General features: G+C 17.9%; 15 protein-coding genes across 15 annotated transcripts, besides 1 other annotated feature; 8 read left to right on the forward strand and 7 right to left on the reverse strand.

The window, feature by feature from the left end:
• Window positions 1-129: 129 nt before the first annotated feature.
• PGAL8A_00081000 (GTPase-activating protein, putative) lies at window positions 130-1,392 on the reverse strand (the record flags this gene model as incomplete). The annotated part of the gene is made up of 1 exon (XM_028670555.1): window positions 130-1,392. One exon carries the CDS (start codon window positions 1,390-1,392, stop codon window positions 130-132), a length of 1,263 nt encoding a protein of 420 aa, XP_028525928.1.
• A 1,492-nt stretch (window positions 1,393-2,884) lies between these two features.
• PGAL8A_00081100 (alpha/beta hydrolase, putative) lies at window positions 2,885-4,387 on the reverse strand (the record flags this gene model as incomplete). The annotated part of the gene is made up of 7 exons (XM_028670566.1): window positions 2,885-3,025; window positions 3,255-3,329; window positions 3,403-3,542; window positions 3,678-3,739; window positions 3,821-3,887; window positions 4,062-4,183; window positions 4,260-4,387. The coding sequence occupies 7 exons, from the start codon at window positions 4,385-4,387 to the stop codon at window positions 2,885-2,887; spliced, it is 735 nt and encodes a 244-aa protein (XP_028525929.1).
• A 2,438-nt stretch (window positions 4,388-6,825) lies between these two features.
• On the forward strand, window positions 6,826-8,343 carry PGAL8A_00081200 (conserved Plasmodium protein, unknown function; the record flags this gene model as incomplete). Its single annotated transcript, XM_028670577.1, has 1 exon — window positions 6,826-8,343. One exon carries the CDS (start codon window positions 6,826-6,828, stop codon window positions 8,341-8,343), a length of 1,518 nt encoding a protein of 505 aa, XP_028525930.1.
• A 2,980-nt stretch (window positions 8,344-11,323) lies between these two features.
• Window positions 11,324-11,605, forward strand: GAMER (gamete release protein, putative; the record flags this gene model as incomplete). Its single annotated transcript, XM_028670588.1, has 1 exon — window positions 11,324-11,605. The coding sequence occupies one exon, from the start codon at window positions 11,324-11,326 to the stop codon at window positions 11,603-11,605; it is 282 nt and encodes a 93-aa protein (XP_028525931.1).
• A 1,594-nt stretch (window positions 11,606-13,199) lies between these two features.
• PGAL8A_00081400 (conserved Plasmodium protein, unknown function) lies at window positions 13,200-17,126 on the reverse strand (the record flags this gene model as incomplete). Its single annotated transcript, XM_028670599.1, has 1 exon — window positions 13,200-17,126. The coding sequence occupies one exon, from the start codon at window positions 17,124-17,126 to the stop codon at window positions 13,200-13,202; it is 3,927 nt and encodes a 1,308-aa protein (XP_028525932.1).
• Window positions 17,127-23,961: 6,835 nt separating this feature from the next.
• Window positions 23,962-25,125: a sequence feature.
• A 1,557-nt stretch (window positions 25,126-26,682) lies between these two features.
• CRMP2 (cysteine repeat modular protein 2, putative) lies at window positions 26,683-35,358 on the reverse strand (the record flags this gene model as incomplete). The annotated part of the gene is made up of 7 exons (XM_028670610.1): window positions 26,683-31,842; window positions 32,069-33,360; window positions 33,530-34,222; window positions 34,357-34,542; window positions 34,624-34,827; window positions 35,132-35,192; window positions 35,293-35,358. The coding sequence occupies 7 exons, from the start codon at window positions 35,356-35,358 to the stop codon at window positions 26,683-26,685; spliced, it is 7,662 nt and encodes a 2,553-aa protein (XP_028525933.1).
• A 1,532-nt stretch (window positions 35,359-36,890) lies between these two features.
• Window positions 36,891-37,486, forward strand: PGAL8A_00081600 (mitochondrial ribosomal protein S8 precursor, putative; the record flags this gene model as incomplete). Its single annotated transcript, XM_028670621.1, has 2 exons — window positions 36,891-37,073; window positions 37,280-37,486. The coding sequence occupies 2 exons, from the start codon at window positions 36,891-36,893 to the stop codon at window positions 37,484-37,486; spliced, it is 390 nt and encodes a 129-aa protein (XP_028525934.1).
• A 2,018-nt stretch (window positions 37,487-39,504) lies between these two features.
• PGAL8A_00081700 (prefoldin subunit 3, putative) lies at window positions 39,505-40,909 on the forward strand (the record flags this gene model as incomplete). The annotated part of the gene is made up of 6 exons (XM_028670632.1): window positions 39,505-39,570; window positions 39,694-39,764; window positions 40,004-40,115; window positions 40,242-40,346; window positions 40,457-40,546; window positions 40,784-40,909. The coding sequence occupies 6 exons, from the start codon at window positions 39,505-39,507 to the stop codon at window positions 40,907-40,909; spliced, it is 570 nt and encodes a 189-aa protein (XP_028525935.1).
• Window positions 40,910-42,107: 1,198 nt separating this feature from the next.
• On the forward strand, window positions 42,108-47,639 carry PGAL8A_00081800 (conserved Plasmodium protein, unknown function; the record flags this gene model as incomplete). The annotated part of the gene is made up of 10 exons (XM_028670644.1): window positions 42,108-42,110; window positions 42,209-42,276; window positions 42,379-42,430; window positions 42,535-42,599; window positions 42,686-42,755; window positions 42,938-43,043; window positions 43,161-43,210; window positions 43,348-45,313; window positions 45,459-45,508; window positions 45,987-47,639. The coding sequence occupies 10 exons, from the start codon at window positions 42,108-42,110 to the stop codon at window positions 47,637-47,639; spliced, it is 4,083 nt and encodes a 1,360-aa protein (XP_028525936.1).
• A 671-nt stretch (window positions 47,640-48,310) lies between these two features.
• Window positions 48,311-49,675, reverse strand: PGAL8A_00081900 (conserved Plasmodium protein, unknown function; the record flags this gene model as incomplete). Its single annotated transcript, XM_028670655.1, has 1 exon — window positions 48,311-49,675. One exon carries the CDS (start codon window positions 49,673-49,675, stop codon window positions 48,311-48,313), a length of 1,365 nt encoding a protein of 454 aa, XP_028525937.1.
• An 862-nt stretch (window positions 49,676-50,537) lies between these two features.
• On the reverse strand, window positions 50,538-52,297 carry PGAL8A_00082000 (conserved Plasmodium protein, unknown function; the record flags this gene model as incomplete). Its single annotated transcript, XM_028670666.1, has 5 exons — window positions 50,538-50,706; window positions 50,996-51,219; window positions 51,321-51,503; window positions 51,632-51,842; window positions 52,263-52,297. 5 exons carry the CDS (start codon window positions 52,295-52,297, stop codon window positions 50,538-50,540), a joined length of 822 nt encoding a protein of 273 aa, XP_028525938.1.
• A 3,251-nt stretch (window positions 52,298-55,548) lies between these two features.
• PGAL8A_00082100 (conserved Plasmodium protein, unknown function) lies at window positions 55,549-56,481 on the forward strand (the record flags this gene model as incomplete). Its single annotated transcript, XM_028670677.1, has 2 exons — window positions 55,549-55,959; window positions 56,155-56,481. 2 exons carry the CDS (start codon window positions 55,549-55,551, stop codon window positions 56,479-56,481), a joined length of 738 nt encoding a protein of 245 aa, XP_028525939.1.
• A 1,482-nt stretch (window positions 56,482-57,963) lies between these two features.
• On the forward strand, window positions 57,964-58,533 carry PGAL8A_00082200 (conserved Plasmodium protein, unknown function; the record flags this gene model as incomplete). The annotated part of the gene is made up of 1 exon (XM_028670688.1): window positions 57,964-58,533. One exon carries the CDS (start codon window positions 57,964-57,966, stop codon window positions 58,531-58,533), a length of 570 nt encoding a protein of 189 aa, XP_028525940.1.
• A 491-nt stretch (window positions 58,534-59,024) lies between these two features.
• On the reverse strand, window positions 59,025-59,855 carry PGAL8A_00082300 (conserved Plasmodium protein, unknown function; the record flags this gene model as incomplete). Its single annotated transcript, XM_028670699.1, has 4 exons — window positions 59,025-59,210; window positions 59,320-59,574; window positions 59,672-59,735; window positions 59,821-59,855. The coding sequence occupies 4 exons, from the start codon at window positions 59,853-59,855 to the stop codon at window positions 59,025-59,027; spliced, it is 540 nt and encodes a 179-aa protein (XP_028525941.1).
• An 888-nt stretch (window positions 59,856-60,743) lies between these two features.
• On the forward strand, window positions 60,744-62,427 carry NEK4 (NIMA related kinase 4, putative; the record flags this gene model as incomplete). The annotated part of the gene is made up of 7 exons (XM_028670710.1): window positions 60,744-60,826; window positions 60,908-60,980; window positions 61,078-61,171; window positions 61,289-61,423; window positions 61,552-61,829; window positions 61,943-62,062; window positions 62,278-62,427. 7 exons carry the CDS (start codon window positions 60,744-60,746, stop codon window positions 62,425-62,427), a joined length of 933 nt encoding a protein of 310 aa, XP_028525942.1.
• Window positions 62,428-64,243: the final 1,816 nt, after the last annotated feature.

The following is a 64,243-nucleotide window of genomic DNA, read 5'->3' on the forward strand; positions in this document are numbered from 1 at the left end:
GATACGAAAAAAAAAAAAAAAAAAAAAAAAAAAGAAAAAGAAAAAGAAAAAGAAAAATTAATATCTTTTAATATATTTGTTTTATTTTAAAAATTAAATTTAAAAAAAAAAAAATTGTTATATAAAAAGTTAATTATTAAACCACTCCTTAGCTTTTAAAAAAACTTCATTGCCAGCTGCAACAATATTTGATAACCCTTCCCTTGCTGTTAATTTTAAACCTTGTAAATTTTGAAATGTTTGTTCATCTAAATTCCATACTCCCTTTTTATTTACATTTTTATTAAAATATTGATCGGAAGATATGCTATTTGTTATAGGCACATTTGATATAACCTCTTCGTTTCGTTGATTTTCATCATAAAAATATTGATCAGAACGGATACTCTTAGAATCTTTAAATTTATTTAATTTTGTATCAGTAGTTACATTTAAATTATTATTATTGTTATTATTACTCTTACTATATATATTCAAATTTTTTTTATTTTCCATTATATTATTATTATTAAAGTTTTTATCACAATAATTATATCTATTATCATTTCCTTTTTCATCGAATTTTTTTTCTATATTATTATCATATATTTTAAGTAAATTATCTGAATTATCAATGTTTTTATTTTCTAATATATTTTTTCTAGACACATTATCTATAATTCCATTGTCTTCAAAAATTGTATCATCAAAATTTATATCAATTTTTTTAGCTTTAAAGTTTTTATTGCAATTATTAAATACCATTTTTTCTTCTATAAAATGAGTTGGCACAAAATTATTCATATCTCCTTTTTTAACATTATTAAAACTAAAAAAAGAGTTACTAAATTCTTTTTTATTATCATCTATTTCCTCATTTATAATTTCCTCATTTTTCCTGTTATCATCAATTAAATCATTTGGTTGATTGTTACTTACATTAATTATATTATTAGTATTATTATCAGGTTCAATATTCTTAGTATTTTCATTACTATATTTTATTAAAGTTTCTTCTAATAAATTGTCTAAATACATTTTATATTTTAGTGAATTACTTGAAGAATAATCTAATATGCTATCTTTATTTCTTTTTAAAAATTCACTTGCCTTTAAATTACCTCCTAAGCATATTCTAACTAACTGTTTTGCAGTAAATTTATCCATTCCTGTTGAACGCACAAATGATATGTGTGTTCCTAACTGTCTATGTTTACCTGAACAGTTCAAGCAAATAAATATAGCATAAGTTAATGATAACCACTTAGGATTTTTGTTGCCACAATCAAAGCAATTCTTATTTTCATTTTTGCTCATAATAATTTTAAATGTTTTGTCTTTTAAAAAATCTAACACATAACCTCTATCATCCTGTTCATATTCTAATATTTCACTTATTAAATTTTTCTTCATTTTTATATACATAAAAATTAAACATAAATAAAACGTTAAATATACTATTAAAGAATGTAAACAATTTCTAATTTTTATCCATTAAAAAAAAAAAAAATATGATAAAACAATGTATTAAATATAAAAATATGTATTGATGGGGTTTTTAATTAATTCTCTATTCAACTATTTAATAAATAAAATGTACAATTACATTTACTTAATTTAATGTGCAACTATATTTAAAAACTTATTTTAAAAAAATACTACGTTCAAAACCTGATTTTTTTTTTTTTTTTTTTTTTTTTTTTTTTTTTTTTTTTTTTTTTTTTTTTTTTTTTGTGTGTGTGTTTATTTAATACATTACTTACTTATATTTTTTCCTTTTCACTGTTTTTATATATTTTTACTCATCCTTTTTAATTTTTTTTTTTTTGGAAGTTTTTTTTTATAGTTTCATTTTATTTTAACTTTATATGAAATGTAACAGTTTACATTTNAAAACTTATTTTAAAAAAATACTACGTTCAAAACCTGATTTTTTTTTTTTTTTTTTTTTTTTTTTTTTTTTTTTTTTTTTGTGTGTGTGTTTATTTAATACATTACTTACTTATATTTTTTCCTTTTCACTGTTTTTATATATTTTTACTCATCCTTTTTAATTTTTTTTTTTTTGGAAGTTTTTTTTTATAGTTTCATTTTATTTTAACTTTATATGAAATGTAACAGTTTACATTTATACAAATTTTTTTTTACTATTTTATAGAAATCCTTAATATAAATTATCAGTTCATAAATCCTACATTATAATTTTTTTTGAAATAAATCAGTGTTTAATATCTATATACATAAATGAAATTCAAATTATCGTACAAAAAGAAAGAAAAAAAAAAAAAAGTAAAATACTTTTAAAGTTATAAGATTAAATAAATATTTATATATATGCTCTTCATATAAAAATATTTTAAAAAAAAAAAAAAAAAAATGAGCATAGTTTCTCCGTCATTTAAAAAAAAAAATGTATCTAAAAATATTTTCATACATAAATTATTATATTAAAACTACAAAAAAAAAACATTAAAAAAAAAAGTAAAATAATCCATAATGCGTGCAAATTTACTTAATATAAAACAAATTATTTTAAATAAATATAATTTAGATATTGACTTTTTTTATAATTATATTTTTTAAATATTTCTTTTTATTATATATATCTTTTTATTATATACTCTTTATTGCCATTTATTAAAATATACGTTATTTCTATTAATTATTTTATTTTATGTATTTTTTTAGGATACAAATTTTTTTTAATTTATAATAAAATAATTTTTAAGACATTTAATTATATTAACACAGTATAATGAGATATTTAAAAAATGTAATAAATTTAATAACCATTTACATATGAATCTATGCAATTGAAGAAAAATAAAATATTTTGTTATAATATTGTTTAGAAGTTATATAATTATTTTTTAAAAAATTAACAGAAAAAATTTAAAACTTTTTATTAATCTAAATTGATTAAAAAATTCAAAAAAGATTTAATATGTTCATTAAATTTTTCGTTTTCAATTATCTCAATGTCGTTATGTTTTCCGTCAATAACCCAATAAGGATGAACCTTTAGTTTACACTTTTCATATAGACTCTATTAAAATATTAAAAAAAAAAATTATATTAAAATATAAATACAGATATGTAGAAAAACTTTTATGAGGTATTACAATATAATATGAATAAATATACAATTTTAAAGTGTTGTTATAAGCAAAATTATAAATCATATGTAAGAAAATTTTAAAATAACTTATTTATGAAATAATTTTTTAATTTTATATAAAAATATTTAAATATTTATATAAATTTCTCTTTTTAACTATTCCATGATAAAAGGGAACTATTTTATCCTCAGTCCCGTGAATAAAAAATATATAACAAGGTATATTCTTAATCTGATAAAATTAAAAGAACTTTGATTAATTATTTGTTTTAATTTTATTGATATATATAATAAATAAAACTCACTTTGTTAATATTACAAAATGAATCAAAAGGGAAAATAAACCTAGTTTTAAAACATATATTTAACAAAGACAATATAGCACTTTGTAAAATGATTCCTTTCACTATTCTATTGGATGCTAACTCTACAGCTGCACATGAACCTACAAAACATTAAACGAATATTTTTTTGCTTTTTAAATACACGTAATTCATTTCATTTTAGAACCTTATTTAAATATAATAAATATTATTTTTTTTTATATATTCTATTATAATTTATATATTTCATATTAAACCTATAGATTTCCCATATATAACAATGCTATCTGGTTTTATATTTAAATTATTAACCATGTAACTATATAAAAAAAAAAGTAGATTAAAATTCATAATAATAATTAAAATAATTTAAATTATAATAAATAAAAAAACTTTCTACTCATAAACTGCGTTTCCACTCAAGTACATATTTTCTTCTGATGCTATTCCTGTACTTTTTCCATATCCTTTTTTTTTTGTTTTTTTATATTAAAAAAAATAAAGAAATTAAAAAAAAAAAAAAAAAAAAAACGTATATAAAATAAATAATGAAGAGAAGATAATATGAAATTAGCTTTAAAAATACTTTAAAAAAATGTTAAAGTAAATTTTTTAAACAGTTATTTTTTTTCTTTTTTTACCAAGGTAATCATATAAAAATATATTAACATCCCATATTCTAGAAGTTTCATAAAAATAATCATATAACATATAGATGTTCTCACTATTACCGTGACAAAACAAAATTGTTAAAGGTGCATTTCTAGAATAAAAGATAAAAATGTCAATTTTTAAATTTTTATTACAAAAAATAGGAAATGAAGAGCAATTAATTTTACCTATTAATAAAATGTGCTGCAACCTTTTCATGATTTTCTGTTTCAATATAAATTAAATCTAAATCAAAATTTTCAAAAGAGCCTTCCGATGGAGCATTAAAAATAATTTTATTTAGAAAATTTCCCATATTTTTATTAAAAAGAGTTTTTTCATTTTTTTTCTTTTATGATTATTAAAACATATACACATATACAATATATTATTGTTACTTATTTCCTTTATGTCATGTTTATATTTTCTTTATTCTTTTACAAAAATTAATAAAAACTAATGCATTATAAGTTATAAAATATATTTATATGTAAATATATTAAAAAAACAGTTTATTAATCACATTACTTTTTTAATTAAATCAATATAGGTAATTTTTTAATTTAATTATTAAAAATAAAAAACAAATAAATCAGCTCTTATTATTAAAAGTTTTTCCGAAAAAAAAAAAAAGTGTAAAAATAAAATATATTTCCTAGTTTTATGTTCCAAAAAAATAAAAATATAAAAAAATAATGAAAATTAAATTTTTATATTATATATTGATGTAATGGAAATGTCAATTGAAAATTTTAATACTTAAAATTATTGCTAACAAGATAGATAATATTAAAAATGAGAATTATTTGATGGTTAAATAACTTTTTAAATAAAGCAGACAAAATATTACAAAAAAAAAATTAAAGATACACTAAGAGACTTAGTAAATATATAACTTATCAAAAATTTAAATATTACAAATATTAATAAATAGAGAAATAAAGAAATTAAAAAAAAAAAAAAAAAAAAAAAGAATCTTTCTTTATATCTTCACAATTATATGAAAAAATAAAATGAAATTTAATTTTTAACAACTTTTCCAATTTAATTATCCTAAATAAACTGCAAAAATAATTTTTATAAAAGCTTTTTTAAAATTAACAAAAAATGAAAAACTTCAAATATTTCTTTAAATAATAATAATATATAATAACCCTTTTTTTCTAATTAAAAATTTTTGTTAATTTTAACTTTTTAGTAATTTAAAATATAAAATATGTGAAAATTAAAAATTATTAGAATTAATGTGAATTATTTGATTCTTAGAAGCATTTTCACTTAAAAATGTTGTTATGAAATGTAATTATATATATATTTATCACAAATGCATAAATTACTAAAAATTAATAATTTATAAAAAAATAAAATAATTGATCATTATCCTTCTTCTACTATTTATGTTTAAGTTATTTTAAGGAATGTAACATAAAATGAAATGAAAAAAATGTGTAAATTGTTCTTAGAATATACACAAAAAAAAAAAAAAAAAAAAAATCCTAAAATATGTGTAAAATGAGAATTTAAAATTCACCTATTACTCAAGGATAATATATATATATATAAAAAAAAAAAAGGTTAATAATGTATATATTTTTAAATTAATGAAAAAAACAAATTTACAATATTTTTGCCTCAACATATTGAATTAATTTTAAAACATAACAAATGTCAAAAAGAAATATTTTAAATAAAACACTATATATATGAGAATTCAGTAGACATATTCCAATCTTTAAATTATAAAACAGAATAAGTTTTAGTATTTTGCTTAAACTATTGTTCTGTTATTATTTTTGTGTGCAAATTTTTCATGGAGGAAAATGTGTGTAAAAATAAGTTTCTAACTAATTGTCAAAAAAAAAAAAATATATAAATTAGATATATTTTACAGACATTTAAAAAGAAAAAGTGTTTTTAATTTTTAGACATAAAAATATAAATAAATTATGAGAATATTCCAGAGAAAAGAATGTTACATTTTTCTTATATACATGAATTTTATTTTTTTAACTGCATTTTTATATTTTTCTTATATGATGTGTGCACAGTTTGAAAGTGTGAAATATTTCTACAACATTCAAGCTCCCTTTTTTCCCTCTTATTTATCTTACTTTTATGTACACTAAACTAAAGCTAACATATTTCTACATAATTTCTTTCTATATATATATATTGTCTTAAAAAATATATCAAAAATTATATTTAAAAAAAAATTAAAATAATTCTTTTTGTATTAAATTATATCATAATATTGTAAAAAATTATTTTAAAAGTAATAGATTACCATTTATTCTATATAAAAATAATTCTCATTTTTTTTTTTTTTTTTTTTTTTTTGTTTTTATAATTATTCAAATATATTCTATTTACTTTTATTGCTTCTTAATCTTAGTGCATAAAAAAAAAAAAAAATCTTTTATTTTTCATTTCTAATTTAAAACTTTTTTTTTTTTATATATTTATTTGTTTTTTCATTTGATTATGCTTTGAGGCATAATGAAAAAAAACAAGTGAAAGTTAATTTTGTGAATATCTGTCATTTAATTATTTGTTTCATTTAAGAAAAAAACAGATACATAAAAATTTTAATTCAATAATAAATGTTTTTTAAATGAAATATCATAGTTAGTAAACCATTTGTAAATTATTAATTTTAAAAAAATTTATATATATAAGTATATTCTACGTAAAAACTAGGAAAATATATAAATAGATTTAAATATATAATAAAAAAAAATAAATAGAATAAATTTTATGGTGAATATGAAATCCATCCACCAAGTGAATAATATTGGAGATAGCTTTATGTATCCAAAAAATTCTGTTGATAGAACAGATACAATAAACAGAAGAAAAGATGAATATAAGATGAGTATGAATTTCCATAAGAAAACCGAAGAATCAAATAAACGTACAAAAAATAATTATGAATATTTAGATTCTACTCATTTGGAAATGTTAGATTTAAACAAAGACATTCAAAACATTTTACCAAAACCAATTAAGCCATCTATAAATTTAGAAAGTTTATGTAAAGAAACTAGCGCTACTTTAAAAAATAATAGTACATTGAAAAGTATAAAAAAGGTAGAAGAACAACAAAAAAATATAAAACATTTTTATGAATTGGGATCCCCTCAAATTATAGGTACATATATTCAGCCATTAAATAAAAATCAAAATAATAGTGTAAAAGATGATAATTTGGAAAACAATAGTTTCCCTTTAGCACCATCGTCTCCATTCTTTCAACCACCAAAATTTTCTACGAAACTAACTCAACCAACTAATCAGTTCTTATCTACCAATATAAATAAAAGTACAAATATATATGGCTTACCATCTTATTTAATTCCTGAAAATAAGCCTCATCGCTTAAATGTTACAGTTGTACCTAACAAAGATAAAGATATTTTGGAAAAAGAAGCAAAACATTTAAAGTTGTTATTAGATAATTCATCTCAAGGTATTGTTAATTCTACACCTGATTATCAAAAAATCATTGATTCTAATTTGTCAAATAATAATGATAAAGAAAGTGACTTCAGCTTTGGAAAGCATGAAAATTTGGAAAATATGCAAGATGAATATAGCTACGAAAATATTACAGACAATAATTACAACGATTCATTGATTAATGAATTTTATGATACTAATAATTGTACCTGTTATAGCCAAATGAATGAACTAATTAATCATTCAAATTATAACAATGAAAATGATTTTCATTTATTGTCAAATGAACAATTAAAAAAAGTAAATAAAGAATTGAACCAACCAAAGGATAATGTAAATAATTTAAATAAATCAAATGAAAAAGAAAAAGATATAAAAAATAATTCGTTATCAAAAAAAACAGAATCAATAAAAAAAAAGGAGTCTATTTCTTTGTCAAAAAAACATGAGCCATCAATATGCTTTAAAAACCCTAAGACATATATAAATATACGTTTAGGAAGACCAAAAAAACTTTATATAACTAACAGTTCTGATCCAATTGATAAAAAATTAAGAGATTGGCATAACACACATAATAGTCAAATAGGATGGAAAAAAAATAGAAGAGGTGTTTATACCTTTGGAAAAACAGAAGTTGTTTTAAATTTAGCTCACGATAAAATTATAGTAAAGAAAATTAATGGAAAAGATATTAAAGATAATCTGTTAACTGTTGAAAAATTTGTTTCATTAAATGAATTATATGAGCTTCAACAAGAAGAAAATGATAATGAATTAAAAATAAAAAACAAGAAAAATTCTCAGTTTTTCTAAAAATATAATAATTATGTAATTTTTAATTTACATTTATTCATGTTCCATTTTTGTTTCAACTATATTTTGTGTTCATGTTGTTCCTATTTTTTTTTTTTTTTTTTTGTCTTTTTTTTTTTTTTTTTACGCACTTTCAGGATATTGTCAAAGTAATTTGTTTTTAATTTTTATTGATTACAAATAATTCATTAAAATATACATATATATATAATTTGTCATTTAATAATCTTAATTATAACTATATATTTATAAATTTTTATGCATAAAAATAGAATTTTGTAAAAATAATATAACAATATGTGTATATACATTATGAATAAATTTGGAAATCATATTTTTTTTTCATAATTTTGAAATTTTCTAATAAATATTTATATAAACGTATTTATTTGCATTAAACAATGGAAAAAAAAAAATTGTATCTAAACTTTAAATTTTTTAGTTAATTGATTCATTTTTAATTTAATATTTAAAAGTACATTCATCAATAAATATATATATATGGAAATTGAGAATTATAATATAAATATATATTAATAATTTCATCATTTTTATATAATATTTAATGATTTATAATGCTTTTATTTGCTAGCAGAAATAAAAATATATATAAAATTAAAATTATAATATTTTTTATTTTATTTTAAATTTATTTAAAAATACTGCAAGTTTATAAAAATTCCAAACTGTTCTATAAAAAATGGGAGTCATTAATAGTAAAGAATTCTGTTATACTATTTTTCTTATTTTTTATTTTATAATAATAATTTAATAATTAGATTAATACAGTTAAAAACTTTATTGTACTTAGATTTTAAATAAATATCCCTTTGTAAGTAGAAATTCCAAAAAAGCTTCTTATTATGTTTTAAAAAAAAACAAAAAAAATTTCACGTAATATAAATATTCTTTATAAGCATATAATGAATGAAGTAATCTTAATTACATATACTTATTTGAAAAAAAATGGTTAATACAGTTAAAACGTTAATGATAAATTGATTAAAATATAAAAAGTGAAACTTTTACTTTAGTGAGTAATGGAAAAATAAAAAACCTAAAAAAAAAAATAAAAGAAAAGATAAATACACTAAAAATATTTCGTCTATTAATAATTATGCATAACTATAATTTATGAAAAATATAAAAATAACCATAAATATAAGAACTATAATGTTATATAAATCCTAATAGATGCCTTAAATGCTCTAAAAATATTGACATTAAAATATGTTTTTATAAGGATATTACTAATAATTATTAAAGAAAATAATTAACAAATTAATGTTTATGAATAACATTTAAATACCATTAAAAACAATCCTAACAACTATTATGATAAGATTCTATTTTATTTACATTTTTGCAAAAATTATTTTTATTATCGTATGTTCCATTATCTAAAGGTTAACAAATATGAATTTCATTTTTTTACATAAAAAAAAATGTGTTCAAATATTTATGCATTATGAAATATAATTTTATAAAAACTACAAATTTTTATGAATCTTATTTAAAAAATCATGAAAGTATTGCTTCTCATAAAAAGTATATTTTTCTTTGTTAAATGTGTTTCTGATAAAATATTATAATATATTTGTATTATTATTATTCAACATAAATAAAATTATATATTATTTTTTTTTTTTAAAAATAAAATAAATTTTTATATTTTTTACTCTCTTTTTTTTCTTTATTTAAATACAAAAAATATTTTAATTCACAAGAACATATATGATCCTCTACCTGAAAATACTGAGTTATGATATCCCACTGTTTAATAGGAAAAGATGAAAAAAAGTTAATATTTTCTAAGAATTTTATTAAAATAATATTTGTTCTCTTAATTATAAAAAAATATTATTGAGCATCGCCGAAATATAGTTTTATATATGCGACATTTGCGAGCATGCTATTTCATGTATATTAGTAAAATCTATAAAATTTTGCTATATTTTTTATAATTTCATATGTTCAAATAATATTGAAATTTATAAAAAAGTGAATTAAAAATTTTATTTTTTAAATTCATTTTTTTTTTTTTTTTTTTTTTTTTTTTTTGAGCACTCCCATTATCAGTAGAAAAAATCTATCTTCATATTTTTTANAAAAAATTTTTTTTTTTAAATTTTTTTTTTTTTTTTTTTTTTTTTTTTTTTTTTTTTTTGAGCACTCCCATTATCAGTAGAAAAAATCTATCTTCATATTTTTTACATTTGAATTTTCATTAAAAAAAAATAATATATAAGCTACTAATAAGTTTACAACATGCCATTTATAGAATAAATAAATCTGATAATAAAATTTATTTTTTTATAGTGTGTAAAAATAAAAAACAAAAAAAAACACGTAAATTATGTTTTATTTTAATATTAACGATAAATATTATTTTTATAAATATTAGCTAACATGTATTTTTTTTTCCCTAAATTTTTAATCAAAAAATTTGGAGCATTTTTTATGAACATAATTGGGTACGAACATAAAAATGAACCCATGTAATTCTTTTTAAATATTTAATAGTCTCTTAATTGCTATGAATTCTGCACAATGATAATAAAACCCAAATAAAACAAAAAAAAGGAATATTTTATTAGCTCATTGCATGTACAAAATTATTTTTTCTAATACAAAACTTTTTTTAGCTAGCTAATTAACTTTTTACAACTATTTTTTAATGTTTTTATGATAAAATTTATTCTATTTTTTTTTTTTATATTTAAAATAATTTTCAAAAGTTTAAAAAAAAGTATTTATTTGTTTAAAAATTATCTTTTAAAAATTGTATTAAAATTTTAATTTTAAATTTTATAATTTTGAAGTTTTAAAGATTATATTAAATTTTTAGTTTTAAAGATTTGTTCTCTTTTTTTTTTTTAAAATATATTTTTTCCACTCTTTAAGCCTTTATTTTAAAAAGTATTTTGTATATAGTTATAAAGTAAAATATATCACAATAAACTCTTAAACAAGATTAAAGATGGAATTCAACGGTTTTGTACCTCCACATCCAAACTCTCCTATACCTTCAGGATTGAAAATACTACCAGGAAACCCAAAAGTTAACATACCACCACCAGTTTATTATGAATTAAGTCCAATAATAAATGAAGATTCTTTTCAAATGAATATAGGAGGAGAAGTTCCTTCCTCTTGGACAATTAACCAAATAGCACATTATGTTCAATTTGCTGGACCAGATGACAGTGTTTTTACTGAAAAAGCGAAAATTTTATTGCGTGCAAAAGGATACGCTGTATAAATTAATAGATAAATCAAGAAATTAAATATACTTATATTCATAGCACAATTATTAATTCATGAAAAGTGATCAATATTAATTTTTTTGCACGAACGTTCAATGGAGAATTTTTTATTAAAATTATATTTTCAAAAGTTTTAAATATAATATGTAATTTTCCAAGCGTAAGACTAAATTTTAAATAAATATGATATACAGAATATACTCTTTTTACTTTTAATTCTTATTTAATTTTTTTTTTTTCCATCCTTATATATTACATACGCTTTTTACAGCAAGTAAAATTACAATTTTTTTCTTTTAATTTTCATAAAAAAATATATTTTTTAATATTTTGTGTTTATAATTTAAAATTTTCGGTTTTTTTTTTTTTGTTTTTTTTTTTTTTTTTTTTTTGTTTTACGCTTTTTATGAATGATTTTAGAATATTTGATTATTTGAACTTCTTTAATTCAATTTTTAAGATCTAAAAATAATAAAATTAAAAATGAATACTTTCTAAACCGAACGATTTTTTTTGCAATATCTTTAAATATTTTTATAATTAAGAAAATACTTATCATTAAATCGTATAATAATACATATGTTTTTTTTTAAATTAATGTATTTCTATAATATAATTTTTATTCCAAAATCTTAACTTACTTTTTTTTGTATTTGCATATTATAAAATTTACTACAAAACTTATGAAGAGTAAAGTTATTTTAATTAAAAATTTTAATAATTATATTTTTTTCTTAAAACAGTTTATTATGATATTTTTTGAGATTTTATCAAATTTAAGTATTAAAAATGCTTGAAAAATTACAATGACAAATTTTTATTTTTAAAATAAATATTTACTTAGTATTAGAAGTAAATATTTAAGAAGTGTGTAATATTAGCTATTATTATTAAGAAGTATGAGTTATTTATAATTTCAAACATACAACACTTGTTAAATCTTTGTTTAAACTATTAGATCATTATTATTTTTATTAAAATTTTTTTTTTCATAGAGAAAATTTATACATTTAATTATAAAATAATTTGATTTCTATAAACATTTTTTCCCTTAAAAATTCAAATTTTTAAGATAAATATTAAGATATCTTCTAATTAGAAGCCTTAAAGATCCATAGTACCCTATGATTTTCAATATCGTAATTGAAATTTTTTTATTTTTTAATGAAATACATAATCAAAATTTAATACATGTTAATACAAAAATATAATAATAAGATAATGAAGAAATAGAAGGGAGTTAAAAATAAAATAATAGTAATAGGAGTTTCTTTTGAAAAACATATTTATGTGTATACATATATTCATATTTATTTTTTTATATTAATATCGTGAAATACTAAAAGGATTTAAATTAAAAAACATATAACAAATTAAAAGATAACACTTTATCTATAGGTTTTCTTAGGATGGAAATAAAAATTTTACGCAACTCAAATAATATTTATTGCTTTATTTTTAAAATAAAATTTCACAAAATCTAAACTAATTTTAAAAATATTCATAAAATATGTTTAACAGACAAAAAAAAAAATTAAATAATTAAATAATTAACATTAAAAATGAATTATATTATAAATTAATAAATATTTAGAAATTAAATTCTTCAAATGGATATGATGGTGTTTTTTTTAAATACGACAATGAATTAATTTCCAATTGACTAGCTAATGGTTTAGGTATTTTATCTTGTTTTTTTGGTGATTTAGGTGCTTCATATAAATTAGTATCCTCTTTACTAATTTTAAAATTTCTCTCAATTTTTTGTTTAATATTTAAAGCATCATTAAATTTTTTTATTAAGTTAAATTTATTATCATTTTTCAAATTTTTGTCATATGTATTTTTTCTCATATTACACTTCAATTTTCTTTGATTCATACTTGATATTTTCTTATTTGTACTATTTATAGATTGAATTTTTTTTTTATCCAAAACTTTAGTTAAACATTTTTTTAATAAATATTTATTTCTTAAATCATTTAATTTATGAAATTTTTCCTCTAAAATATTAGATTCATAGCTCTCACTAAAAATATATTCTTTTGACAAACTACAGCTACTTGATAAAACATTGCTCATATACTTAAAACTATAAAAATCATTATTATTTTTACAAAATTGCAAATCAAACTTTTTAAAATTACATTTCATTGAATTTTCTGGAAATTTTCCACTACCATTTTCAAAATAGTTATCTTTATCTACATTAAAAAAATAATTATTATTAATATAAATTACCTTTTTATTATCCAAATTATTTTTTTCTATATCGGATGTATATATTTTATTATGAATATTTATTTTACTAGGATTAGTATACATACTTAAAATGCTTCCTAATTTATTTTTCATATTTTTATTTAATTTTTCATCATATTCAATTTTATTTACTTCATTTTCTTTGTTTTGTTGTTTATCTGCTTTTTTTGATCTGTCAATTACGTTATTATATTTAATATTTTCATCCTTATTTTGGTTAAAATGTATTTTATTATTTAAATAATGAATATCTAATTTATTTTTTCTAAATAAATAATCTTTATTATTATTTAGATTTAATTCATTAGAAAATGTTGTTTTACTGACAGATATGGATGTATTATCACTCCAACTGTTTATAGAATCACTTTCGTCTTTTTTAGAAATATGTATATTTTCTCTCCTAAAATCATCATTATATTTCTTAATATTACTATAGTTAATTTCTGTTAATTCACTTTTGATTTGGTAATTTTCACAGTTTCTTGTTCCACATTCACAATTTTTAATAAAAGAATTAAAGATATTATTTTGTAGAGTACTACTTTTACCATTATTATTCTTATCACTACCAATATTATCATTAATCTTATTATCAGAATAGCTGTTATAACTTTTATTTATACATTTTTTGTTGCCATCATCATTTCCTATTTCATTTAAAGTTTTCATAATGTTATCCTCTTTTTTTAGGGAAATTTCATTTGTATCTTTTTTATGAATACATTTTAAATTCAATGAATTTTTATTATTAAAATATTTATTTTTTAAATTATCATTGAAAATAGTTTCTTCTTTATTTTTAACTTCTTTATATTTTTTGTCTTTGTTTATGTCTAATATTTGATCATAAACAATATTGTTAATATTTTTTTTTTCATAAACTTGTTCAACTTGTCCAAAATGTGAATAATCACTTTTAATTTTATTTTCATCCATTACATTTTCTTCCATATAATTATTCCTTTTTATTTGTTTTAATAATTTTATGTTATTACTTTTTTGTTTTTCATCGATAGTTAAAGATTTTATTTCTATATTATAATTTTGTGCACATGTATTGTCATTAGTTTCTTCATGTACTTCTTTAAGATTCCCTTTTTTTGTATCAATTTCACTGCCTTTATTATTAATAAAATTAACACCCGCTTTAAAATAATCAACATCTGTATAGAAAAATTTTTTTTTAAGTTCTTTGTCATAATAATTTTTTATTTTTCCATTTTCTTTTCTTTTCTTAGTTTCATCATCTAATGCAGCTGATTTTTGAATCTTATTTTTTTGTATATTTGAAACTGAAGTCATATCATTTATAAGCTTGTTTTTGAATTCATCGATATTAACATTATTAATTGTTTTCGTTTTTTTCATACTTTTTTTATATACATTTAATAAATTCATACTTTTCTTTATAGAAGCAAGATTATTTTTAAGCACATCTTTAAAGTGATTTTTATTGTTAATGAAGTCTCCTGTAGATTCATTAACAACTCTTTTTTCTTTTTCCTTCTGTATTAATATACATGATATATTTTTATTTGTTCCTTCATTATTTTCAAGATAGAAATTTTTTCTCTCTATTAATCTTCCATTTAGTTCGTCTATTAACCTTCGTGAACTCATTTCTTTGTTTAAATTTATAGATTTATTTTCTTTCTTAACATTATATTTTGATAAGTGTTTCTCATTACTATAATTTTTACTAACCCTATTTTCATAATTATCATCACAAGAATTGAAATTTTTCGTAATTCCATCGTTCTTATTACCATCAACATAATCATTAGTAATTATGATGTTTATATTGTCACTTTCACAATTTTCATTTCTTTTTTTCTCTTTTAAGAGATTATTAAAATGGAAATCCTTTTTGTATAAAGGAATTACATTTTCTTCAGCGTCACCATCAATTTTATGCAAAGGATGTAACTTATTCTTATCATTAAAATCCATGTTTTCATTTACCTTATTATCAAAGATAATTTCCAAGTAATTTTTTGAGTTTTTATGGGAATTCTTAAAATTTTTAAAATACATATCTTTAGAGATAGAATCGCACATTAATTTGTTATTTTTTTTATCGTTTTGAAAGAAACTATATACATTTTTTGAGTTTTTCTTATCTTCATTAATATGTAAAATTATGTCATTCATTTTTGTTCTTTCTTTAACATGGCTTAAAATGTCAAATCCTTTATTATTAAGTGAACTAGACGTGTTCAGAAGTTTGCAATTTTCATTAATCTGTGTAATATGATTAATATTATTCTCTAAATTTTTCTCCTTTAATTTATTTTTTCTTAAAGAAAAACTATTTCTAAATTTGGTATTATATATATTTTTTGTATTGTTTTGTTCTTTTTGTGATTCTTTTCTATTTTTATCTACTCCATTTATAACACATGACTGTGATATGCTATATAATTCATTTTCATCATTCAAATTAATTATGCAATCACTCATAAAATCTTCCCTGTCATTATCATACATGTAAATGTTGATATTATCATAATTATTATTTTCATCATTCAAATTATATAAATCATTGGATTTAAGATGTTCACAAGCAAAATATGAAATGTTATTTCGAAAATGTCTTTTTATATGTATTATCATATTTTCTGGTTTATATTTCGATAATATAATGTCATGTTTTAAAATGTTCATATCTTCTGAATTTTTATTAATACAACTTTCTTCGTCTCTTTTACAATCTTTTGATTTTTCTTTGGAATAATCATCTACAAATATATACACATCATCATTAAATGATAAAGATTCATTTTTATTATGATTTAAAGAGTTACTAAATATTATACTACTATTTTTAATTGTTTTTATGTTTTCAAAGCTTTCATTACTGTACGTATTATTTCTTAATTTATTACTGTTTATCTTGAGAATATTATTTTTTACATCATATGTTTTATTATTGTCGTGTAAATTGATATCATAAATATCTTCTCTAAGTTGTGCATCTTCTTTCAGTTTATTTTTTAAGATTTTGTTGTTTAAGTTGTATTCATAATGCATATTTGAATTTTTAACTACACATCTCATATAATTAAATCTTTTTGAGCAGAAATTGCACAAATGAAAACATTTTTTCAGATTACTTTTTGCCTCAAGTAACCAACTGTAATTGTTTTCATACTTTTTGCATTCAAAATGCTTTATTTCTCTTGGTTTAGCTGGTGGGGGATCTGGCAATGATTTAACATGCTTACTGAAAGGATAAGGATAAATTCTAATCATTTTTTGTAGAAGGCATTTCTTTAAATATTAAAATAATAAAAATACAAAATTAAACATGTATTAATTTAATTATGTGTATTATATAAAAATGTCACTTATTTTTTAATATTTTCAACTTTTACATGGTTTGTATTTTAAAGAAAATTAATTTAAAATGTATAATAAATTATTATTTAAAATGTAATTTAAACATTTTTTTTATACTTTATTTTTCTACAACACAATGTTGTTAAAATTTTATATAATTTATAAAAAGTTAACAAATGAAATAAATGAAAATTAAAATTTTTAATATTTTTACTCATAAATATAAGTGTTTATATTTTAAATTTAACTCAAAAATAATATATTTGTAAATAATTGTTATTTACTTTATTAAATGAAAGTTTCCTCCCCCAAAAAAAAAGTAAACAATAAAAAATAAAACTTATTCACTAATTTCTCCTTTAGATGTGAAATTTCCATTAACATGCAAGAATAAATGATAAGAATAGTAAAATTTTCAATATAAATCATAAAATTTATATGAACATATTACTGTTTAAGTTATTGATTGAATAGTACATTTTTTTTTTCTTTTTTTTTTTTTTGAGAAAATCATGCCTCGTGTGTGTAAAATATTTACTAGAAAAAAAAACATCATAAAAAACGAAATTCTTTATTAGAAAAGAATGGAAATTTTTTCATAAGTTACTATTATAATAAAAAAAAAAAAAAAGCAAATATAGTGGCTTCCTTACGTTTTTTAAAAAATAAAAACTTAATCTAGAACAAATATTTAATATATAATTCTTTTTTTTGAGGTTAGAGGTTTAAACTGTAAAAAAAAGTATTCAGAAAATGGTATACGATATAAAAGGTTTTTTTTTTCTATATATTATTATCATTCTAGATAAAAAAATTACAAAAAGTAAATGTATTTCTTATAAGTATGTATTTTACATTATTTATAATATTCTTAATTCATAATTGCTTTAAACATACATAAAAATATTAGTGAACATAAAAAAAGAATCGAAATTAAGGTACAAATGCACACATTTGCACTTATTTTTTAAGTTGCTTTTTAAATTACTTTTTCACAAGTAGATACAATCATTAATACAAATAAAAATTTTCTATCCCAAGGAAAATTTAAAAGAATAAATATAACTTTATTTTATTGATGAATCAATTTAATTCTTATGGAAGTTGCTTTTCTTTCATATACAATGCCTACAACATTAACTATTTTTCTTATTCATAAATAAGGTTTTGTACCTTTTTTTAGGTTTTCTTTTTCTTATTTAAAAAATATAAGTTTACTTAAAATATAATTCGTAATTTACAATTTTTATTGATTTAATAGAATAAATTTATATTACTTAAAATATTCATTTAGCAAATAGGAAAATTTTCATAAATGATCTATTAAATACTTGTTTCTCCTTTATTCAATAGAGAACTATAACAATGTTATGTATTTTTGTATAATTTTTTTTATTATGTTCTAAACGGCACATTTAGTTCAACTATTAAAATGAATTATTAAAAAGCATAAAAAATAATAAATAGAAAATTTATAAATTTAATAAAATATTGCTTTTTTTAGTAAAAATAGCAAAAAATATATACGTAAAGCATCTAGGCATTATTATAAGGGTCTTTAAACACACTACTAGTATCATTAGATACTTTTAGCTATCTTTCTTTTTTAGGTAGTAGATTATTAATTATTATGCATATATATTTTTTTTTATAAAATAAAAAAAACACTTAAGTAAACATATATTATTTAATATACAAATTGGTATTGTAGGAATTATTTTGCTTTTCTGTTATAAAAAAAAATTACTAGAAAATTTAACTACAAATTTGTATTCATTTTTTTTACAAGATAAAAAAAAAAAATTTTCTTTAGGCATTTTCTAGTATATATAATTTTAATAAATAAAAAAAAAATTTTAATGGGAAATATATGTTTATAGAAAAGCAAAAAAAAAGACTTTTAATTATTATAATATTACATATAAAATTAGCAAGCAATGAAAAGGATACAAAAAATAATTTGTTGTAAAAAGATATTAGAACTGAAAAATTAGTTGCTAGAATAAAGAAAATAAAAATATTAATAAAATCTTACAATTTTTAAATGTCATCAAGCTTTTGGTACTTCCGTTTCATGTATTTGACAAAAAAAACATTTGAAATATATATTTTGGTATAAGTTATTCATTACATATATTATAGTAAATTTAAGTATTTTTTAATTTGAGAAAAAAACAATTTAGCTTGACTTTTAGAACATAAAACCTAAAAAACATATGAATATATCCCTATAAAAATTATATTTACATGCTTCAAATATAAGCAATAAAATTGTAATCTTATTTTAAAGATTAAATGTTTCTTTTACAAAAGAAGAATATTTTTTTCATTAAATGTACAAAAAATTATAAATACAAAATGAAAACTTAATACTTTCTAATATTACTTCATAAAAAATCTTGCCTTCAATTTTTTTTTTTCTTAATATTTAATTCATAAAAAGTAGTTTATAATAACTTTTTGTATATTTTAATATTGGTAGAATTTATTTTTAAAATTCATTATTTCAGGACAACATATTTCGTTTCTATTTTTAATTGATAAATACGCTTCTTAATATTTTCTTATTTTAATATTTCCTTGAAATATCATCTTTGATAATTATATTTTTTATTTATCTCTTTTTTATTATTTTAAATTATATTAAGGTCATTTTTTCAAAATAAAAAAACAGAAGAAACAAATTAATAGATTTGAATTATACATTTTTTATATTGTTTCACTTATATTTTTGTACATTACATAAAATATAGTTGTAAAGTTTAGTTTTATTTTTGATGTTCTTTTTTTATATGATTTTTTATTATTTTTATTTTATATAAATTGAAGATTTATTTACTAAAGTGTTTTTAGTAAACTATTAAATTTATGTTTTAATGATTCATAATTATCTTTAAATTATTTTAAACAATGTGATGAAACAAAATTTTTTTTTTCATTAGTTTTTTTATTTATAAAATAGACATATATTAATTTTCTTCAACTAAAATCAACAATATACTATCATAAATTTAAGATAAATGTCTTACTTTGTGAAGATTTCTATTTCAGGGTTATGAAATTTCATATATTTTAGTAAGTTTAATTTCGAAAGTGCTTTATTAACGTTTTAAATTATCTCTAAATTAATAAATTAATATAGATGTAAAAATAAAGCTATAATTTTAATTATATTTTATTATTTTATACAATGCTTTTTAAAGTACATAATTTGAAAGAAAACTGTGAAAAAAAAAATTAACAGGAATAAATAAAATACTCTTTTGTTATCACTAGATGTACTGTATGTTAATGTACAAAAACAAATAATATAATAGCTATTTAATGATACTATTTTAGCTTTACTTCAATTTAATATTTTAAAGATTTAGTATTTATTAAAAAGATAAGAGAACATATTAGTAAAATATATATAAAATTACAATGAAGAAAACTTTATATAAAATGAGAAATTTTATTTGTTCATTTTCTTGATTATTTAGAAGCGTAGAAGTTTTTATAAATCATTTCAAAATATGTCTATATTTTGAAATACATTTTTTTACACTACTATAAATTATATTGATATTTATAATAATTATTTTTTTTCTAAAAGGAAAGATAAAGCATTCTCTATAATTTATTTTAAATTTTGATATAATAATTTTTTTTTTATTTATTTTTCATTTCCTTATTCATACCTTACAATTTATGTTTAATTAATAACATTCTGATGATGGTTCTACGAAATATTTTAAATAATAAAATATTAGTATTTAGTATTAAAATAATATTAATTTACACTTCAACCTTTTCAATCTTTCATGTAAAATAATTTTTATTCTTCATTAATATGAAAATTTTTATGGTGCTATAACTTCGACGTCTCAATGAAAGTGATATTTTAGCTTATTTGTTTTTCCGTCTATCATTTTAAAAAAGAATGTATTATCTACCGGTAAAGTTTATAGGTTATTTGTTTTATAAATATATAAAGTATTATTTTTAATAATTAGAGAATGAATAATTATAAAAGAAAAATTCAAATAAAATAAAAGAAAATAGAATTTTATGATTTTTATAAAGGTAAAAATTCATGGTAATGTATTAAACAACAATTTTTTTAAATACATAAAAGTATTTATTTAATTAATTTTGTCCTTACAATAAATTGTAGATATAAAAGACTTGAAAAAAATATGTAAATCTTAATAATATCATAATAAAAAAGGATTTATTTTTTATATATTTAAATTTTTTTGCATCAAGCTTCCTTCTGGTGGACTGTTAAATCTTTTCTTTGGAAATGTAGAATAATTTTAGCAAGAATATTTTGTTTAGATAAAGATAAAATAAGAGAGATTTATAAGTAATAAATTAGAATAAACTTCCAACTTAATCTAAAAGCATTATATTGCATTATTTTAGCATATATTGGTCTATATTAATATTTTCAGCAATTTAATATTACAGGTATATATAGGAAATCCAGTTCATAATAGGTAATAGTATTATTGTTTTAAGAAAATACTCTATAGAAATATTTATTTTCTAAAATTATAAGGTATGTAAGATCTTAGAATAGTAAAATTTATAAATTTTGCTGAGAGGGTGACATTTTTCTTTTGTTGAAAAAAAGGAAATCATAAATAGCATTACGAAATGTTAGCTAAATCACTCTTTTATAATTATTATGTAAAAAATAAATTATTGTTTTCCTTAGAAACTACAAAACATTTAATTCCTAGATATGTTTAATCTCTTTATTTTCATTAATTATAGTTTGTTTTAAGGTTTTTATTAGATACTTTTTACTTTAATATATAATTTATGTGAAAATTTCCATTTCATTTTTTTTTGAATTCTTTTTTTTCACATGTATATTGTGATTTTTCATACATTTTTATAAAAAACATACATTATATAATAACAAAAAGTATGAAATTATAATCTCTTATTCATGTCTAGGTTAATGAAAGAAATGTGGAAGTAAATGAAAATATATTGAAAATTTTATTTCTTATATAATTTTAGTAAATTAAAAAAAAATTCCTTTTATTTCCTTTTCAGTGGATTTGTAAAAAATTTAAATATTAAATATATTATTCATTACAAACACTATCATCAAAATAAGAAAATATTAATGATATCATATAAAAGTAGAAGATTCTTTAAATTACATAATACAAAAATGTTTTAATATTTTAATTTTTTGTTTTATTCTATGATAAACATAGCGCTTTGTCTAGATAAAAACTCTAAAGTTGATAAAAGAATATTTAAATTATTATGTTATATTTTTTGTGTAAGAGGTTATAGATTTTGATTAATACAAAAAAATATACAAATTACATTATTCTAATTTCAGTAAAATAAAATATTTAAAAAATAAATAAAAAAAATATTGTAATTTTTATTTTCATATATTTTCTCTACTAAGGCTAAATTATGTTTTTGTTGAATGTGTTAACATATATTTTTAAAAAATTAATGAGATACAATTTATGATTTTAATTATAAAAAAAAATATATCTTGTACATTTCAATCAAAGAGGTGTTCATAAAAACATATGTTTTTTTTTTAAGTAAAAAAAAAAAAAAAAGTATCACACAAAATTAACAAAAATATGATGATAAACATTATAAACTATATAAATAAATGTAATTAAAGAAATATTGAAAAAACAATTATTTTATTATTTTTTATTTACGAAAAAATATAAAAAAAAGATTAAAAAGTTCTTTTAAAAAAATAAGAGTCTTAAACTATGATAAAAACAATAAAAAAAAAAAAAATTCATTTCTAAATAAAAACAAATGATAAAAAAAATAATAAATATATAATTATTAATTTATAGAAATTTTTACCTTAAATAAAAAAAATTTTTACAATTAATATTTAAATTGTAATGCATAATATTAATTAATTAAATGTATTAATTAAAAATATTTATTAAATTTAAAAGACAAAAAATATTTTAATATTAGTAAAATATAAAAGAATATTTTTATTTTAAAATTATTTTTTTAACAAACTTTATTATATTTAAAAATAATTCATTTCATGATTTGAGATTTAAGTTTATATAAATATATAAGTTTATCATTTCATATTATATCTTTAATTTATTCTATACTTTTCAATTACTAAAATAATAATTAATAATTTATATTTTTTTCTAATATAAATATTAATAATAAAATTAGTTTTATACATGGTATAATATTTAATTTTCAACATTTTATTAAAAAAAAAAAAAATATTTTTTAATTATTTTAAATTTATTATAACCTCTGGTAAATTTATTTAATTATTTAATTATTCAATTTTAATTAATTTAATACTTTTATTTTAATACTTATTAAATTATAATTATTATTTAAATATCTATTTAAAGTATAAAATTTTTATATTTTTAATACAATAAAAAAATTATATAAATTTTAAATAAAAATAATATATAATTTTACTAGAAATTAATTATTACTACATAAATAACATATACTATTTAAATATCCTTATGTTTTAATATTTAATTATTATTATTTTTATAATTATTTACAATATGATTAAATAATTAATATATTTTAATTTATGTTAATTTATTTATTTTATTTTATTTATCATTCATTTTATTTTAATTATTATTTATTTTATTTAATTAATTAATTTTATTTATTTTAATTTATTTAATTAATTAATTTATTTTATTTATTATTTATTTTATTTAAATAATTAATTTTATTTATTATTTATTTTAATTTATTTTAATTAATTAATTAATTAATCAATTTAATTTAATTTATTTGTTTTAATTTATTTATTTATTTATTTTATTTATTATTTATTTTATTTATTATTTATTTTATTTATTATTTATTTTATTTACTATTTATTTTATTTTATTTATTTAATTAATTAATTAATTTATTTTATTTATTATTTATTTTAATTAATTAATTAAATTATTTATTTATTTAATTTATTTATACACACACTATATTAACGTATTTATTATTTTTATTATGATAAATTTGTTTTAATTTATTATTACATTATTTATTATAATTTTATATGTTTCCAATTTAAATTAATATAATTTTTTATTAGTTTATTTTAATTTATTTTTTTTAATTTATTATTTCTTGTTATTAATTAATTTATTTTAATTAATTAATTAATTATTTATTTATTTTTGTTTCTTATTATTTAATTGTATTTATTATCTTTATTTATTTTATTTTATTATTTTAATAATATTATTTAATAATTTTATTTAAGTTATAAGAATAATATTAATTTATTTATTTAATTAAATGTCTGTTAGTATTATTTCAATTAATTATAATTTATTTATTAATTTAATTTATATTTGTTTATATTTAATATATTTTTTTAATTTACCCAGTTTTTATTTTATGAAACCAAATTATTATTAATTTTATTTATTTTATTTAAATTAATTAATTATTTTTTTTATTTTAAATAGTTAATTAATTTATTTATTTTTTTATTTAATTATCTATCTATCTTATTTGCTTATATAAATTATTTATTATATATTAATTTCATTTACTATCTATTTTTGAATAATTGGTCTTCTTATTTATTTTGTTTGTTTTTTCCAAAAATTTATTTTTTATTTTTAAATAACCAATTAATTTATTAATTAATTTTTTTATTTTTAAACAATTAATTTGTTATTTATTTATTTATTTATTCTATTATTTTTAAATAATTTATTGTTTATTGAATCTATTCCTTATTTTTAAATAATTAACTAATATGTTATTTATTCATTTGATTTATTTATTTATTTTTTTTTATTTTTAATTAAATAATTTATTATTTGTTAATTTAATTTATTTTTTAATTTTTAAATAAATAATTTATTATTTATTATTTATTAATTTAAAATTTATTTTTTTTATTTTTAAATAGTTAATTTATTATTAATAATTTATTAATTTAATTCATTTTTTATTTGTAAATAAACTAATTTATTATTAATAATTTATTAATTTTATTTATACTTTTATTTTTAAATAATTGGTTTATTTATTTTATTTGTTTATATTATATAATTAATTTATTTATTATTAATAATTTGTTATTTATTAATTGTTTATATTATCTAATTAATTTATTTATTATTAATAATTTGTTATTTATTAATTGTTTATATTATATAATTAATTTATTTATTATTAATAATTTGTTATTTATTAATTTAATTTTAATTTATTTTTTTATTATTAAATAATTCTTAATTTTTTTTTATTCCCTTTTTTTTTAGAACTAATCTTTATGTATTATTTTAAAATAAATATAAGTGAAAATTAATGTTATATTTATATGTTAATACTTATCTTGTATTTTGAAAAATAACCTGTAGTTCTTTTTAATACATTTTTAATATATTTGAAATACTATGAAAACAAATACCTCAGTATATATTAATTTATATTTTAAAAGATATATATTTAGTTTGAAATTATATTTGTAGTTTTACTTTTTTTGCTTTTCATAACGAATTTTTTATATTTTTTATTGTTTATTTTTATATATTTTTATTTTTTTATAATGTTTGAATATAATTTATTTTATTATGATTTTATTTTTTAAAGAATATTTTATTTTTAATTCTAATAGAATTATTAAATAATTTTTATATTTAATGCACCAAAATTAGTAAAAATAAAATATGAAAAATATTCACATCTGAAACATAGAATTTTCATGATTTATAAATTACATATATATAAAAAAATATAAGTATAATGGTAACGCTTTCTATTCTTTTGAATATTTAAATAGTAGATAAAATTTAAATATATTTATTTATATTATCATAAAACTTATTTAAAAACTTTTCTTATATATTCTGATTTTTTACTATAAAAACTATAACTTTCTTATTGTTATATAAAAAGCATTTTAGTTGATATAAAATAAGAAATACAAAAATATGATATTATATTTGAATGAAAATGTATATAATTAATTTTCAATTTGCATTAAGTTAAAAACTTTCTTTCTAACACATTTAAAAAAAAGTAAGAATTAAGAAAAAATAAAAAATTTAACAAAAACAACATATACGTTTTTATTAATTATATTTATTATTAAAATTAACTTGTATAAATATGTAGTTTAATTTAAAAAAACAAAACTACACATTTTAATTACAATTTTATCTAACCTTTTTAATTCATTAATAAAAACAGATATCTCAAAAGAAAAAAACAAGTGTAATCTAAAACAAAATACAGAAATTTTAATATAAATATATTAATTTCCTTTCACAAAAAAAAAATATAGTATTTGTAAATCTATACAATAATGAGGCATTATTTATTTGAATAAATAAGAAATGTAAATAAAAGAATTTAATTTCAAATCATAAGAAAACTTACAAATTTATTCATTCATATATCGCTTAATTCACGATTATTCTCCATATCTCTACTAATGTTTACTGTTTTTCTATTAATTTTTCTTTTCATCATTACTGTTTTTATTTTCTATATTATTTTCTATGCATTTTTTTTTCTCATTTTCTCTGATATTTTCGTTTTTTTTGTGATATTTTTCTTTACTTCCCTTATTTTCATTTTTTTTTTCAATATTTTTACTCACATCATCATCATTATCTACTTTAAAACCGAGTTCTACTAATTTGCTGTTAAAAAATTCAGAATCATTATTTAGACTCATATAATCATCAGGATTATACTTACCTTCATAGTAACCAACATTTTTTAACCTTTGATAATCATTAACTAGGTTATTAATTCTATTATTTAGCAATATTAATTCATTTTCTAATGGTATATGATCAAATGGATCTCCTTTAACAGCATTCTCAACATTTTTTCTAAACGTAATTTTTTTTTTTTCATTAGCCGTAATAAGAATTTCATATAACATTTTAAGCTGTTCAACTTTATTCTTAAGGTGGATATCTCTTTCAAATTGTACAATATTCTTTTTTGCAATAAATAATGAAAATAATTGCATAATTAATTCTTTATCTTTCATTTTGATTTTGGTAAAAGATAACTGTAAATCAGAAAGGATTAATCCTGATTTAACTGTGCCTTCATCATACAAAAATTTAAAATCAGTTATAAAATCTTTATCGTATTTTAGTACATTAATCAATGCTTCATAATCAGACATTATTGTATGCCTGTCTCTTTTATATATAACTGTTCTTTTGTTATTTTGAATAATAAATGAATTTTTCGTAAATAAATTCAATATTTTTTTATGTTTTTGAAAAAATGTTCTTTTTTTTAATTCATCTTCCTTAATTTTTACCCATTCATCAATGTTCTTCGAGTTTTTAGTTACTAATTTCAAAATTCCATTTTTTCCTTTTTTGTAAAACATTTCATGATCAATTATTGATAATCTTAGAATAAATTCCATAAAATATGAGTGAAAAATAGAAAATTTTAAATTTAATACACCGAAGTATATGAGATTTGATAAAACGTCGAGAAAATAATTTTTTTCTTCATTCGTTAACATTTTTTTGTTGAATAAAATTGGTCCTTTATATTTTCTAGTTAATTTAATAGAATTATCATATGTATTTAAAGAAACTATAGGTTCTTTATAATATTTTTCTTCAGATATTTTTGATATTTTTTCAAAAAATTTTCCTATAAACGGAAGTTTAATCATTTTTTTTATATGTCTTAAATTTTCGATATATGAATAACAAAGAGATATCAAAATTTTAGCTATAAATATAAAATTAAAAAATAATAAAAATAATAATATATAGAAATTTATTGTTGCAGTACAATTTGATATTGTCAAAAAAACAAAAATCATTAGGGTAATTGTCCAAGAAACCATGCTATAAGTTTCTAATTTATTTAAAATATGGTAATTTCTTGAGTCAAACGGCTGAAGTATTAACTGTAAGGTAAGAAAGAAAGATGAAATAATAGTAAACAACCACATAGTAGTACCAAATATTTTAGCTGTTTTAAATATAGGAACAGTTGATATTAATAAAACTAAAATTTTCCTTAAAAACACAGCTGATTCCCAATACCAAAATTGAAAATTAAAACCATTATTTAAAAATCCATATTTAAGCAGAATATTTTCAGAATGTAATTGCTTTCTATTTTTATATAACACTAAGTAAGACATTAATGGAATACCAATTCCCCAGACTATTAATCCACTAATACCTAATATGAAAAATTTTGCGTAATTTTTAGATAAATCACATTTTACACTTGGTACATAACTCATGTATTGCTCTACAAACTTATCATTGTAGTAAATTGCTTTACAATCTAACAAAGTCAGCATAGACAGAGTAGTTTTAGTATGAATAAAAAATAATAGTGTAACGTACATAGGAGTCATGTCTTCAAGGAAATTTCTTATTCTTTTAAACTTTGAATCTCCAGGTATAGTTAAATATCTAAATAATACTAAAGCTCTTTCTGATGGTAATTCTTGCATTATTTCTTCATATAATTTATTATTTCCTAGTTCTTTAATTTTATCTATTACTTTTAATTTTAATTTTGTTTCATTTCTAACTCTATGTTTATATATTTCTACAACAAGGAACATTAAAATTGTTAGAACAATTGCAAGTAAAATAGGCCTAAAAGCATAAAAAACCATTCCATAGAAATAAGCATCTGCATGCGATAAAGCAAAATAATTTGTTAAAATGCAATATGGGCCATAATTTTTTTTTGCTTTTAATAATTTTTTTATATTTGTAATTATATAATTAGCGTGTGAAGAGAAATTAATGGGAAAATATATTTCGCTTGTACCCATAACATAAAAAATTTTCATACAAGAGAAATAATTAACTGCAATTTTAATAACAATAGAATGGACAGATTTTCTATTTGTACCTGTGAAAACATTTAAGTATGCCATAATAACAGTAAATAATAAAACAAAAGCACAAACAAAAATCATATGTAAAATATTTATTATATTTCCACTACACTTTATACATAAATTTAATTTAGAAAAATTATTTGTATATCCTTTTTTGCACTCTCCACATAAAAAATTAGTCATTGATTCATGACACTTTTCGTCGTATAGGCATGCTTCTTTAATTGGGCATTCTACAATAAACCAATTAGAGTTGTATATATTTGTCTTTAATCTGTAAAGTGCATAATTTTCTTTAGGAACAGGCATTACATGCTTAATTTTTGATGGATCTAAATAATTTTCATTTTTTTTCATAATTAATAAAGTTTCTTCTTCAAAACCCCCTTTGCAATAAGCACCATCAGGACAGCTTAAGCAAACCCCATTTTTAAAATAATAATTTTCTAAGCAAAAGCAATGAGCTTCATGCATAGTTCCAACAAAACTAGTTGAGTTAGGTTTACACTTAGATTCACAGGCAAAATCACCAATCATAGTCTTAAAAAACCCACGTTCGCAAGGTGCACAAATTTTTGTTAATCTATATGGAGAAGTATATACATGCTTAAAACCCTTTTTACAAACGCAAAAACTTTTATTAAATGGACGTTCTGCCTCAAATGATACCGTAGTATTCGGTGGGCATTTTGATGGAGCATAATGAATAGTTTTGCTTTTGTTGTTCACTATCATTTTCCCACCTTTGCAATAAGTGTTCTTATCGCTACATGGTAAGCAATGATTAAAGAAGTAATAACCTCCTGAACATGTACAATCTTCTTCTTTCGTACTCCCTATTTGTCCATCTGTTGTATATGGTGTTAAACACATATTACATTCTGCATTTGATATAGCATCTTTGTATGTATTAACTGGGCATGGAATACATTCATTTAATTTTTCTTTATTTATTGTGTATCCTTTATCACAGAAGCAACTTGATTCGCTAAAAGATTCTTCACCTTGAGTTGTCGAGTGTTTTATAGGACATTTTGTTTTTTTTGGTCTACATAAATGTAAAGTATTCTTTTCGAAACAGTCTTTTAAATATCCACCAGGGCAGTAGTATCCTTTGGGGCACTTAATACATTTATATTCATTTAATTCCCAGTAATAACCTATCATACATAAACATTTATCTATACTTTTTGTTTTTGTATATAGAGTAATACTGTTTTTTGGGCAAGGTTTCTTCTCAGTATTGCTAAGTTCTGGTTTATAATAATTTTTAGATACTTCTAAACAGTCGAATTCATTATCATCCATTTTTACAAATTCATAACCCTTTTTACATAAGCAACTTAAATGTGATACATTTAACCTATTTGGATGTTTTGTTAATTTTTTTCCATTACATGGGACTTTCTGATTTTCATAAATTGCATATTTTGGATCCATTTTATCAAAACCAGGACAATAATGATTATCTGGACATAATAAGCAAGAATTTTCAGAATGTAAATAGTAACCTTTTTTGCATTTTTTACATTGAGATATTGAAATGGATTGTGTACCTTCTGTATATACATTTGAAGAGCAACTTTTACATTTTTCTTCCGAAACTGTGTTTTTATAAAATCCTACTTTACACGGTTTACATACTTGGGAACTTTCTATATCTATTGTGAAGTCTTTGTAATCATTGAAAATAGGATCATTTTTAAAATCGTAATTAATGATATTTGTAGAATCATAGGGTTCAAATCCATAGTCACATTTACAACTTTTTATAGAAAAGTTTTTTTGCGTTGTATTGGTAGTATTTTCTGGGCATTTTATTTTATCTGATTTATATCCACCGGGGCAAAAATAACCTATATCACATTCTTCACAGAAATTTATAGAGTCTTTAGAGACAAAATAATATCCTTTTTTGCATTTACATTGACTTTCTTCTTCACTACGACTACCATGAATTGTGCTGTATGAATTAGGGTAGCAATGAAAAATACAAGGAGAGTTAGAGAGTTCAGTCTTCCAGGTTTCCTGTTTGCATGGCACACATTCATCATTATTGTTTAATTCGTACCCAGGTAAACAAAGACACTGAGTTACTGACGTAGAAGCTTCTTCTTTAGTGGTAGAATGGTCATGACATAATGTACACTCATATATATTATTATTTTTAATATATTCATTAACGTTGTTATATGATCCTATTGGGCAAGGAACGCATCTTTTATTAAATACTTTCATTCCATCAGCGCATATAACTGTAAAATTCATGTCTACTTTTATTTCGACAAAAACTCCATTAAGCTTAGCAGTCAAGTTAACTATATCACCAACAAACTCTGATAATTTAATATTAATAGTTCCGTCATATTTATCTATTGTGACAAATTGCGATTTATTTAAATTGTGAACTTCAACTTGAAAATTATGAAGTAAGTTCATTTTTTTTATTTCGTCTGATTTTATTTGGAGTGTATACACTTTGTTGTCGTCTTGTATAACTTCTGGATAATTATATTTTAATTCAAGTTTATTAGTGATATTTCTCAATGGACCATACATAAATTGTATATCACCTTCATAATATTTCACTATTAAAAGTATATTTCTATTAATTAATTCTTTATGATCATAAAATTTATATATTTTTTCTATTTTTCCATCGTCAATGTATGTATTATTTATTTTAGTTACATATAATAAATTGTTATCAAGTTTATATTTGTTATAATGTAATAAGTTTATTTCATTAGAATTGTCCTACAAAATAAAAAAAAAAAAAGAATAATTATATGCCAATTTTTTTTGAGAATAAGATTTAGAAAATAATAAATATAAAGGAATTTTTTTAGTAAAACTAAAAATGCTATAAAAAATTAATAATAAAAATAATTTAAAAAAATACATATATATAGATATATTCATTATAGTAATTTATCTTTTTTTTCTTAATTTTTTTAGAATAATAAATAATTTATATGTTTACGTCGCTTATAAATAAGACATAGGATTCATCATATGGGTAAATTACAATATTTTGGGGTTTGTATAAAAAAGTATTTGATTGGCTAAATACGGAATCATTATAAAGATTTATACTTTCTTGATTTAAGTCATTTTTATTTTCTCCTTCAAAAATGTCTACAACAATTAGCAAGTTTTTTGGTTCAATGTATTCAATAGCTATAACACTGTTATTTAATTGATCAATTAAAAAACAGTCTAATGATTCATTTCTTAAAGCTCCACATGAAATATCTGTTATAAGAAATGAAGAATTTTTTAAAACATCCAAACTAAAATTGATACCTCGAATTTCTGTTATTAAATTTTTTACAACGTTTATATCATGTTTATAAGTGATGTTAAAATTTAAATCGACTATCATTAATTTTATATAAGGATGTGCTGATATTAAAAAAATTTGCTTTAAGTTTTTATTCTCATCATAAATTGGTTCCATCATAATAGGTGATATGCATTTTTCACATTTTAAAAAATTAGAATAATCTAAATAATATGATAATAGAAATTCTACATGAACATCATTTATGTTATTATTTATAATTTTTCTTTTCTCCTTTACTTTTTCTGGTGTTATATCATATAAATATAAAGATTGTAAATTTTTTTTTAAAACATATAATTGCACAGCATCATCTGTAACGTTCAAAATAGAACTGGAAGCATTACTTATTTTAAAATATTTAAAAAATATTGGTGTCATGTTTTCATCATAATTATAGGTTAAGATTATTTCATTTTTTGTTGAATAGCATGAAAATGATATATACAAATCATTTATATTATTTAAATTAAAAATATTTAATAATTCTGGGAAAAATATTAAGAAATTTGATGTTCTTTGAATTGTGTACGTTCTAATGTCATCGGGAGCTATATTAAAATCTAATAAATGGTTTATATCCTTATAATTATGTAAAACATACTGTTTTACCATAGCATATCCTATTAAAGAATATTCATTCCTTTTTTTTGAGCAAATTTCTAATATTTGACCATAATCATTTAAATTTATATCAGAAATATATATTTTATCTAAAATAATATCTTTATTTTTATCACTATTAGTTTCTGTTATATTATTTGAATAGGACACATCTTCACCTGAACATCGGTTTATTTCTTTTTTTCTCAAAAAAACTTCTTCTAAATTCTCGTTTAATTTATATCTGTGCAAAACGATATAATTTTTCAAATTTAATTTAATAGGGTTTAAGTCTAAATATAAATAATTTATTTTGTTTATGTCATAACCTAGAAGTAAAAGAAAAAAAATATTAATAAGTATTCTTATCCATTTATTTTTCATAATAAAGTATCAAAAATGATAGAATAGAATAAAATAAAAATAACAAAAAAAATAAACACAAAAATATATAAAAATTTTACATATGGACAATACAAAACTACAAAAGTTATTAACCGTTAACATGAATTGTAGAAAGAAGAGACGAATATTCCACTCCGTTATCACTTGATGTGTAACATAATAAATAAGTTCCTGGTTTTTCAAAAACAATATCATTGTTATATTTGTTTGCATCGATTTCATATAAAAATACGTCATAAAACTCAAGTTTTTTTTCATTTTTATGAAAAGCTTCTTGTATTTGGTTAAATGAAGTGTCTTTAATATTATTGCAATTATAATATTTTACTTTATCAATGATAAAGGCTTTATTAAAGGGAAATGGTGTTCTATATGCTTGGAAATTTAAAATAAGTTTATTTCCAGATAATAAGTGTATTTCATTCACAAGTTTTTTGACAACTCGAATAGTTGAGATATTAATATAATGTTTGTTAGTATCTGTACATTTGTTATAATAATATGGATAGTTCTCATAGCATGAGCATACATTATATAAACCTTCAACATTATCTTCTACTTTAATATTTTTAAATTCAGAGCCAATTATTTCTCCTTTGTATAATATAGGATTACCAAAATTCTTAATAGTATTCTGAGAATAAAATTTAAAATCGGGACTAATTGATTTTTTTTTATCCAAACAAGTATCTTTTGTAATGATTATAGAAGAGTGCACAAATAATGATTCATTTTTTATTTTTAAATCAAAAATTTCTCCTGATTCAAGAACTACATGATTGTTATCTTTGAAAAGAAAAAAATAATAATAATAATAATATTGAGAATGCATTAAAAAATTAATAAATTTAAAAAGAAAAAATCAAATATATGTTAAAAAATGATAAAGTTATAAAAAAAATAATTTAATATTTTTTAACTTATTTCTAAATATTCAGATTTATTGTCAACTAAGCATTTTAAAGATAGTTCATTATCTTCTTTAATACAGAAGTTATCATTGAGGTTAAAATCAACAGGAGAATCACATATTTTTTGTGAAGTTGTGAATCTGTTACAATTATCGATGTTTTTAAGTTTTTTGTCTTCATAACAACTAGATAGATCTGAAAAAATGAAAAAATATTATTTAGATATAATAATTACTAATATATTTATCAATATATATTGTTAATATTTTATCTTACATTTTGTTTTTTCTTTTGAGAAAATATTGCTTAATAGATTTATTGGGTCGTTTAATTTTAATTCTAAAATATTGTTTAAATTAAGTGAAACAAAACTAATTCCTCTTTTCCGTATTACTTTTTTATTCGGTTTTTGTGTATTTTTATACTTTAAATTATTTAATTTTATGAGTTTATTTCTCTTAACGTGTGGGTTGTCATATGCTTATAAAAAAATTATAGAAATATTTTTTAAGCAAAGTGTATTATATATGTAGATATACTTAAATTTTTATTTTTTTCTTCAATATTTAACTTTGCGTTTTATTACAAAATTTCATTTTTATATATATTAACTTTATTTTTGTCTAATACTTTAAAAATTTTAATGAAGAATATATTTTTTTTTCATATTTTTGCTTTAAGTTTTAAAATATATATATATATCTCATTCTAATTTATATGTATAAATTAATATATTTGTAAAAATTATTAACATAAAGTTAATCTATTATTTCTCTTTTCTTACTATTCATAAAAGAAAAATTTTGTTTTTTTATGGATTTTGGTGCTATATCAGCAGCATAGTACTAAAAAAAAGTAAAAGAATTATAATATTATATCTATTCTACAAAAAGTTATATATATATATATGTTATTTGAATTTAATATGTTCATCATTTATATTACATGTCTCTTAAATAGAAAACTAGTTAGTAGAGAAAAAAGCAAAAAAAAAATTTTTGGGTTCACCATTTTGTAGATAAATAATGAAAATCATTTTAGATGATACGAAAATACCCAAAAAAAAAATATTCAGATTTTTCTTAAAATAAAATTTTTTAATTCAAATATGTCTTATTGGTTTATGATTTTATAGGGAAAGAAAAATTAATGTGTGCATGAAATTAGAAAAAAACACTATTTCTTGAAGTTTTCTTTAGAAACATTTTGTTCTGCATGCGATATTGTTGAAGTTCAAAACACACTTGAACTTTTTATAAGTTTATCTGAGAAGTAGTTTTTTTAATATGGAAAAAAATATAGATTTAATTTATAATTCAAATAAGAAAATTTACAATTCAAAAAAAAAAAAAAAAAAAGTAAAATAAAATATAGAAATAATTTTATATCAATTTTTTACGAAAATGTATGACCTCTTTAAGTATTAATAGAACATGTCTTTAACATAATAATATATCATTTATTTTATTTTAATAAAGGAGTTATATTACATTTAAGTATATAAAAATAGAGAAATATTAAACAGTAAATTTAAATGAAAAATAGACACCATGATTTATTTATTTTTATTATGTTGCAATTTTTATTTAAGTACAACAAAGAAAATGTTTTAATTTCTAATAATTTAGATCGAATTCTTAAACTTCATATTTTTTAATTTTTGGAATAATGTTTAAAAGAAATAATATTTCATATTAAAAAATTATTTCATAATTATTTTTTCTTGTATTAAAAATACTGAGACGTTAATTTCTTATATATTTAAAAGTAAAAATATTTGACTGTTCCGAAAAATTCATTTGATAAATACGCATATTTTTCTTTTTTAAAAAAAATTCCAACCTTTATGATATTTGAATATTCATTTTCGTGGTCAAATAATACAAACTGCTATTAATTCTTGCAAAGTTATATTATAAATAGTTAAAATTGTTTCATTTTTTTTTTTTTTTTCATTATACATCACTTAACCTAATGATAATAAAGGAAAAAAAATTTGTAGTTATTATTTTAAAAAAAAAAGCTTTTTACAAATAAAACAGCTTTAGATAAAAAAAAGTATATAGCAAAATATTATATTAGTAAAAAATATATAAAAATTGTACATTTGAAAAACATAACTATATAAAAATAAAAAAAAATACGTAAAATGAAATATTACAATTTATAAAAATGTAAAAAGGTGAACATACGTATTTCAAATTGACATAAAAAATCTTTAAAAAAAAAAAAGGTATTCAAGAAAAAAATAATACTATAGAAAAAAAAAAAAAAAAAAGAGGAAAAAATTATATTTACTTAACATGCATTATATTTGAGAAATTAAAGAAAACTTTATTTTATTTTTATATAAATTTTTCTTTTATTGTTTTACTTTTAATTTTATTATTTATTTATTATTATTATTATTTTTTTTTAATTATTCGGATGAATTTTTATACATTTAATGATATATAATTATAAATTAATGTTGATTAAATAATTTAGTATGAGATAAGCAAAATATTTTATATCAATTTTCTTTAATTTTTATTAAAATAAAAATGCAGAGAGCATGTGAAATGGTCGTATCTTTGTTACGAACTGATTCCATGACTCAGAAGTGTCCTTTCCATGTGCTTAATGTTCAAATTCTTGAATTATTACAAAAGGAAGGTCTTATAAGAGGGTTTGCGATTAAAGGAACAAAAATAGATATACTACTTAAACATTATAAAGGAGCTCCTGTAATTATGATATAACTATTTTTTTTTTTTAAATAAAAATATATGAATACTTAAATATTAAAATATTCAATATAAATGTTTATATTAAAAAGATAATTATAAAAATTCATTCACAAATAAATAAATAAGGAAATTAAATATTTTTATATTTTGAATTTTTCATTAAAAAAATTTTTCTTTTTTTATATATAATATATTTTGTTTAGGTTATAAGAAATATTCGTGTTGTTTCTAAACCAAGTAGAGATATATGGCTAACTCCTCATGAACTTAAATTTCGCACACGATTTAACACAGGGCTTTGGGTTATGCAGACTAGCTGTGGTGTAATAAGTCATAGAGATTGCATTCGAATGGGTATTGGAGGTAAAATGTTATTTGCAGTTAATAATGGTTATCAACATTTTTGTTGAGTTGTTGAGAGTATTAAAGAAAATATTATTTTAATTTAAAATGATAAGAAAATAAACAAGATAAATTTATAAAAGGGTAAATTAGTTAATATCAAATATATTTTTTAATGTAAACAATTATTAATTTGTATTTACTAAAAAAGAAATTATAATAAATTTGGAATGATTTTTTATAACCAATCAAAATAAATAAAGAATATGTATATACTCATTATTAGTTTATCTATTTAAAATTAAAATAGTAGACAAAAAAATTATGATTTCAAAATAGATTAATAAATTTCAATTTTTTAAACATCTTTGGATTTGGAAATTTTTTTTTATAATAATATAAAAATTAGAAAGAAAATTATCTTTAAATACCTTTAAATTTATACATTTAAAAAAAAAAATATTTATATATTGATAGAATATATCCAACCCATGAAAAAGAAATTATCCGATAAAATAATTTAAAAAAAAAAGATGAAGAAATAATATATCTAAAATCAATTTAAAACACGAAACATAAAATTTTTAACTAAATTTTTTTTTTTTTTTTTTTTATTTTCCATATACTATTTTATTATAAATTTAAGAAAAAGTGTAGATGTAATAGAATGTTCCTACATATGTACATCATAGCAGTTATCTTTTATTTATTTTTTTATTTTAATTTTTTTTTTTTTTTTTTTTTGACGTTATTAAGTTACAATATTTTTTTTTGTTGATAAAGATATTATATAAAATGTTATTTTTAAATATGTTTTAATAATTGAAACAAAATATATATATATTAATAAATTCATTTAATATGTAAACTTGTTGCTTTTAATAATCACTTTTTTTCCAAAATGAAAAATAAAGTCTAAAAATTATGAAAGACAAGATTTGTATTTAAATGAAATCAAGAATTAAATTTATAGGATTTTAATTTATATTTATTTTTTTTATAAGAACAATTTTATTTATTATATCCTTTTATTCCACTATTTTTAGTATTATTATTTTAATATTATCTATAAATATTTTTTATTTTAAGTTTTTCAAATTTATATTTACTAAAAGTAAAATTTCAAGATATCAATATATTTCATATTCATTGAAAAAAAAATAAAGAGTTATAGAACTTCATAATTTTTTAAAAAATTTTTTTTTTATTTCATTATTTTTCTATTTAGTACGGATATAAACATTTGCCGATACTTTAAATAAAATTATTTTAAAGTATGTTTAGAGTCTATAACATGTGAAATCTTTATTTCATAAATCATATGTTGGATTAATAATTTTATTAAAACAGCGGACATTCGTTCTTAATTGTTTAAAAATTCCTTAATGTATTCTTTGGAAAATTATATACTAATATTTAATTGAGAACTAATTATTCTTATCAATTAAGATAAAAAAAAGAAAGAGGAATAGAGATATAAAATCCAATAGTTCACTATACAAAAAAATATAAAATAAATATTATATAAAAAAAAAAATTATTTATATTAAAAAGAATTATATAGAAAAAAAACATGAAATTTTAATACATAGTTTATATAACAACATGCTATTATCATATAGGAAGAAACTTAAAAAAATTATGTAGGATTTACAATTAAAATATAAGTTATGCAAATAAAAGATAATAATTTTAAATTGTCGACATTTTTATTACATCTTGCGTATTTATTTTTCATTATCATATTGACAATAAAAAGGACGGTACAAAAAAAAGTGTAAGAAAACTAAATATTATAAACTAATAATTTTACATTTATTAAATTATTTTTATAAAATTAAAAAAAGAAAAAAAACATTTTTTCTTTGATTCATATAAATTGTGATTTTGTTTTGATTATTACAAAAATAATCAGTATTCATTAATGAAAAAAAAAAAAAAAATAAAAAAATAAATAAATAAAAGTTTTACTTAAAAAAAAAAAAAAAATGATATTTTAAATTTTAGTTTATATTTAATAATTTTGTGTTAAATAAAATTTCGATAATTTTTCTGTAAAATACTATTTAATTGTGATTATATCAAAATGTCATTTGAGGATTTAACTGACAATACAAAGTCTGTAAGGAATATTCCAGGAGCAAAATTCATAGTTAGAAAAATAAAAAGATGAAACTTTTAAATAATAGTTTTTTATAAATATTTTTTACCAGAAATAAAAATATAATTATTACTCTAATATTTTCTAAAAATCATTTCTTTGTTTTTTGCATAGGAACATATAACAGAATTTTTACAAAATAAAAATGAGGAAACTATGCTTCGTTTGGCCAAAGAACTTTTATTGTAAATACACTATTAATTAGAAATATAAATTTGAAAATTATGAAATTATTAAACATTTTTATTGTATATTATTAATTCTATTTTATTATATATAATGGAATAAAATAAATATTTTTATTTTTTCATACAGTATATTTAGTTAAACTATATCTAATTGTTTTTCAAAAAAAAAGAGTTATTTTATGTTAAAAATTTTAATATATTCTTTAAATAGATTTTAAATTAATTTTTTTTTTTAGGAAATATAAATTTATGGAACATACATTTGTAACAAGACAAATGAATACTGAAAAAAAAATACCTGAATTAAAAGACGCTTTAAGAGTTGTGAATACTCTTTATAAAAGAAAGGTTTAGTTAAACATTTTAACATTATTTAATATTTTAATTTTATGAACTTATATATGTGTTTTAAACAAAATTTGTTGTTAAAATATTAATAATTATATATGATATTATAAATTATCTTTTTAATAGGAAATGGGTGAAAGTAAAAATATGGAGTTATATTTTCCACTAGAAGAATCGTTATATGCTAAGGGAATAATTGAAAAAACTGATCACATTCTTCTATGGCTTGGGGTTAGTATAAAAATTAGAAAATATTAGTAAGATTCTTTTATGTTAAATATATTTAGAAATGTTTATTTAAAATATTTATAATAATTTGCATTTAATATTAAATTTATTAGGCTAATGTAATGGTTGAATTTCCATTTAATGAAGCTATAGATCTTCTAAATCATCATTTAGATAGAGCAATAAATCTTTACGAGGAAATGGTATTTTAAAATATATATTTTTTAAAAATATTCGTTATTGAATTATATTAAAATATAATTAAATAGTTATGCTTTCTTTCCTTTTAATTATTAATATATAAAAAAAAAGAATAACTTGAAATAATATTATGATTTTTCAAGTGAAAAAAAATATATTAAATATAATACATCTATTATTATATTTAATGTTATATAATTTTATTTTGACATTTACTTTTCTTAAAAATTTTTAAATAGGATAAAGAACTTTTATGGTTACATGAGCAAATATCAACAACAGAAATTAATATATCTAGAATACACAACTATGTAGAAATGAAAAAAAGAAATAAAGAAAACAATATTACTGAAAATCAAAGTTAACTTATAAATATATTGATAATTTTTTTTTCTAAATTTCCATGTCTTTTATAATATATAATATAAATTATTTGTCTATAATGTGATATAAAAACATAAAATTATTAATATAAAGTTGATTTAATAATTAAAATTTTTTTCAAGCATAAAAGACTCATGAAAATTATTATTTCACTTTTGTTTTTCATATATTTTTTCTTTTTTTTTTTTATGAGTTATATTTTAAAAATATAAAATACAATTTTTTTATGAAACAAAAAAAAACTTAATAATAAAATAATGAAAATGTCTTTTTCTGTAGTATAAAAACACATAAAAATAATATATCTTTTATTGGGAAAAATATTTTATTTTAATTATTTTATATTTGTAAAATAGAATTTTAAAATTAATATTTATATTATTATATTTTAATATTTTTAAAAACAACAAACTTGTAAAATAGAATAATTATATTTCATTCTCGATATATACACATGTACTTTTTTTTTTTTTTTTTTGTCATATTCTAAATATGTTTACATATTTATTTAAATACAAATTTATGAATTCTATGAATAATTTTTTTAAATTTTAATTTTTTTTTTTTTTTTTTTTTTTATGAATATTTCAAATTTAATTTTTTTTTTTTTTTTTTTTTTTTTTTTTTTTTTTTTGTGCACACATCATTTAGGTAAAAAAAAATTAAAATACAGCAACATAAACAGATAACAACCAGAACAAAAAAGAGAAAAAGTACTAACATAATATGAAATCGTAATATTAAAAAAAACATATTTACCAAAAGAAAGTTACAAATAATTTTTATTAAGCTTTAATTTATATTCATAATATTTTTTAATGCTAACTTGTTCATATTTTTAATTAAACTTTTAATTAGTGTGTAGAACAAAGTAAATAAAAAAAAAAATTTCAAGATTGCTCATTGTCAATGGAAAATTGTCTCCTAAACAAAAACATTAAAGAATTCATTTAAAGTCTTAAATAAATAAATAAATTCATTGTTTTATCACATTTGAACATCTTTACACTTCTAAAACACAAACATCCGTTTTTTTTTTAAAAAGGATATAATTAGTAATAACATTCGGACAAATAAAATATAAGATTATACAAATTTCTTTTTTCTTAATAATTTATGAAAGTGATGTTATAAATTTTACAATATACTAATTAATTGTATTGTAGAACATTAAAAATAATGGTTAATTTTAATTTTTTTTATATTTGAAACGAAAAAAAAAATAATTTAAAAACATTTTCACAATATTAAATAAATCATTTTTTAATATTTTGTTGTAGATGAGTATAAACCATGATTTTTTATCTGGAAATTTTCTAGGATATCCTTTAGAAGAAAACACATTATTGTAATAACAAAAAATATACATGTATTACGTGAAGATTAAGAATATATTCTTATTTAGTGGTTTATTTTTATTTTAATTTTTTTGTTTTAATTAAACTTATAGGAGTCACCAAAATTTTAATTTAAAGAAATATAAAATAAATCCTTTAAAAAATGTTAATACATATTTTAAATCAAGAATAAAATAAAAAGAGAATATAAATAATTTATAAAAAAAATTATTATTTTTTTTATTACATCTTTTTTGCTTTTTTTGTAGAACATTTTTAATAACAACGAAGATTTGTTGAAAGAATTAGACGAACTAAGAGAATATAAAAAAATGTATAATTAAAATTAAATAATCTTTAAATAATAAGAAATGAGGCACCTTTAAACTTTTTTTTTTTTTTTTTTTTTTTTTTCATTAGAATTAACCAAAAAATTAAAAGATATGAGAATATTATATATTCGTACAAGAATCAAATACGTAATTTAAAAGTAAGAAAAGGAAAATACTAATAAATGTCATTTCATTTTTTTAATTTTATAAATATTTTTATAAAATTTTTAATATTTTTGTTGAATAACTAAAATAAATAGAAATAAAAATAATTATCTTTATTTAAATTATACATTTTATATTTTCATTTTCAAAAAAAAAAAAAAAAAAAAAAATGTAGAAAAACATGTTAAATGGGGGAGAAGTAAATATACAACTTATAAATATATTTGTTAATACTATATGTGACATAATTGAATATCTGTGTACTGACATAAACAAGCCTGGTAATATGAACATATTGTTAAAAAAAAAAAAAAAATTATTATTATATATTGAGATAATAATTATATATTTTGTATATATTATAAAAGTACATATTTTATTATATTTTACATTTTTAGTTTTATCTACCCTTCCATTTATTCATACCATAATAAATTCAGCTCCACTAGTAAGAAAAAATTAAGTGATAAATTTTCATGCACTTATATGTATATAGCTGTAAATAAAATTTAATTAACTATCTTTCAAAAAAAAAAAGATTTCAAATTTATTATTTCCTTTATATATATAATGATATTTTCTTAGAGGGATAAAAAAATATATCAATGTTCAAAATTAATACATATAACATTGACACAAATAAATAATGAAAATAAAATTAATGATAAAGAAAAAAGTATTCAAGAAGAAGAGGATCAATTTTATCAATTTAGCCCTCATAAATTACAAGATTTAGAATGGCTAGCTTCTGAAACAAATGATAAGGGATGGCTAACAGTTGGTGATAGATGGGAATTGTGCAAGAGAGATTTAAAATGGTTGTGTGTAAAGACAAATAATAGATCATGGTTATTACATCGTCATATGTGGGAAAATAGTTCTAATGACTTAAAATATATATCTGTATTATTTGACGATAAAAAATGGCTAAATTTATATAAAATATGGAAATTTGTTCCATTAAGCGTTAAATTAAGAGCTATTTCATTAAAAGATCCAAGTATTTGTAAACCATCATTAAATGAAATTATGTTAAAAGACGATGATATTTACAAAATTAACATGTTAGAATTAAATTCAGACATATCAGATCTTTTAAAGAGGAATTATTTAAAATATAAGTTAAATGATAAAATGAGTGATTCTTTAAGGGATAATTCTTATGAATTTGAAAATTATATTGATAAAAACGAAAATGATCTTTTAACATACAGAAAAATTAAACAAAGGGAAGATATTTTGGAAAAATCATTAGAATATAATTCATGTAATACAAAAGAAGAAAATATTCTTGAGGGAAATGAAAATAGGCTAATTTCTAATTTTTTACCAAGAGAATACATAAAAAATGAGAAAAGTTCAAGAAATAAATTATTAAATTCAAAAAATGTAGAAAGTGAAAAAGTTAATACACTAAAACAAGAACCTTTGACTAAAGTATTGAAAAAAATACCAATTTCAGTATTAAAAAATGAAAATACAAAAAATAATGAGATTCAAAAAAGTAAAAATATTTTACCAAAGTCTTTCATTAAACATGAGGAAAATAATGTAAACAAAAAAAATTCTATTATAATTAAAACGACTAAAGGTATCATTGATAATAAAAGTATAATTAATAAAGAAGTAATGAAAGGTTTACAAGAAACAAAAGTGAAACTAGAATTATTTAAAGAAGGTTTTAGTGCAAAACAAATTATTTTAAAAAAAATTCCTCAAAATATAACTGATAAAAGTCTATTTAATAAAGAAAATGTAGAAAAAAATAATGAAAAAGTTATGGAAATAAAAGAATTTCTTAAACAAAATTCAAACCAAAAAATTCAAGAAAACAAAACAACTAATAATAAAGAACACAAATTAAATAATGATAAAAAAGAAAAAGAAATAATTAATAATATAAAACAGAAATGTGTAATACCAGAGAAAAATATTTTAAATAATATAAAAAAAGAGAATATGACAATAAAGTTACCTCAAAGTGGATCAAATTTATTAGAGAAGAAAGAAATTGAAAACAAAAAAGAATTTATTATTCCCAAAACAGTTATACCTACAAAAATTGCAGCTCCACTAAGCATTTTACCAAAAATAAAAGAAGAAAATTTAAAGAAAAATCTTATTATACCTAAATTAGATTCTTCTAAAGAAAAAATGCTTATGTTAAATAAAAATAATAATTTTCATGCAAAAGACGCAGATGTTATAAATGAAAAGTCTCTTGAGAATAAAAATAAAAATATTATTTCAAAAACAAGTATACCTAAAAAAATTGCGGCTCCACTAAGCATTTTACCAAAAATAAAAGAAGAAAATTCAAAAAAATTTCCTATTATATTAAAAAAAAATTCTTCTAAAGAAAATCTGCTTAACATAAATAAAAATGGTAGCAGTGAAACAAATCAATCAAGTTGCATTTTGAATGAAAATGATTCTAAGAATGAAAATGTAATTAATATAACATGTGATTCCCAAAATACAAATCCTAATGATTTAAAAACTATCAAAAGAAAAGAATCAATCTTAAGAACACACGCTTTTATAAATAATGGTAAGAATGATAAATTAAATTTTGTAGAATTTATAAATTTATAAGCTTCCTTAAAAATAATAATTTTTTTTATTAAAAATATACATAATATTTATTGTATGATATATTTTAATAAAATGCTATTTTTTTTTTTTTTTTTCTTCAGAAAAGGAAATTAAAATTAACACACCAAATAAGACAGAGGATCCAAAAAAGGTAACTTAAGAATCTGAAAATGATAATTCTACACCATTTTATAAATATACATTTATAATTAATATTTTTATTTATAAAATTATTTATTTTTATACTTCAATTTTAATAGTATATATATATTTATATAATTTTGTACATTCCGAATGAAAATGATATTTTTTACTATGTTTAAATCTAATGATAAAGTTGTATTAATAGTTTTTATGAAATATTCACAAAATATTAATTTTATGCTGTGTATTTTCATTATATGAAAGATGCTTTATGATTAACTTATGAAACAAAAGCTTTATTATGTACGTTTTTACTTAAACTTTTTTTATATTAAAAAAAATAAATTATTGTTTAAAATAGACATCTGTTTTTATTAGAATTTTTTTTTTTTTTTTTAAATAAATATCTACACTTTTTATATACCTTAATTATAAGATTAACTATATAAAAAGGTTTATACATAAATAATTTTATAATAATTTAGGAACCTCAAAGTGCAGTTACCAATTATTTCACAGATTTATTTAATGCGTTTAATTTTGTTACTAAAAAGGAAGATGATGAAATACCAGATGAAAATGAGCATAATAAAGTAGAAACAGAAGAGAATAGAGAAAATGAAAATCAAAAAGATTTAAATGAAGAAAATTTAAAAAATGAAACAAAAAATTCAGATGAAGAAGAAAACTCGGTAATGGACAAAAAAAATTTAACGAAAGAAGGAAATAAATCAGAAGAAAAAAAAGATATGATGGATGAAAAAAAAAATTCATTGAAAGAAGAAAAATTTTTAGAGAAAGAAGATGGTAACTCCAAATTGAAAAGAAAACATACAAAGGTAAAAAAAAAAGGTTCAAAGGAAAAAGAACATGATAAAAACAAAAAAAATATACATTCAGAAGAAATGGACTCAAGGAAGAAAGAAGAACACTCAGATAAGGATGCAAGAGAAAAGGAACATCTAAATGAAAAAATAAAATGTTCAGAGGAAGAGAAAGATTCAAGGGAAAAAATAACAGATTTAGAAATCAAAGAAAAATATATAAAGGATAACGAAAAAGAATGTTTAAATAAAATGGAAAAAGATTTAAAAGAAGTGGAAAATTTAAAGGAAGAAGTAAAAGATTTAGGAAAAGTCGAAAAAGAATTAAAACAAAAAAAAAAAAAATCAAAAGAAAAAGATTCAAAGGAAAGAACAACTTCAGAAGAAAAAGAAGATTTAAATAAAAAAAAAAAAGATTCAAAAAAAGAAAGAAATTTAGAAGAAGTAAAGGAAGATTTAGATGAAAAAAAAAAAGATTTAAAGGAAAGAGCAACTTTAGAAGTAAAGGAGGATTTGAATGAAAAAAAAAAAGATTTAAAGGAAAGAACAACTTCAGAAATAAAGGAAGATTTAGATGAAAAAAAAAAAGATTTAAAGGAAAGAACAACTTCAGAAATAAAGGAGGATTTGGATGAAAAAAAAAAAGATTCAAAAAAAGAAAGAAATTTAGAAGAAGTAGGAGATTTAGTTAAAAAAAAAAATAAGAAAGACGAAGAAAAAAATTTAGAAGAAAAAGATTATTTAGATAAAAAAAAAGAAGATTTAAAGGAAAAAAAAAAAACAAATGAAAAAATACTAAAAAGGGAAAGCCGTGATGATAGTAATGAACTAAAAATAAAGCTTAAAAGTATTAAATCTTTAAGAAATTTAAATTCAAATAAATACTCTATAAAAAGTAACTTACAAGGGTATTCAAATAAAGGAAAACTATTAAAAAATGAGAACTTTCCTAATTTAGAAAAAAAAATAGAAAATAATAAGAATATTTCTGTAGGTATAGAAAAAGAGGGAAACAATAAAATTTTAGATGAAACATATTTAGAATCAAAAATAAGTGATCAAAAAAATAAATCTATGTTTTTAGAAAAACCTTCAGTAAAATTCACAAAAAACAAGCCTAGTAGCATTTTACAGAAATTACTAGATTCTGATTTATCTGATTTTGATTCTTCTAGTAAAAAAATGACAGCTGAAGAAATTGCAAAACACACAAATGCTTCACTTCAAATATCTGTGAAGAGGAAAGCTTCATTATCTTCCATAAAGGTTAAATCAAAACTAATGCCAAAACCAAAACCATTATTTAATTTATAATGATAATAAAAAAATATGATATCTTTGAACTTTTTTTTTTTAATAAGAATATTAATCTTTTTTTAAAATTGAGATTTTTCATTTTAAACTAAAAATATGGAATATACTAATTTTTGTATTAACTCCTATTCTTCTAGTTTAATTCGTTTTAATTTTATTTATTTTTCTCTTATTAAATATATATAGATTTTCTAATATATTTAAGTATTAAAATATTCATAGTAATTGTGTATTTTTTAAAATTATATAATTCATTTGTTTATTGATTTTTTTTTTTTTTTTTAATCATGGATATTTTACACTTTACAACATTTATAATAGAAAAATTCATAAATTTAAATTTGAAAAAAATATATTAATAAATTCCAATAAGTCAATGTTATAATCTCCAAGAATATTTAAATTACTAGGTAAAATCAAATTTTTAATTAGCGGCATATATATATATATATACTTATCTTTTATGAATATTAACTTATTATGATGTTTAATATAATAAAAATTATTTCAATTTTTTGAACTTTAATAGATTTCTTTTTAAATAATAAGTGTGGAATAAAAAAGTTATTTTAAATATATCAATATATTGTAATAAATAATATATTTAACATTTATTTTCATTATTCATAGTTCATATAATAAAAATTAATTCCAAATAAAAAAGTATAAATTTATTTCAAAAATTTTAAAAATAGAAATGTCGTTGAGGCTAAAATTATGCCAAATATATCTGTAAAAGAAGAAGATAGTCCAAAAAATATTTTTTGAGATTTATTATTTATTTCATTAATATTTTTTAAAGCTTCTTTTTTTAGATTTATTATTCTTTTATTAGAAAACATATTTTCCTTTTTTCCTTTCTGAATGATAGAATCACATGCATTAATGATTAAAAAGTTCTTTAATATATTTAAAACTTTGTTTTCGTTTTTTTGGATAAGGTTACTGTTATAATAATTTTCTTTATTTTTATTGTTCATATCATTTTTTTGTTTTATGACATTGTCATCTGTAATATTAATAACTTTATTACTTGGTGAATTTTTTTCTGATTTATTTTCTAAAATTGTGTCTTTATTCTGCAACAGGATATTTTCGTTAATATTTGCATCATTTTCCTTTGATTCTTCTATAAAATTATATTTTTTAATTTTATATAATGATAAAAGCCCATAAAAACTTGAAAATAGATAAGGTACTATTAATATAGAACAATGCACAGGTATATTTTTCCAAATAGAAGAATTTTTGAAGCACAATGAGCATAAAGCACATATAAAGGCCATTGAACCTGAGGGATGTATAAGTACAAAATCTATAAAATTTAATGATTCTACTTTCTTGATATATTTAAAAAAATAAAAACTAACAAGAATGGAAAGTAAGGAACCAGTTAAAAATAATGCCAGAAATCTTATAGAACCATATTGCTTTTCAAGAAATCGAGAAGCTAAAAAAAATGTGGATAATTGAACGGAACATTGCAATATATTTTCATTTGTAAAAAATTGTGATGTTAAATATTTTATGTCAAATATATCACTTTTATTTATATTTTTTTTATTTGATTCAGAGTTATATATGATAAAATAGTTATCTAAGTAATCTAATATTTTGTCTATTTGTAATAAAATATTTTCTTCAGTATCGCAATTCCTTAAGTTGTATATCAAAATTTTAAGGAAAGTTGAAACACCTACCATCCCTAAAACGATACATATAGTTCCATATGGAAATGAAGTGCTTTCTGGGTAATATAGGAATTTTTTTGATGTTTGATCTTCACAATATTCTTTTTTTTTTTTATTTGACTCTTTGCTCCATTTATAATTCTTAGAATATGCTATATGCATTTCCCCTTTCTTACGATAATAAATATTTTTGAATTTATTTAATTTATCTTTTTTTAAATAACCATAATTATTTAATGAAAAGTTACAAAAAAGCTTACATTTTAACTTTGAAAAATTCCGTATTAAAATATTTTCAGGTAAATAATTATTTAATAAATATTTTTTCTTTAAAGGATAATTCATTTTTAGCTTGTCACCTTATGAATGATTTTGAAATTTTTCCAACTTTTTTTTTAAACATCACATGAATTCGAAATGATAAAATATTTTTAAAAAATTTAATATAAATAAATTAGAGCATTTTATTTATTAATTACCAAAAATACATAATATTAAAAAGAAAGGAATTTTCTTATATATATATTTTTTTTTTTAATTACATTTTTAACATTTTTCAGATAAGTTAATATTTATTTTTATCATTATATCATATCAAATAAAAAAAAAAAAAATAAAAATAGAAAATAATGGAAAGAAAAAAAAAGGATAGATTAAATTGAAAAATAAAAAAGAGAAAGGAAGAGATCCATATAATATATATATATTTATATAACAAAGATGAAATTTTATAAATTGTTAAGAAATGTTAGATTTTATCATGACAAAATAAAGTAGACCTTTAAAATATAAAATATTAATAAGATATAGTTGTTTTCCTATAATATTTTTTTAACTTTAAAAATTGAATGAAATATATAGTAAAACATAATGTAAAAAATAAAACAAATTAGTGTGCTGTAAAAAAAAAATAAAAAAATAAAGGTAATAATAAAATTAATGAACATTAATAAAATAAAGGAAATTTAATATTTTCTATTCATCAATACTTAAAAATAATACTATATGATGTCAAAAAAAAAAAGTTTTAATGAATTAATAAGTAAAAAAGAAAAACAAATATTTACAAACTTTTTTAAAAGAATATATACTTTAATTTTCTTTTTAATAGAATACTACTTATATGTTAATAAATAAACTTATTTTAAATGAATTTGTTAAATTAGCAATGATCTTAATATTTTTATATTATTTCTGATATATGGAATTACACCAAAGGATCATCTTCTTTACTGTTGGAATTTTCAAATGAAGAAAATTCATTGAAACTTTGAGTATTTACTGTAATTTTTTTACCCATTTTTTCATTTTTTAAATGCTTTGCAACATTAACTACACATGTAGAAGGTTTGTATATAGCTTCTTTTATCCATGCTCTGCAAAAAGAAAGAAAATACATGATTTTGTATTAATTATAATTTTGTTTTATTTTCTTTATTAATATTATTATAATTGCGTATGAATTATTTCTCTAAAATATTATCATTAAGGTTTTATTCTGTTTTATTTAATTCATTAGTTTAATTTTTATTTTTATTCGTCGTTCTTATAAAAAATGCCATTTTTTCTTTTGTATTATATTACTTTTGGCAAAATAATAAATTAAAATTTTTTTCCATATTTATTTTATAATATACTTTTTTTTTTAAATTTATTTTTCATTACTTAAAATCAGATTCTTTTAGTTTTGAATAATAATGATTATCTTCTACTACTTCTAATCTTCCCTTCCCTAGAGGAACTGTAGATATCAATTCTTCGCAAACGTTCACTGGTGTTACCATGTCATTAGATCCATTAACTATTATAACATATGGAAATGTAGATAAGTCAGGTTCTAAGTTATGAGTGAATTTTTGAAAAGTTTTAACAGAGGGAGATATAAGAACCTTAAAATAAGTTATAAAAAATGAAAAAACATAAATAAAAATTATTTATTCTTATAAAAAAAATTATTTTTGTTTTATTAAAGTTTTATTTATTATTATACTAAAGATTTTTTTCCATTTTTATAGTTAAGATTCATAGCTACTACAGCTCCAAAATAAATTCCAACAACAACATCTGGGTTATACATTTGCACTTTTTGTTCTGCTTGTTTAATTGATTTTTTCATAATATAATATAGAATTAAGTGGGATCCAATAAAATATATAATTATAGTTATAATTACCTACACATAATAATATTTAATATATGCAAAATTTATTTAAAAGTATTGTTATATGTTTAGAAGTTCAAAATATTCACATTTATTATGATTATTTTATTTCTTTTCCTTTTTTTTTTTTTTTTTTTTACCGATAAGGCTATTGTTATAACAAATATTGAAGTCACAGAAAAACGGTAAGATACATAAATGTTAAATAACATAACACATATTATAAATATAAGGAAAAATATAAATGAACTAATGCTACGCCTTTGATTTATTCCTGTTGTTATTAAATTTTTTTTTCCAACAACTTTTTCAATTAATTTTTGTTTCTTGCTTTCTCCAAAAACGTGAAACCTATTAAGAGAATATAGAAAATAATATATTGTATTTTTAATTATATGTAATAAATGATATATTTTTATAAGGTCACATAATTTTTAATTCCAAGTAATGAAAGAAAAAAAGAATTTTGAAAAAATATATTCTTTAATGGAATATAAAAGATGAAAAAATAGTATGTAAAATAATTGCTGTTTTATATATGTTATAGATTAAATATCATTACGTTATAACATAAATATTTATACAAATACATATTTTTATTTAAAAAAAAAAAAAAGTATATTATAATTTAAAATACATAAAGTTGAAGACAGAAAATACTCAATGTTTATTATAAAAGTGAAAAAAATATAACATAAATTATATATAAGAATAATTAAAAAAAATTTTTTATTTATAATAATAAACTTAGCTTAATTTTAATTTTATTACCCATGAATGTATAATATCTTTACATTTTCTTTCATTTTAAATGAAAAAAATATTAAAAATCTATGTCTATGACAATATTTTAAAGTTTGAAAAAAAAAGAAAAGAAAAAATAGGATTGGAAAGACAATATATGTATCAATTTTTTCCTTTTAGTATCCATTAAAATAAAAGCTTCTTTTTTAATTAATGAGATAATAATTAGCTTAAATATGGAAAAATATACATCTCAAAAGATAAATACATAAAAACATTTGGTAAAGAAAAATAATGCACTATTTAATATAATATATTTTAATTCAAATTTTATAATATAAAGAAAAATTTATACATATTATAAGCTTTTTTTTTTTTTTTCCATAAATGAAAAATATAACCCATTAATTAATAATCAAATAAATACAGAAAACAAGAGTTACAAAAATTAAACTTTTGTTAAGTTAGTGCAATACAATAACTGTTGTGTTATTTTCTTTTTTTCAATATGTAAAAAAAGAAATTCTGGTGGAATTTTTTTTTTATATTAAAATTATAAGAATAATGAACTAGAAGAATGAGTTAAAATTCATTAATATTTTTATGTAGGTAATATAAAAAGAAAATTTTTATTATAATTATTATTAGCTTACAAAAAATTATTCATTCATTTTTATTTCAATGTATTATTTATTTTAATTTTTTTTCACTTTTATTCTATTTTTATTATGAACGTTAATAAAAAATTAAAAATATATTTTTTTTTTTTATTTTATATTCATAAAAAAAAAAAAAAGACATTTGAATATTTAAGTTTTAAGCTGTGATACTATATTTTCTTAACTTTTTTGGAGAATGAGCATATATGAAAAGATAAGGAAACAAAAAAAAAAAGTTAGAAGATAACATATTTCACTATTATTTAGTGTTTTGCAATGAATTATGTAGATCATGTAAGGTTATTTAATATATATTTTATTTCATATTTAACTAAATATAATAATTTTTTTTTATATTATATACATATTTGCACATTTAAGTATAAAATATTGTTAAATTTACTAATTAATTTAAAATGGTGCATCCTACACATAGGATTTATTAAATCAGTACAAAATAAATAGATGTTGAATAAGGTGAATATATTCTAAAATTGTACGTAATTTTTTTTTTTTTTTTTTATTGTAAAAATATTTATTAATTAATATGTTGATAAACTAAAGAGGTAATTTTTGAATGGGATTCATTATTAATACAATATTTAAAATTAAAAATATTTAAATTATACATAAAATAAATATTATTTTTAATGATACAGAAATAAAAGGTATTTTGTTGAAATAAATATATTTAAAATAGAAACTTGTCTTTTAAGAAAAAATTTTAATTTTAATGGAATTTTTTTAATTAGAATGATTTTTAATTTATTTGAATTATTTATAAATAATGAAAGTTGCATCACTCATCATAGAAGTGGGTATATTATAATATAAAGGAAAAGTAAAAAAAATATATAAATTCAAAGAAAAAAATAAAATATATTAATTATAATTTTATCTATATATAAATTATTTAAATGAATTCAATGAAAAAATATGAACATTTTTCTCACTGATAATCATTAAAAATTATTTAGAAGCATTTTCACTGAATAGGGTGTAAGTAACTGTGTAACTTTATATTTATATGTTTATTTATTTAATTTTAATTTTTTTTTTTTTGCATGCTTAAAAGGATTATATGAAAGAAAGAATAAGATTTCATTAAAAAAATAAAAGCCAAAAAATTTAAAAGTTAATGAATTATAAGAAGATATATTTCTATTAGGGATTAATGTTATTCTTTTGTTTATTTAATTTATCAAGAAAAGCTTAAAATAGATATGTAGAACTTGCACATTCAATTTAGTACTTTTGCTTAATTTTTTTTAATTTGAAATTTTTTTTATAAAAATTAAAACACATTTTTTTATTTAAAATTTTTTTACTTCTATGTTAACGATAAATCATATGATTATTAAAAAAATAATTTTATTTCTTGGTATAATAAATAAAAGAGAAAATAACTCAATTATGTACAGTTAATAGCAAGCTAAACTTCTAGAATAATGCAAAAAAAATTTCATTTGTTTTAAAATTATATGCATTTAAAAAATATTGTATATTTTCTATAATTACAAGAGGTTTATATTTATTTGCAAAAATATATTGTATAACAATATTATTTATAAGTTTCCTTTTTTTCAGTGAATAAAAAATTAGAAGGATATTCAAGATTATAAGATTTCATAAAAATTGATTATTTTCTATAAGCATTGCAAACAAAAATGTGTATGAAAGATAAAAAAATGTGTATTAAAGCTAAAAAAAAATGTGTATTAAAGCTAAAAAAAATGTGTATTAAAGCTAAAAAAATGTGTAAGAATGAGAATAAATAAAATAAAGTAGAACATGAAACAGATTAAGTAAAAAATCCTTAATTTTATTATTTCTCGAAATACTTAAAATAAAAGGAAGCGTTTTTTATTTAATCAGTTTTTAAATAAACATTATATATTTTTAAATGAATCAAAATTGTTTTATGTGTTGAAGTGTTGTCTACTTTTTGCATGCAGAAGAGTATAAAGTACAAAAATACCTGAAAACGTGAAATGAGATAAAGAAAAAAGCTTGAGAACGAAAAATTAAAAGATAAAATTTTAAAGTAAAACCGCCAGCAATTTACGCTATTTTTTTTTTTTTTTTATTAATTACATAAAAAAATTTTAATAGTTTTTACATGGAATAAAAAATTTAAATGCTTTCCTTATATATTGATTTTGAAATATTTTAAGGATTTATTTGTATTTTATTTTATTTCATTTTATATATTTGTTTTGGAAAATGTTTTTGTAACATACAACTGTTTATCATTTACACATTAACAACTCCATAAATATGTAAATAATTCTTTAATAGAAAAAAATAATTTTGCTTTTTTAGAGCATTTATAACTGATTCAATTATATTAGTTTTCTTTTTTTTTTTTTTTTTTAACCTCGATTTTTTATTTCAATTATTATTAATTTTGGCAATTTTTTTTTTTTTTTCCAATATTTATGTTTTATTTTTATAATATTAATAGATATGCCATAAAATAAAAATTTGTTTTAATATTTTTACTATAAAATTTACTACTGTAGTTTTGAAGGATTTTTATGTTATTTTGAAACTTTCTTTTTTTTAAAGACATATTAAAATGAGTAATATTTGAATAAGAATAAAAAAAAAGAAAAAAATATTCAATTGATATTTATTAATTTCTGTAGAAAAATATGCAATCATTAAAAATTCTATATCTTCATATATATGAAAATGCTAAAACGAAAAAAATCAGAAAGATGCTAGAGAAAATTTATGGGAAGGATAATGTATTATCTTCTAAAAATAAATCAAGGACACTAGATGTTTTAATTTTAATTTTCGTATATATTTTATGTATATTTTGTATAAGTATTTCATTTTACTTTTTATATGCATCAAAAATGTATATGTTAGTTATTCCATGTATTTTTATTATGATTATGATTTTTTTAATTGGATCAATAGTAATTTATGAAGTTGTATATCAAAGAAGCTTAGTTGAAGCTAACCTTTTATTTAAAAAATTTAAACCTAATGTAATTGTTGCTTTTCAGTTTGGATGCATTTTAGCTATGAATCTTGATCCTCCACAAGTTCCAATGGTAATATATATATATATATATATATATAATAAAATAAACTGGATACTAAGAATAACTAAAATGATGTAAAATATTTTTTCTATGAACAAGAATAATACAAAATAAATAAGAAATATTTAAAATTTAATATATACATCATAAATTTTTCTTATTTTTTCTATTATTTTTTTAACTTTTTTTTCTTTAATTGTTTAGCTGTTAATATCCCCAGTTCAAGAAAATTTATTTTCAACTAAAATGAGAAAGAAAATAAATATAAAAGATTATCCATATATAATATTTGTTCATTCAACAAATGATAAAAAACGCAGTTTGAATAAAACTTTAGAATTAGTTAAATCAGTAGATAAACAAAAATATAGAGTTGAAATAGTAGATGGGGGTTATAACTTAGAATTATTAAGCGCTTCAGATTATAAAGGTTGGATAGATGAAATTTATGCAGAGGAAAGGGTAAATGCAAAATTAATATCGGAAAATATTAGTGACACTGATGATGGCTCTTTTAAAAATTATATATAGTTTTGTGTTTATATTTTGTAATTAAAATTTTATTTTATTTTGAAAAGTAAAATGAGATTTTAATAAGGAAAGTAGTATTGTTAAAGATAATGAATATTTAAATGTATATTTTATTTTATTTATTATTTGTTATTTTTTTTTTTTTTTAAATGCATTTTGTTAAATTTTATGTATATAAGTTACAATTTAAGCTTAAAAAATACGCTACTCTTAAGTGTAAGGCATTTATTTAAATTACTTTATTTTTTTAATATAACATTTCTATTATAATTAAAAAAAATATTGTCTAAGATATTTTATTTACTTGGTGGTATCTCGAAAATATTACACGAAAAAAGAAGATAATTTTAAATATAAAGTATAATTTAATAATTTATTGCTATTTTTATTTTAGAAACTCTTATTAAATGATAAAAAAAAAAAAAATTTTAATTTTTCAATATGTTGTGTATTTTTTCATTTATTATAAAAACTTTATATATTTAAATAATTACTTTTTAATTTTTAATAAAAATGTTAATATATAGATTAGGTCAACTTTTTATATAATTTATATATTCATCAGTTATAAATGTATTTTAATAAAAAAAGTTTAATTTATTATTTATTTTTTTTTTTTAACGAAAAAATATACAACAAAATTTATTAAAAAATCAAATATAAAAGAATTACGAAAAAAAATGAAATAAATAATTTAATGAAAAATATCAATAAAACAAATTTTATGTATTTTTTTCTATGTATTTTGGCAATATATAATAGTAGGTAAAAGAAAAAGTATATTTGTGTATTTAAAGAATTAATTAAGGAATAACTTTTAGTTATACATATAAAATTTTTTATTTATCTAATATTATAGTTTTTGTTAAATGGAACAAATTATATAGTTTTAAACTTAATGATATAATTTAATATTATTCATGAAGGAATATAAATAAAAATAGTATATGAATATACTTTATCAAAATTTTATTATTTATTTTGTAATATTTCTTAATATAAAATAATAATTTATAGTTTCTTGAAATGCTGTAAGATTTATTTAAATTTTTTAATTTTTGTAAGAGTGACATACAAAAAAAAGAAAAAAAAAAAAAAAAATTTACAATAATTAAAAAAGTTTTCTTTTTTTTTTCCATAAAGTCTTCTGATAAATGCTATTTCAAGCAACCCCAAAAGAATTACAAGCAAATTAAAATATTTTTATATTTAAGAGCATTTATTTCTTTACATATATTAATTTTTATTTGATTTTTTTGTTTAAGTAGTTGTTTTATTTAATATATATTTATTTTTATATTTTTTTTTATTTCAATTTTTTTTTGATGGTATATATATTTTCCTTTTTATTTTAGCATTTGTTTTATTTTATTGTTTATATTTAATTTTTTTTTTCAGTAAAATAATTTTTCAATTTACATAATTTTTTTTGAAAAAATTTTTATTTATTCTTTAATTTTTGAAGTATAATATTATTAAGATATGGTTGAAATAAGATTAAAAACAAAAAATTCAAGTTGTGAATTTAATCTTGATTTTAGTGAAGTTAAAATACCGGACGATATAAATATATTAAAAGATTTAGAAAAGGAAATTGAAAATTCAATTTATCATCTAAAAAGGTCGAATGAAGAAATAAAAGAATTTGACCCACTTGGAAAAGATAATGACCTTTTTTTGGCATTAAATGAAAATAAATTTGCTTTAAGTAGAAAAGAAGAAAGATTACAATTAATTAAAAAGAAAATACATAACTTAGAAAGTTTAAATTTATTAAATGAAGTGAGTGTATGCAATGATCCGTTAACTAATAAAGATAAAAAGTTAGAAATTGGGATTTTAAATGAAAATGATAATTCAAAAGATGAAAATAATGATTCTTCAATAAAAAATATCTTGAGTGATAATTTAAATGATGAGAATTTATATTATGATAATAGTAATCAAAATTATTTATGTAACAAAAATTTGAGTGGGACAATTAAAGATGAAAGTGAAACACATTCTGAAAAGAACACAAATGCTCTAGATGAAAATGGTATTTATTTATAGAAAATTTAATAATGTACTTTATTTAATTTATTCATTATCCTTATTTATAAATCCTTTTAAATTAAAATTTACATTCTCTTATTAAGTCTATTAAAGTTATATCGTTTCTCATATTCTCTTAAAATATTATTTTAAAAATTTTTTTAAGTGTACAATCTTAAATTTACTAAAGCCTTTTTTTAAGTTTCACATCAAACTTATTTCAAATTAATTTTCCATATTAAGACAATTTATTTTTTCTTTTGTTAAAAATAATAATAAAATGTTTTAAATGATTAATAAAATTAGTTATTAATATCTCTGTAATTAATACATCACATTTTAATCCTCTGATATGTTTTATTTTATTTTATTTTATTTTTTTTTAATTTTCCTTTTCTCTTTTTTTTTTTTTTTTATATTGTATTCTTTAATAATTGATTCAAAGATATCTTTATATGAATATTATATTTTTTATAAAAAAGTTTTAGAAATATTTAAAATTTTATTATTTAAAACATAACATCAAAGAACATAGTTAAAAATGTATATGATATGTAACATTGTAAAAAAAAGTATAATACTTCAAAAGCTAAAACAAAAGAAAAGAAAAAAGCAAAAATACCACTTGTCATTGTAGCTAATATTAGTTTCATTAATTCTCCAAAAACACAAAAAGCCATAAGTGGTCTAACTGCCTAAAAAAAAAAAAAAAAAAAAAAAAAAGAATAAATAATATATTAAAATAAATAAAAAAAAAAAAATACATATATATGTAAAAATAAATTTACAAATATTATAATCAACCTGAAATGTAGTTCTTGCCATATAAATAAAAAAAAATCTATAACTAAGAACATATTTTATAGCAAATTTAGTCATATCAAAAATGTTAAAATAATGATTAATAGATGGTAAACTTTTTATTAAGTTTAAGGGTGTTATATCTTCTTTTAATCTGTCATTATAACTTTTATACATAACATTTTTATCATTGTTGTTAGTGATTTTTTTCTCGATTTTATTTGTTGAAACACATCTTTTAGATAAACAGCTGAAAACCTAATTAAAAATAGAAAAAGAAAATAGAAAAATTCATATAACTAAATATAAGTTTTCGTATTTTTTAATTTCTCAAAAAAAAATATTTTTTTTTTACAGGTGGATAGCTCTTAAATAAGTTCAAAGAATAAAAATTATTCTTCCATATATAAGGACTAATCCTATCATTCAAAAAGAATAAAAAAAAAAAAAAAAAAAAAAGAATTATATAGATATATTAAAAAAAATTGTTATTATTTTAAATACCCTTCAGTTATTTTTCCAAAGAATTTTTTACTCATTTTATTAAATAGCTTTCTTTAATTTCTTTTTTTTTTATTAATAAAAGAATCATATTAAAAAAAATAAATAAAATAAAATAAATAAAATAAAATAAATAAAATAAATATATAATTAAAAAAAAAAAAAAAATAATATAAAGAAAAAGAAATGGAATTAAAAAATGAATTATTTTTAAAAATATATGTATATAATTTATTTTGCAATAGAAAAATATTTTTTTATTTAAATATATGCACACTTAATAACAAATTATCGAAAAAAAATAATAAAAGAATTAAAAAAAACAATAAAAAAATTGAAATGTAATAAAAAAATTGTAATAAGATAAATTGAAAAAAATATTTGAAATAAAAGAAAAAGTAATGATACAAAAATAGTAACTCACTAATGAAAAAAACAATTTTAGCAAATCTACGTACATTTTTATCACATCTAAAATGAGTTACTAATAACACAAAATAGTATATTATTAAAATGTAAGCATTATAAATAAAAAATTAACCCTTGTTACTTCTTACAAAATTAAGGAAATTGGAAAAAAGTTCAAAAAATAAAAAATATTCAATTAGTATATACACTTATTCTACAAGGACAATGTTTTCGTTAAATCAAAAAAAAAAAAAAAAAAAAAAAAAGAAAAAGTCTTTTTAGAAAAGTTAAAAAGTATTATTAATATTTTAATTAATTTTTTTCATTTATTTTTTTTCAAGCCAATTTTTTTTTATTCTATGATTCCTTCTTTTTGCTATCATTTATATACAGGAACTCCAAATAGAATATTATATAATTCTATATATATATATTTTTTTTTTTTGTAAAAAATTTCATTAACAAAACCAATTATATTTCTTCTTTTTAAATATATTTGTACGTAGATATTAATTAAAATGAATAAATATGAAAAAATAAGAGATATAGGAAAGGGAAATTATGGGAATACAGTACTTGTTAGAGATAAAAAAAATGACCAGTAATTTTAAATTTTACAATAAAAAAAAAAAAAAAAAAAATTAAATAAAAATAAATGAAATATATATTTTTTATTCTAAAGTTATGTAATGAAGATAATAAATATTTCTCAAATGTCTCAAAAAGAAAAAAAGCAATGTTTAAAAGAAGTTGAAGTATTTCAAATAAAAAAATAATATAAAATAAAAAATTTTTAAGATACATATTAACAAATAATATTTTTTATTTTTTACTGTTTTGTATATCTTTTAGTTATTATCAAAATTAAATCACCCTTTTATAGTCAAATATATTGAAAGTTATATAGAAGGTGATACTCTTAGAATAATTATGAAACATTGTAAAGGTAAAAAAAGATAGAAACTAAAATATTGTATCAATTAGTAAACATTAAAAAAAAAAAAAAAAAAAAAATAAAGTAAAAAATGCACTTTTCATTTTAACTTTATAATAACATTTAAAGGTGGGGACCTTTATCATTACATTCAAAATAAAAAGAAACAAAATACACCTATAAAAGAAAAACGTATACTTATTTGGCTAACTCAAATTTTAACTGCTCTAAAATTTCTTCATTCAAATCATATTTTACATAGAGGTTAGTCATTTTTTTCATGCCAAATAAAAAAAAAAGGAAAAAAGGAAAAAGCATATTTTTTTTTTTTTTTTTTTGTGTGTTGTATAAATTAATAAAAAAAAAAAAAAAATATATTTTTTTTTTAACAGATATGAAATCATTAAATATTTTGATAGATAGTGATAAGAGAGTTAGGTTATGTGATTTTGGGATCTCAAAGGTTTTAGAAAATACTTTAGATTATGCTAATACCTTAATAGGTACTCCATATTATTTAAGTCCAGAATTATGTAAAGACAAAAAATATAGCTGGCCTTCAGATGTTTGGGCTACTGGTTGTTTAATTTATGAGCTAGCCACATTTAGAACTCCTTTTCATTCAACAAAAGGAATTCAGCAATTATGCTACAACATAAGATATGCACCAGTATAAATATACATGAATGTATATATATTATTTTCATATAATTTGTTATACATATTCTTATTGATTCCTTTAATCTCTATAATTTTTTGTTACGTATATCTTATTTTCTTTAGATACCTGATTTGCCACATATATATTCAAAAGAACTAAACAATATTTATAAAAGTATGTTAGTTAGAGAGCCAAATTACAGAGCTACTGTCCAACAATTGTTGGTGTCAGATCTTGTTCAAGTAAATATATAAAACATATAGAAATATTAACAAAAAAATTTTCTCTAATATATAAAAAGAAAAATGTATAGATAAAATAAATATATGTTAATAAAATATATACTTATAAGTGAATTGATTAATTTTAAAAGACAAAATGTGTGCTCATAATAAATGATATATTTTTATATAAAAAAATATGTACCATTTTTTAAAAAATTATTGAATTTATTTAGAGGCAGTTAAAATTATTGATTGAAGAAAAAATACGAGAAAAACAAACTATGAAAAAACCCTTAAAAGAGAAGCCAACTATTGAAAATGACAATTCAGGAGTAAACGAACAAGAAGTTAAAACACTACTATTGGACGTTATTGATAATTAAAATTCTAGTTATTAAAAATATATATATATATATAAATGAATTATATAATACCATATATTTTTTATTTATACATAGAAAAACGTTTATCTTATGTACAGTTGAAAATAATACATAAATCATTTAACATATCCATTAATAAAATTCCAGAATTGATTTATTGAAAGTGTTCTTAAAAAAATTTTTTTGTTTATTTTTTCTATATATGATAAAATGAGTAAAATGAGTAAAATGTATATATATTTTATGAATAATTTAAGAGATTAACTAATTTTATTCTAAATATACTTAATAGCCTAAATATATATATATACAAATGAAATTATTTTTTCATTTAATGGATTCGCTTTTGAAAAAATCTTTTATTATACTCATTATTATATTTATTTTTTATTATTTATATATTTTTTTTTTTTATTATGTTTGTTTTCATTATATTTTTTTTTTAAATGTCATTTTAAATTTTTATCCTTTATAAAAATACAGAAATATGTTTATGTATATAAATATATCCTTGAATTTTTTTTAAGATAAATTTTGGAATAACAAAATTATTTTCATTTAATTATAAAATATTTCAAATCGTTTCATTATACATATATATATTTATATATGTATAAACTGGATGATTTTTTATTCTTTTTATTTTGTAATATTTTTTCTTAATAAAATAATTTCTAATTTACCTTTTTTTTTTTTTATTTTGTTAAGAAGAAAATTCATGAAAGTAATACACATAAAACATTATTTCAAAAAAGATATGATGATTATTTTTTTTTAAATATAAGAAAAACAATTTCCACAAATATTTTAAAAATACATTTCTATTTAATTAATGCATATTTTTTTACATATAATAATAATTCTTTTTTTTTTTTTATATTAATGTAGAGTTATTTGTTCGAATTATTACTTTTTTTTTTTTTTTTTTAATAATATTAATGAAAAATATGAGTTTTTAAAATTGCTATTTTTTATGTATACAATTTTTTATATATTGTGTTTTTTAATGGTGTTACGATGACAAAGTTTAAATTAGCATATGTTATGAGTTTATATATTTTATTTAAATAAAAAAAAGTTAAAAAAAAAAAAACTTTCTCCTTACAAGAAAATGATATATTTTTTAATATTATAATTTATTTTATTTTATTTTATTTTTTTTTTTTATGTTTATATTTTAAATATATTTCTTCTAAATGTAAATATATTAATAAAAAATGCATAAGCATTTAAGTAGAATTTATCCGATTATGTTCCATATTTACCATTAAAAATACAAATTTTTTTTACGTCAATTTTTACAATTAAATATATAAGGTTAATTAATGTTATATATATATATAGTTTTTTAAAAAGTGAATACAAACAAAAAATAAAAAACCAAATTTTAAAAAAAATGGGCACATAAAATTTATAGTAGTTTTTTGTACCACAATATTAAAAAGTATTAAGTATGTTTATCTATAATAATAGGAAACTAAGAACTTTTATAATTTTCTTTTTTTTCTTTCTCTTTTTTTTTTTTTTTTTTTTTTTTTTTTTTTTTTAATTTAATCATTTGTAAATTATTTTAATAGTAGAGAAGCTAATTTTGATACAAAAAATTAACTATTTATTTAATATTAAAAGGGAAAAATATATAAAATGATAAAGAGAATAATTTGTTTTTTTTTAAATATATTGTAATAATAAAGCAAAATAAAATTAAATTTTATTAATTGCAGGAAAAGAAATGTAATAAATATCAAAGAAAAAAATAGAAAAAAACAAAATATAGGCTGTACGAGTTTTTTTTTTTTTTTTTTTTTTTTTTTTT

Source organism: Plasmodium gallinaceum, assembly GCF_900005855.1.
Source record: "Plasmodium gallinaceum strain 8A genome assembly, contig: PGAL8A_v1_60, whole genome shotgun sequence".
NCBI lineage: Eukaryota > Apicomplexa > Aconoidasida > Haemosporida > Plasmodiidae > Plasmodium > Plasmodium gallinaceum.